At 41.2% G+C, this 72,089-nt stretch overlaps 1 protein-coding gene and 6 non-coding genes across 7 annotated transcripts; 4 read left to right on the top strand and 3 right to left on the bottom strand.

The window, feature by feature from the left end:
* Positions 1-1,189: 1,189 nt before the first annotated feature.
* On the bottom strand, positions 1,190-1,302 carry trnal-caa (transfer RNA leucine (anticodon CAA)). Its single transcript has 2 exons — positions 1,265-1,302; positions 1,190-1,235 (listed from the first exon to the last, which is right to left on the bottom strand). It is a non-coding gene; the product is annotated as a tRNA-Leu (tRNA).
* A 12,993-nt stretch (positions 1,303-14,295) lies between these two features.
* Positions 14,296-14,368, top strand: trnak-uuu (transfer RNA lysine (anticodon UUU)). The gene has a single exon. It is a non-coding gene; the product is annotated as a tRNA-Lys (tRNA).
* Positions 14,369-17,955: 3,587 nt separating this feature from the next.
* On the top strand, positions 17,956-18,027 carry trnat-cgu (transfer RNA threonine (anticodon CGU)). Its single transcript has one exon. It is a non-coding gene; the product is annotated as a tRNA-Thr (tRNA).
* Positions 18,028-37,417: 19,390 nt separating this feature from the next.
* On the top strand, positions 37,418-37,505 carry trnay-gua (transfer RNA tyrosine (anticodon GUA)). The gene is given in 2 exon segments: positions 37,418-37,454; positions 37,470-37,505. It is a non-coding gene; the product is annotated as a tRNA-Tyr (tRNA).
* Positions 37,506-43,355: 5,850 nt separating this feature from the next.
* trnat-cgu (transfer RNA threonine (anticodon CGU)) lies at positions 43,356-43,427 on the top strand. Its single transcript has one exon. It is a non-coding gene; the product is annotated as a tRNA-Thr (tRNA).
* A 5,794-nt stretch (positions 43,428-49,221) lies between these two features.
* Positions 49,222-51,430, bottom strand: LOC148811503 (zona pellucida sperm-binding protein 3-like). Its single transcript, XM_088908753.1, has 8 exons — positions 50,873-51,430; positions 50,656-50,771; positions 50,472-50,578; positions 50,220-50,394; positions 50,025-50,142; positions 49,726-49,826; positions 49,584-49,657; positions 49,222-49,412 (listed from the first exon to the last, which is right to left on the bottom strand). Exons 1-8 carry the CDS (start codon positions 51,428-51,430, stop codon positions 49,222-49,224), a joined length of 1,440 nt encoding a protein of 479 aa, XP_088764879.1.
* Positions 51,431-65,078: 13,648 nt separating this feature from the next.
* trnak-uuu (transfer RNA lysine (anticodon UUU)) lies at positions 65,079-65,151 on the bottom strand. Its single transcript has one exon. It is a non-coding gene; the product is annotated as a tRNA-Lys (tRNA).
* Positions 65,152-72,089: the final 6,938 nt, after the last annotated feature.

Below are 72,089 nucleotides of genomic sequence, written 5' to 3'. Positions count from 1 at the left end.
TTTTAAGTTATTTGGTGAGCAAGAACCACTGAGAACGAATCTGAATGTGTGAGCCCATTTCAAAAAATAAAAAAAATAAGTTATATAAATCAAACCTTTTCTTCTGTAGTAATTTCATTTGATATTAAAATTAGTCCTGATTTACAATTTTTGGACATGGTTCATCTTAAATAATTTTGTAATAAGTTTCAGTTTAGGAAAATCATGCCCCAAAGCTACCAAAACTGGTAATGTTCACATAATGTGTAATGCAATAGCAGCAGTTGGGGTGGGAAACAAAAGGCATCTTTTGGTATGAATCCTAAAACTTCATAGATGGCGTTCTAGGATTTCTTGCTTCAGATAAAGCTGTCAATACAACATAGATTTCTACTCAGTCAATATCAGCAGTGTTATCACTACCAAACGCTAAATATAGATCCTGGCAATACTTCATGAGTTGTTCATTAGAAAATTGTTTATGTTTTTTTTTAACATATTTTCAATACCAGACAAAAAGTCGAAAGTTTCAATTTCATGCAACTGATGAAATCTCTCTTCGATGGAAGTTATAAGTACAGTACATCCAAAATACTGCGGAATCAATCAAATTTACATGTTTCTTGTGGATCCAGAAGATCATTTTGAGACTCAAAACATGCCTGTCTTTTCTTTTTTCGAGGACGAAGGAGTAGGAGCAGGAGTAGCAGTAATGGCAAGAACATGTTTAGAGTTCAGCACTTCTCATTTCTAATGCGGAGCCATCGACTCGGAAAGCACCAGCCCCGATAAAATAAATTGCAGAATTGCTGCCTACACGCTTTGAATTGCTGGCATTCTCTGAAAGCGTTCCTTTTTGAGGGTTCATGAAATTCCTCACATTTGAGCCAACACTAAAATATTTCATTTGGGGTCGCCTAATTCATAGTGCAAACCGAATCTACAGGGGAATGGTGTGGCACATGAAGCCGTTTGTTATTCTGTTGTGAGGTGTGAGGGGCGGAATGCAAATCGAGTTGGTGAATAGAAAATGAAACAGGAGTCACTTCTTGAGCTACAAATTCCAAAAAGTATGAAAACCTGTGCATTTTAACAGTGCAGAATACTCACAAATTGCACTGAGTTGCTTGCTTTCTTCTGCTGCTTTTATATTTCAGTCATTCACTGTCAGCTAGCACTGGAACAATTCAAGAGAGGTAAAAACAGAAGCAGTCAGGAGTGGGGTTTGAACCCACGCCTCCATTTGGAGACCAGAACACCCAAGCCAGCTGAAAAAACACACATCCTTGAGTCTGGCGCCTTAGACCACTCGGCCACCCTGACAAGCAAAAGCAAGGTGTGTGCTGAATGCACCAGTAGTTGACTAAACTGAGATTCTTCCCTGAAATTATTTGCTTGCGAAGAGCCAAGTTGCCTTGAATGGATCTTGGAATTCAAATATACGGATGGATTGTTATTTGGTTGTGAGTTTTGAGGGGCGTATTATAAATTGAGTTGGTGAAAATGCGCTTTTTGTTAGTCTGTCGGGAGGCTGCACAAGGTGTTTAGAGGGAGAACGTCTAAAAGACAGGCTCTCTATGTTTAACATCAAGGCAGATTTATTTTTTCTCAATGGAAATGCTCATCAGCGCTTTCAGCTTTACGTAGGGAATAACATCTGCTGAGATCACTTTTGAGCCAGTGCACATGGTAATGTGCCACCAAGTACATTTAATATTGGCTGTGGTAGCGAGCTGCTTTTGTTTGTGAGGCTTTTACTTCTTCAAGCTGAATTATCGGCAGGAGTAGTTTATTAAATCTTTGCTCATAGCGCTCCATCAGAAATACCTTGTCCATGTTCAAAAGAGATCAGAGGATTTACTTCATACTTTCACATAGCATACCTTACACGAAAGATTTAAATGGGGAATTGATTGTGCTTCTTGATGTTGTTCCTGTGGTTGCCTTGGTTACAATGGTGAACATTCTTCCACGTTCTGCTAGAGTATCCACTGGGTGGGCTTTATCAATTGGCTCGGATAGGTCATCAGTGCTCCGTCTCCAGAAAAATAATCAGCACTGTCTTTTTTCTGTGTGCATGACCGTCTTTTAAAACATATAAAATCACGAGTTCATTGATTTCTCCAAATAACAACAATACATTTTAACCCAGCGGTTAGCATTCCTCCAATCCAATAGTTTTACTCCAAGTAAAAAGCAGCGCAATATATAGAGAGATGATATTCAAAGATTTCAATGTTCTTATTGGATTGCCTGTATGCAGATATCGCTCAGAATTGCTAATATGATTTTAATTCAGTTTTTCTCTACTACTTTCAGAGTTTTTTATTGACCTTGCTGAAGCAGAGAAGTGACATAATCACAAATGCGACCAGTTGTGCAGCTGTTTCTGGTTAATAATGATTAATGCGAAAAAAAAACAGCTCCTTGCATTCAGAGCAAGAGCAACCAACATGCTCACTTGTTGAGTTGGGTATTTTCCAAGCTACTGTTCCTTAGTTGTAAAGTTATGTGGTGAGCAAGGACCTCTGAATCCATCAAGAAGACAGGAAAACTAATATCGCACTGCCGTCTTGTGTACAAAATATTTGTTCAGCTCTAACGTCTGTGTGCGTTGACAAGGCATCTCAAAAGGATGTATTAAATAAGAAAATGATCCTTTATGATACCATTCCTGTGGTTGGAGCGTTGTTTCGCCCTTTTACATTCTACAATTTTTACAGACAAGGTTTTATCACTGGAGTTGTACAGAACAAGTGTGCATCAGTCCATGAAAATCATCAGTACTGCTGTTTTTTAACGCTTGCGTTAAAAGACAAAGCAAAGGATATAACCTGTAAATGTCTTCATGTCTTACAGGTTATGAAATACAATTTCTTCCTTTCTTAATAATTTCTTAGTATTGATAGATGCTTTTTTGGAATTTTAACAAAATCACAATTACAGACATTTGGGGTTAAACTGTTATTCACATACTCTAACAAAGAGAAACGTTAGTGTCTTCCAGTTTGTGAGCCCATTTCTCAAAATATAAAAAAAATAAGTTATAAATATTGAATTGTTCTATTTTGTAGGCTTGCATAGTCTTATTCATATTTCAGTTAAACATTTTCTTCTGTAGTAATTTCATTTGATATTATATTAATCCTGATTTACAATTTTTGGACATGGTTCATCTTAAATAATTTTGTAATTAGTTTCAGTTTTGGAAAATCGCACCCAGAAGCTACCAAAACTGGTAATGTTCATGTAATGTGTAATGCAATAGCAGTATTTTGGGTGAGAAAACAAAAGGCATTTCTTGGTATGGATCCCAACACTTCATAAGCGGCGTTCAAGGACTTCTCGCTTCGGATAAAGCTGTCAATACATCATAGATTTTTACTCAATCAATATCAGCAGTGTTATCGCTACCGAACGCTAAATATAGATCCTGGCAATACTTCGTGAGATCTTTGTAAGAAAATCCAAAATACTACAGAAGCAATCAAAGGTATACGTTTCTTTTGGATCGAGAGGAGGATAATTATGAGACTCGAAACATGCCTGTCTTTTCTTTTTTTGAGGACAAATGGATTATTGAGGTGTAAAGATGGGTTCAAAACCAATCATCTGCTATTGCTGCTGTTTCTTTGATAGTTTCTTCAAATCCTTCAACTGATCATCGATATCGAGGAATAATATTACACAAATTGTGGTTTTCTGTTAATTGCCAATTTTATTGTAATTACATCTTTGTTTACAGATGTCTTGCATGTATCACAAGGTATAATAGTCGCTGTGCGTCCTCAGCTAAAATGTTTTAAAAAGTACGACATAAGTACAATATGCTTAACAACATTTATGGTTATATCTATATTAAAATGAAGGTAAATATACCAAGATATTAAAATACAATTTTAAAGTCCTAACCTAACAATGCTTGTGAAGTTTTCCAATAAATCCGAACTGTAATTTTGAATTATTATTGCTGAGAATGCAAAGAGAGTACAAATATCAAATTCAATGAGTGAAAATACAAAAGTAGTTCACTAAACTGAGTTTCTTCCCTGAAATGATTTGCTTGCGAAACACTAAGCAGCTTTGAACGGATCGCGGGAATCAGATATAAGATGGGTTAAGAGTGTGCTTTCCAACTTTTGAGTAACATTTTTCTTTGATAGGGCGGAGTTGTCTTCACAATCTGGGTTAAATCAAAAGGAGTGACGTCAGTACAAAACAGCTTTCCTTCTTGGGGAACAACGGTTGTGTTCCATATTTCTAACTATTTTGGTTTCGAGATCTCAATTTAGTGTGAAACATAAAAGCCAGCCGGCTAAATGGTCTTTCAACTAATCGCCCGTGCAGGGATCAAACCCCAGCTGCTGGTACGAGTAGCGTAAGGCTCTGCAACATGCAGACGAGGAACTAATCTCTGCTTCTTCATTATATACACAGTGAGCTATATTTGCAAGCCTACTGCCCCCTACGGGCTCTGTATTTCATTGCGGTACAAGACCGGTCGTGGAGACTTCTCGGTCTCGGTGAAAGTGATACACTCCGTAAAATTTCAAGACATTCATTTGTTTTTAAAGGAAAATCACCAACAGCGGCCGAGATCTATTGGAGGTTTTTTTTTTCATTCTATACTGCGATTTCTGAAGGGTACCCTGTGAAAATACGAGTTTTGACGAGAAGGGATAGACATATATGGTCAGCAGGCTTGGGGAATTGGACCTTATGGTGAAGGCTGCGGGCTCAGCAGCAGCAGACCCTGATCAGTATCGGTTGACTCCGATATTTACCTTAGTGTCGATATACTAAGATGTTTTGGTAACGAGGAAGGAGGGACAAAGCAATTTGGCAGAATGTGTGCTATTTTGTTGACTATAAATCCCCACATGCTGTGTTCAGAGGGTCATTATTAAAAAAAACGTAACAGTAAAATCTCTTGTACTTCACGATTATGAGTGCCTGTTACATTGTGTCTCACACCTCAGTGTCAGAATTGTGAGACGATTTTGTAATCAGCAGAAATTGCATTCACCTTTTCCCAATGCATTCTCACATGCCATTTTCTCCCATGCCATGTTCAGAGGGTCATATTTTTAAAATGGTACAGTAAAATGTCCTGAAGTTCAGGATTGTGACAGTCTGTTATATTGTGTCTCACACCTTGATGTCAGAAATATGAGACAATTTTAAAATCAGGAGGGAGGGCCCTAGCAATATAACAAACATTGCATTTACCATTTGACAATGTATTCTCTCATGCCATGTTCAGAGGGTCGTATTTAAAAAACGGTACAGTACAATGTCCTGAAGTTCAGGATTTTGATAGTCTTTTCCATTGTCTCTCACTCATCTGTGTCAGAATTTTTAGACATTTTTATAACCAGGAGGTAGGTTCACAGCAATAAGCAGAAAGTGTGATCACCCTCTGCTCATCCTCAGTTAACCATATATTCTCATATGCCATGTTCTAAATATCCCATTTAAAACTGCTATATTAAAATTTCTTGCAAAATCCAAGAGTTTGAGACTTTTTATGACCAGAAGGCAAGGTCGTGGAAAATATGCAGAAAGTGCCAGTGAACTTATGTTTTGCCTTTGTCTTATTTACTCGTTGTATAACATGCCAGATTGTATTATTGTGAGTTGTGTTTCTGAAATGTGTTTCATACAAAAATGCAATTTGGACAGTCTCTACTTACATATTCCCCTTTACTGAGGATATGTACAGTAATACATCCGGATAAGTATTTTTAAAAATGACTGTAGAGAGCCATCTACAGGCGAAAGGCGGCATGACATCACAACAGCAGCATTTAAGATGGAACGAAAAACGCGAAGAAGCTGGCGAATAAGAAGCCAACTTCAGCCTCGTTAATGCAATAGCATTAGGTGAGGTGAGGTGGGAAAAAAAGCAAATTTTATGCTTCAAATTCAATACATTTTATTTATTATGAATGTGCCGGAAATTTTTCAGTACTTTAGAGGGTTCTGCCATTTTAGATGTTATGCTGTTCCTGTCTGATTTATCAAATGTGTCATTTAAATCTCCCGTCATTTCTATATCAGTCTGAAGGCCTTGAAGTAAAGATTGCAATTCATCCAAAAATGCAATTCATCCAAAAAAAGTTTCCCACTGGTGATACATACAAGGAAATGAATGTACATTATCCCCCAAAATCAACAAATTTAAAATCAAATACCTCCCTCATCTGCAGGTGGAGAGAATAATGTCAGAATAAATACAGGTTTAAAAGTCAAGAGCATTGATAGTCCTATTTGAAAATGACACTAAAATGCTCACAATATATTAAAAAGCTCTGTAAAATAATAAAAAATAAAACAAGGTAAAAATAAATAATACACAGTTATAAAGCTCAGGAATTATCAATGGGAAGTTACAATGGGTTGATATGATTTAAAAAATAAAATGTTTGAAAAAAATCCACTTACAATATGCTAAAAATGGCAAGAATACTTAAAACAGGTGTGTAAAATTAAAAAATAAATAAAACAAGTTAAAAATAAATACTAAATGGTTTTAAAATTCAGGAATGTGATTGGTCAGATGCTTACGATGAGTGCTGCTGGTGTTTCGTGTGATTTACCGAAATGAAAAAAATATTCAATTTAAAAAACGGCAAGAGCTCGTATGAAAAAAAAGTTCTTCAGTATCTTTGTTGTAACAGCTGCACCAGAACTAGTGTATTCATATACATCAGAAAAGTAGCTGAACTTGACTGATTTATATTCAGTTATATGCATTGGGGACGAAAAGGAGACTTACAGTGCCTTGCGAAAGTATTCGGCCCCCTTGAACTTTTCAACCTTTTGCCACATTTCAGGCTTCAAACATAAAGATATAAATTTTTTATTTTATGTGAAGAATCACCAACAAGTGGGACACAATTGTGAAGTGGAACGAAATCTATTGGATTTTTGAAACTTTTTTAACTAATAAAAAAATGAAAAGTGGGGCGTGCAAAATTATTCGGCCCCCTTGCGTTAATACTTTGTAGAGCCACCTTTTGCTGCGATTACAGCTGCAAGTTGCTTGGGGTATGTCTCTATCAGTTTTGCACATCGAGAGACTGAAATTCTTGCCCATTCTTCCTTGCAAAACAGCTCGAGCTCAGTGAGGTTGGATGGAGAGCGTTTGTGAACAGCAGTTTTCAGCTCTTTCCACAGATTCTCGATTGGATTCAGGTCTGGACTTTGACTTGGCCATTCAAACACCTGGATACGTTTATTTGTGAACCATTCCTTTGTAGATTTTGCTGTATGTTTGGGATCATTGTCTTGTTGGAAGATAAATCTCCGTCCCAGTCTCAGGTCTTTTGCAGACTCCAACAGGTTTTCATCCAGAATGGTCCTGTATTTGGCTGCATCCATCTTCCCCTCAATTGTAACCATCTTCCCTGTCCCTGCTGAAGAAAAGCAGGCCCAAACCATGATGCTGCCACCACCATGTTTGACAGTGGGGATGGTGTGTTGAGGGTGATGAGCTGTGTTGCTTTTACGCCAAACATATCGTTTTGCATTGTGGCCAAAAAGTTCGATTTTGATTTCATCTGACCAGAGCACCTTCTTCCACATGTTTGGGGTGTCTCCCAGGTGGCTTGTGGCAAACTTTAGACGAGACTTTTTATGTATATCTTTGAGAAATGGCTTTCTTCTTGCCACTCTTCCATAAAGGCCAGATTTGTGCAGTGTAAGACTGATTGTTGTCCTATGGACAGACTCTCCCACCTCAGCTGTAGTTCTCTGCAGTTCATCCAGAGTGATCATGGGCCTCTTGGCTGCATCTCTGATCAGTCTTCTCCTTGTCTGAGCTGAAAGTTTAGAGGGACGGCCAGGTCTTGGTAGATTTGCAGTGGTCTGATACTCCTTCCATTTCAAGATGGTCGCTTGCACAGTGCTCCTTGGGATGTTTGAAGCTTGGGAAATCTTTTTGTATCCAAATCCGGCTTTAAACTTCTCCACAACAGTATTACGGACCTGCCTGGTGTGTTCCTTGGTCTTCATGATGCTCTCTGCGCTTTCAACAGAACCTTGAGACTATCACAGAGCAGGTGCATTTATACAGAGACTTGATTACACACAGGTGGATTCTATTTATCACCATCAGTCATTTAGGACAACATTGGATCATTCAGAGATCCTCGCTGAACTTCTGGAGTGAGTTTGCTGCACTGAAAGTAAAGGGGCCGAATAATTTTGCACGCCCCGCTTTTCATTTTTTTATTAGTTAAAAAAGTTTCAAAAATCCAATAGATTTCGTTCCACTTCACAATTGTGTCCCACTTGTTGGTGATTCTTCACATAAAATAAAAAATTTATATCTTTATGTTTGAAGCCTGAAATGTGGCAAAAGGTTGAAAAGTTCAAGGGGGCCGAATACTTTCGCAAGGCACTGTACATGGATTTTATTAGGTTTTAGGAATCAGAAAATTTATTTGTACGTTTATGCCTACGAGCAGAAATAACTTCCTGCTTTCAGCGCTTTTATTGTTTCTGCTTGTAACCTCGAACAGAGAAACCCGGTACTGACTCACAGAAACGCCCCGGAGTTTCTGTGTTTCTGGGATTTAAGAGGGATGTACTGTATGAAGACAGTAAAGGGAGTTTTTTTTCCCGCTGTAGAGTATGAAGGCGGTGTGACGAGTCTGGAGGGTGGAGACGCGCATTCCGCACGGGGAGCGCAGAACAACGAGTTTCCCCTGCAGCTCACCGAGTCCTGTCCTATATAACCGCTGAGCCTGGGACACACTGAATCTCTAACCAGCGTTGGCGATGTAAAGGGTTAAACCCAGAAGTCGAGAGTGGAGTTTTTGTATAAGTGTAAGATTAAGGGAATAGGGTTTTGGGGAGTTTGGTGCACAGAAGAGGTTTCGGTTTAGGTTTAGTTTGCTTTTGACACATTTGTAACGGCCATGGCGGCCTGTAGATTCGGCATGCGCCGTTACTTTTGCGCACGTTTGGTGAATAAGGGTGGTGAGGGTTCGGCTCACTCGGGTGATATTTCACGGTTGGACTTTTTAAGGAAGGTGTTACAGAAAGGATTAAGGCATTAGATGTCAAATGCTTAATCACTTTTCTGAAGGGAATTGGTTTTGACATTAGTTTCAATCGGCGAAGTTACTGGAAGAATTTTGGATGAAAATAGAGGAGAAAAAAAGATGTGGGCCTAATTAGAATGTTTGAATGGCAGAAGCTGATGGATCTTTCTAATGTGGTGTGAGCCTGGTCAGTACCTGGAGGGGAGACCTCCTGGGAAAAACCAAGGTTGCTGCTGGAAGAGGTGTTAGTGGTGCCAGCAGGGGGCGCTCACCCTGTGGTCTGTGTGGGTCCTAATGCCCCAGTATAGTGACGGGGACACTATACTGTAAACAGGCGCCGTCCTTCGGATGAGACGTAAAACCGAGGTCCTGACTCTCTGGGGTCATTAAAAATCCCAGGGCGTTTCTCGAAAAGAGTAGGGGTGTAACCCCGGCATCCTGACCAAATTTCCCATTGGCCCTTACCAATGATGGCCTCCTAATAATCCCCCTCTATGAATTGGCTACATTACTCTGCTCTCCTCCCCACTGAGAGCTGATGTGTGGTGAGCGTTCTGGCGCACTATTGCTGCTGTCGCATCATCCAGGTGGATGCTGCACATTGGTGGTGGTGGAGGGGAGTCCCTATTACCTGTAAAGTGCTTTGAGTGGAGTGTCCAGAAAAGCGCTATATAAGTGTAAGCAATTATTATTGATTAATAGGACTGTGATTGTTCGCATGTTTAATGAGATGGTGATGAAGGAAGATGTTGTGACATGGTTGTCTAAGTATTGTTTAGTGAAAGGTGAGCTTCAGAAAGTCTTGGATGATGATGGCATCTGGAACTGTTCATGGAGAGTACCTGTTTCATTGCATGAAGACAAAAAATGGTTATGGTGGATTTAAACACATTCCTTCTTTGATTGGATTATGTGAAAATAGAGGCCTTGTGTTCTACCAAGGGCAGCCAAAACCGTGCAGGAGATGTGGGGAGCTGGGTCACTTTGTGGATGCCTGTACAAAGGTGGTGTGTGGTAAGTGCAAGGAAACTGGACATGCATATACTGAATGTACAAGCGTGAGGAAATGTAATCTCTGTGAGTGTGAAGGTCATGTGTTTAAAGACTGTCCAAATTCCTTTGCAAATAGAACAAAACTGGTAAGACCGATGCAAAAACAGGAAGAGTTTGAAGAGGTATTTAGGGCTGGAGCAGTGGTTCTGGATCAGGAACTGGATGTGGTTGACGTTGAAGAAAGTGGTGAAAAAGAGAGCGAGGGTTCAGAATGGAGTGAAGGAGATGAGGCTGAGGTAGAAGAGAATGATAATGTTGCAAAAAGTGAGGTGGAATCTGATTTGATTGGTAGCATCTCTTCCAATAGCCTGCCACCTGTGGAGACTGAAAGTGCTCAAATGAAATGTACAGAACAGTGGGTGCAGTCTAAAAGAGACATTGGATTTAGAAAATGATTTAACTCCGAGCAGAGTGAGGGAAGATCATTTTCCAAGTCCTCAGGTAGGTTCTCCCATGGGTTTAGATGTCTCCAATATATGTGATCTTACTGACCAAGCTTCAGAACCAGAGACTCAAGGATGGCAGGTGGAGAAATATCCTATGGATTGTGGGGGTGGTGGAGGAGGAGACAATTAAAGCAAAAGTGGGGGGGGGAGGCCTGTATAGTAGGTGTCTATACACTTGAATGATTGTAGCCAGATCTTTTAGTCTCCCCTGGTCCTACTTTAAGTATGGCTCTTAATATTGTGTCCATAAATGTGAGAAGCATTCGCTCCAAGTTAAGGGCAAGGACTATATTATCATTTGTGAGGAAGGTAACTGCTGATATTGTGTTGTTACAGGAGTGTGGGTTACCCTTTAAAAACTGCTATAAGGATATGGAAGAACTGTGGACATTGGGCCGATCAACCTGGTGTGGGTCCAAAGAAAATAAATCTGATGGTATAGCTGTTCTAATTAAAAATAAGATGGTAGAGGTACGACAGCACCTTGTAATGAAACCAGGGAGAGCACTGGTGGTATATCTGGGTTTCATGAATGTCTAATTTAAACGCTTAAATATATATTGTCTGAGTTGCTCACATGACAGATATGTCCTAATTCAGGAACTGAGTATATTTATTGGGATGGGATTTTAATTCTCTTTTAGAAAGAGAAGGCAGAATAACGGGCGAGAGACAGGTCCAATTTGATAAATCATCAATATTATTGCAAACATTATGTAAAGATTTTAAACTGAAAGATGGCTTCAAACTTCATAGTCAGGGGAGGGCAGGTTTCACATGCCACAAGTCTAATGGGACCCAAGGCTCACGCATTTTGTTTTGGTACTTGATTTTACTTGCATGACCGCAGGCCTAACCCCTGTTTTTTTTTTTCTCTGACCATTGTCTACTGTCATTTACAATTTCTATTCCAACAGCTGTTACTGTGGAGAAGGGTGTGTGGAAGCTCGATATTTTGCTTCTGGAAGGTGAGGTAGTGACGCACAGGTTCAGGGAAAGATATAAGGAATGGCGGTCTTTGTATGACCTGTTTGGCACAAGAGCACAGTGGCTGACCCTGCGCTCTGACCCCCAGCTTCTCTCCCTGTCTGTGTGTCTCATGGAGTTAGAAAGACTACAAGCTGTGCAAACTTCCAAATCTGTAACATCATTTCAAGGGTGTATGATAGATCATTCACAAGATCAAATGGCTGTTTATTATTGTAAGAACTGTAGTTCACTATTGTTCTTTTGACTCTTGAGCTTGCATTATACAGCCGTTGAGTGCATTTTAAACCTAAGAGATATCCAACTGATTCAACCTGTCTGATGAATGTTAAATGGGTTGTGACTTTTGGCAAAGTTTTTTGCAACATTATTTGTTTCATGAATACCATTCATCTCTATAACAACTTTCCTGTACCCTGAACATATGTTTTAAATTGCTTGATCCCATTTGGTGCAACCTTTGCGTTGTACTTGTAATGTGTTGTTTGCATTAGGAGTGTGTTTAATAAGCAGAAAAGAAGCCCGTTTCTTCTATTGCTTCTGATCTTATACAGTGGTCAGAATCTCTCATCCAAAAGCTGATGAGTAGGAGGGGGGGAAATTAGTGCAGATGCACAATCCATAAAAAAACATTAAAGAGCATAAAGGTTTTCATCACATGGACTTGTTTGACTGTTTAGGATTAATGTTTTGGTGGCAGATCAATTAAAGGACAACAACCAGAAACACTGGTTCTCACACTGAATGCATTCTCCTTCAATAATCTTTTTTACCAACAGGTGAGTGGAGTTGCCATGGGCACCAGAATGGGACCCAGCTATGCCAATATCTTTGTTGGCTGGGTAGAAGAACGTTTCTTAGCTTGCTACACTGGCTATGTCCCTGACCTCTTCAAGCGATATATTGATGACTGCGTCAGTGCCGCCACATGCTCCAACGATCAGCTTAAGTGCTTCCTGCACCATTTCACCAACTTCCACCTGTCCCTCAAATATATGGTTAACATATCTTCCACTACTCTTCCGTTTCTGGACATCAACTTCTCCATCAACTACCCCAGACTCTCCACTTCTGTTTATTACAAACCCACGGTTTCATACAGCTATCTCTTGTATAGCTAATTTCACCCCAAACATACTAAAAATTCTCTCCCTTTTTCACAGTTCCTTCGGCTACAACAAATATGCAGCGACGACATCGACTTCCAGAACCAAACCCTCAAAATGTACTCCTTTTTCAACAACAGAGGATACCCCAGCAGTGTTATTGACAGGGCCCTTGCCCGAGCCAAAAACACCCCTTGGACCATCAACCCAATCAGGAACTCCCACCGTAACAACCGCATTCCTTTGGTGCTTCCCTAACACACTTCCTATCCCCAGGACTGTTAACGACAACTTTTCCATCCTACAGGATGATCCCTCCATTGGGGCCCTCTTTTCTGACTGCCCCATCATCTTATATCGTCAATCACCTAATCTGCGCAACCTTCTTGTTCACAGCTCCCTTGACCGCCCTCAGCAACCCTCCACACCAGGTACTTTCCCCTGCAACAGAGCTCGCTGTATCACCTGCAAGTACACATCCAACACCACACTCATTCAAGGCCCCTCAGGACAATTCTGGATCACCCAGATGGCATCTTGTACCTCCAGCAACCTTATTTACTGTATCTCTTGCAGTAAATGCCCAGTTTCTCTCTATATTGGAGAAACAGGAAGGGGACTTGGAGACCGCTTCAGAGAACATGTCAGGGCTGTGAAGATTAAAGATCTCTCCAAAAACCATTGTTTCTCATTTAACCTCTGATGGCCATGACCACTCTAATCTCTCCGTCTTTGTTCTCAAAGATGGTTTTCTGAACTCATACATTAGAAAGACTACCGATACCAAACCAAACTTATCCTGCAGCTAGGATCACAACTTCCCCCTTCTCTAAACGACAGACTACTATTCTACTAAATTTTCTCCATTCATTGGAAGTTTCATTTCACACCTCTCAACACCTATTCTGACTTCACACCTCTTGATTGGCCTCTCTTTCTGTCCCCTGCTCCCGCCTCTCACCCTTCCTCCCTCCCAGCTTTTGTTCTCCCACTACATTACCTTTGCCTACTGCCTTCTCTCTCACACCTGAAGAATGCTCCACGGCCGAAACATTGTTTTCTTTTTTTCAGCATGGAATAAACCTATTACTTGTTCCTTAACAACCGGAAACAATATCTTCGGTCTTTCCAGAGCTGTAAGTAGTCATTCCAAGTTTATTAACTTGTCTCTGTGCTTGTATGTACTCTTCAATAGCCACTGATGTTATTTACAACAGCTATTTTAAAAAAGTAAATTTGCATTCTTTGGACTTCTTTCTAAAGAATTGGCACATTTGGTGGCTCTGTGGCTAAGGATCTGCACCTGTGGCTGGAAGGTTGCTGGTTTACATCCCACGGTCGGCAGAGGAATCCTACTCCATGGGGCTCCAGAACAAGGCCCTTAACCCCAACTGTTGTTGATTGAAAGATTTTATTAAATGTGAAAAAAATCTGAATGTGAAAAAAGGTCAAAATGCTATTGAAAAAAATCAGTAATGTGAGGAAAGATGGATTGTGGGAGCCCCTTAACTACCCATGTCATGCTGTATTTCTCACTCATTCTACTGGGAGTGGTGCCGTCGCTTCTGGATAAAGTCTGTCAGTGGTCATCCCAGACGGGTCAGGTATGACTGCTCTTCGGCACAAGAGACACGTGACTTGCGAGGATCCCGACAGTGTAGACTTTCTTTCAGAGCCCGGATAGCTCAGTCGGTAGAGCATCAGACTTTTAATCTGAGGGCCCAGGGTTCAAGTCCCTGTTCGGGCGGTTGTGCCTTTCTTAAGTCTATTGTGAATCTCATTCTAAATAGTCTTTTATCTTTCACTCTTCTAGCTGTACTGTGGTTATTTTAAATGTCCATTACTTGTATTTACTGTAGTGTATTTAGTGTTTCATTTCACAAACCGAAAATGTTCAATAGATCTTGTCACTCTACTCCACGTAATCATCTAAATTAAATCACAGTAGAATACAGAACACGCAGTGAGGAGCTCACACAGTGAGTACTCTTGAATACGACGAGAGGAAAGGCACACTGCACATCTGCAGAACATCACGTCCGAGTTTACAGCGACAGCAGAGGTTAGAAGCGAAGTAGTTTTTTATTACTCGCTCGCTGAACGATCTCTCAAGAAACCTCGGTTGAGATTTAACGGGTGTCTAACAATCACGTTCAAAAAGGTGACGATAAGTTTTTTTTTTTAACTAGGTAGCCTTAATGGCAACACAGTGTGAGTAATCTTAAAGCAGCTGCAGATGGAGTAGCCGTAATGGCAACACAGTGCTTTGAGTTCGGCTTTTCTTATTTCTTCTGCAGAACCAGTGGTATCGGAATATATTGATCCGTATAAGAAGCGCTTTCGGTTTCTGATCATTTTTATTGAGCGCTGCTCTAAACTTTACATTTGCTCGGGCTAGTTTTCCCCATGAAAAAAAGACATATCCCTAATTACATGATTTCACTTTTCTTATCAACGAGTAGAAATAAAATATATACTTCATTATAAGTACCACAGGCAAGATGGCTGGTGGTCTAAGGCGTTGCGTTCAGGTCGCAGTTACCCCTGGAGACGTTTGTTAAAATCTCACTTCTAATAAAGAGGTCTTTCTCGTTAGAATAGAAACGATAGAAGCCTTAAGCAGGAAAAAAATCACAACATCTCGCATTTCACGTGTTTAATGTTAACTGTCTCAGTGGTTGCCTCGGTGATTGATGGCTCTTTTCCCTCGCAGGGTGACGGCAAACTTCTTCAGAGAGGGAGTCTCCCACGCACGGCTTTTCTTTATCAAGAGCTGAGACAACAGAAACAGACTTCAAACTGACATGAATTACTTCTTGAGCGTTTATGACTGTCTTTAAAAGCTGAGAGCAGGTGAAAAAGTGTTTGGAAATGAGGCAATGACTGCTAACAGTAAACAGAGCTGACGCTCAGCTGCAGACAAGCGCTCCTCGTTAGTATTGTAACGCTTACGGCCGACAGGTACTGTGTAAGAGCCGGCGTACCAGAGCAGGTGACGTCACCGCCCTTCCCTGTGATAGCAGGACTACAGCTACTGGGCTGTGGAGAGATCTCTCTTTAGCTCACGGGGCTGGGTCGCTGCAGAGAGACGCGGAAGTCCCGGGTTCGAGCCCCGGACGGTGTGGGGCCGACCTGATGCGGCAAGGGCGCCCGCCTGAGCCCCCGTTGCGTTACATTGGTGTCAGAAGCGGGGTGGGATAGCCCTTCGCCGGGGACGGCGATTTAAGCGGGGGAGAGTGTAACGCTTACGGCCGACAGGTACTGTGTAAGAGCCGGCGTACCAGAGCAGGTGACGTCACCGCCCTTCCCTGTGATAGCAGGACTACAGCTACTGGGCTGTGGAGAGATCTCTCTTTAGCTCACGGGGCTGGGTCGCTGCAGAGAGACGCGGAAGTCCCGGGTTCGAGCCCCGGACGGTGTGGGGCCGACCTGATGCGGCAAGGGCGCCCGCCTGAGCCCCCGTTGCGTTACAGTATACTGCTGAGTACCCCCGCTTGTTGCGCGGTAGACCGGGGTACGTTTCTGTGACAGGGCGCTGGTTTAATTTTTTAACAACCTGACTTCACTTAAAAAGTGTGTACTGTGTACTACGTTTCGGACTAGTTAGTGCGGTAGAATATGGAGATCATCTCCAGCTTTGAGCTCAACTGCAACAAGAAGTCATACTAAATGTAGTATAGTGAGTAGAAATCGCGAGACAACAGAACGAGAGAGTAGAAGGCGGGAATATATGGTGTAAGGGCGTGATCTGTGTAGTTAACAAAATAGTTAAAATAATATAAAAACGTCTCTTTATTAAGATACACAACATTTATGGCGACGAGAGATGAGTGCTTGACGGACTCAAAGCGAGCAGAATACTGCAGATTTTTGTTCTCTTGCTGGTAGAAACGAACTTTTGAATTTTCGGACTTTTCGTTTAGCTTGCGCCATGGAAGATATGGCAGCCGCGCCGAGAAGCTTTGCTTATGCCCAGCTTTTTCTACCGCTTCTACTGAAACTCGGAGCTCCGGATTTGTATGCGGAATACAAGATATGGATGGAGTCGTACAGATTTTTTTAAATAGCCAGTGGATCTACAGAAGCTCCGGATGCCGTGAGACGTGCTACATTACTGCACTGTATCTGGGTGCCCGTGCAGCGGATTTTCGCCAACCTCCCTGTTGAAAAAGGTACATATGAACAGACTGTAGCTGCCTTAGACGCTTACTTTACACCGCAGAGAAATGTGGTTTTGGAACGGCATAAATTTAGGCAGAGAACTTCAGTTGATGCTTTTGTGACTGCACTAAGAGGACTGGCTAAATCTTGTGACTTTGGAGTATTGGAAACTGACATGTTAAGAGATCAACTTGTGGAAAAATGTGCACATAAGAGACTATAAATTGCTGCAGGAGGAAGGGCTGACTTTAGAAAGAGCTCTTACAGTCGCTAGAATTCATGAAGCAGCTCAAGCAGAATCAAGAATGCTTTCTGACCACAGTGACAAAGTGACACTGAACGGGGCGCTCGCTCAAACTTTACAAACAAAAGCCGAGCAGCAGGACGCAGTCATGCTAGAGATATACTGTAGAAGAACAGGGGACGGCTGACATTACATGTTACAGGTGCGGACTAACAATGCACAAAGCAGATGAATGCGGAGCGTGAACAGCAAAATGTGTACACTGTAAGAAAACAGGACATTATGCACACGTCTGCAGAACATCACGTCCGAGTTTAAGGACAGCAACATCAGAGATTGGAAGCTAGGGAGTTTCAGGTCTGTGTTTTTATTATAGGTTCAAGAAAGTCTGAATACCTTTGCAAGAAGTATTTCAGAATCCCACTCAAATCCAGTACGAATGCCGCATAAATCTGCATTGTACAATTAGTATACTGTTTGTCCGTTGAATCAAACACGCCTTATGAAGCATTTCTAAAACAGGAGAGATCGTTAGGGAATGCGTCTTCCTGTAAAAATAAAATAACTTCAAGGGCACTATAAGCAGAGGTGTGAAAGCCTGCTCTACAGAAGAACTATAGCCAGAGATGCCAAAGAGGTCGAGATTTCACCACGTGAGAGAAAGCATCTCAGAAAACGAAGTTGCGGTCGTTTCCACGCGTTATAAAACCACTAGGTCAAACAACAAGAGCTGAAGAGAGTAACGCGGCCGAGCGCTCTAAGGAGTTGGCTTAAACCTCCAGTCTCTTCAGGAGCATCTGTTGGATTCGCACTGCTACAGCATATCTCCTTGTTAAGTATCCCTTTTATTGTTGTTGCTGCCTCCAGGCGATGTAAACCAGATTCAGAAAAAAATAATTTGAACAACATTATTCCCATATTTGCTCGAAGGCGCGGTGGCCAAGTGGTAAGGCGTCTGTCTCGTTAACTGAAGACCGTCGGTTCAATCCCCACCCGTGCCTGTTTCATTTGTCGCCGCTTTCCTTCAGTTTCAATGTCTTCAAAGAACTCGTAATGTAGGAGTCTCAATAGTAAAAGAACATAACTGTCGCCAGTGATTACTATTCTTGCATATCCTGCCTTGTTTTTTAGTCGACAAAGCTTGTCTCTCTTCACACCCATCTTCCGAATGATCGCCTCAGCACTGGGAAGGAACGTGCGCTTGGTAAACCCCCCCCCCCCCCCATGGTCTGATCACAAACAGATCGGGTGAGCTGTCAGTCCAGGTTGGAAGTGACGTTCGAAAGCACTAAAAATCTGACTTTGGAACGAGAAGACCGTGTTTTTTTAACGAGTAAACGATAAAATAATATACTGCCTGCAAGACTATGTCAAGTTCAAGTTCAAATTCAAGTTTATTGTCATTATACTCATATACAGGTATATATTATAACGAAATGCTATTTAGCTAGCTCTCGGACATAAGTAGTACAAAGAAAAAAACACAGAGACAGAGACAACAGCCGATGTGCAAAAAACAACAACAGGCAGTGTGCAAAACAACAAAAAGGTAACAGGTTATGTGCAAAAACATGCATCAAAAGAATGAAATAAAGGGATAGAAATTATGGGGAGTGAACTTTTGACATGTATGGTAGAGGTAGATTTTCAATGTGTTTGGGTTTTTGGTAAGAAAGAAGGCACTGTGAGGTTCAGATCATAGGTGAGAGGTGAGGTGAGAGTGAGAGAGGCTGGGAGTTTAATAGTTTGATAGTGCGGGGGTAAAAACTGTTTCTGAGTCTGGTACTCCGGACCCGAATGCTCCGGTACCGTTTTCCATGTCATGCTAAACGCCACAAATTGTGTTCGTCCAGTCGTATCAATCGTCCTAAAGTTACAGAAAATCGGATGCAACTGGTACAGTCAGCACCCATTTCTTCAGGATAGTGGAGCGGTTTAAAACAGCAAATTCACAGTTTTGTGTCTTTCAATCTTTGTGTTCCGCTCTCCAAATAGAAGCACGGGTTCAAATCCCACTCCCGACAGTCAGGCGTTTTACCTTGTCTTTTTTACCTGCCTTTACACTATTTCAGTCTTGTTGTGCTCGCTGACAATCACAGTACAAGGAAAACGGAGAAACCGCTTTGGAAAAACATAACGGACAGAAAAAAGCTTCGTAAGCACGTGAATGTGATTAGCAGCAGTAAGGTATGCATTCAAATGTTTAAGGCAGATTTATAAAAGCAGCAGAAGAAAGGTGCAGCACAATGCAATTTGTGAGAGTTCGCTGGTTTTTATGCTGCTTGGATTTCTTTCAAGCCTATGAAGTGACCCCCGTTTTATTTTCATTTTCAAACTTCAGAACCGAATAACAAAAAGATTTCATGTGTGACAGCATTCCGTTGCAAATACCGTTTCCACGATGTATTCAGCGACGGGAATGAAATATTTTAGTGCTGGCTCAAATGCGAGGAATTTCAGAAAAACCTGGAAAAGCAACGCTTGCAGTAAATGACAAATTTAAAGCGTGTAGTCAGCATGAACAGAACAACGCAATGCTCTGTAAAAACGATCTGAAGCCGCAATTGCTCTTTTATCTCGGGCAGTTCATTCCGATACGATGTTTCCGCAGTATAAATGAAATGCCGAACTCCAAACATGTTGTTGCCATTATTGTTACTCCTGCTGCTGTAGTTTTAAGCTTTAATCAGTGGGTATGTAATGTTGTAAAGGGGCTGGACTACTTTGTTCAGTCCAAATTCCATTATGTGAATTTATGCTTTTTTAATATAAGCATTAACAATACAATGCGTGCTCAAAAACCGTTACTTATTAGCTTAAGAAGCGGCAGTGTTTTGACAAAGTGTGGTATTCGAACAGATAATCCTGAAGTGTTTAATACTTGCTTGTGAGCAGATCTCCCTCGATTTAGACAAACTCTTGTTCGGCCGATGATTTCAGATCAAAATCTGAATCAAGTGGAAAGAAAGCTGAATTACGCTGGGTACTGGGTATCACTGTTACGCCATCAGGTCATGCTAGGAGGATTGGCGGGATCAAATTGACACAGAGGGACCCAATGTGGGGGCTGAACCCACAGTTCTGAGATTAAGAGATTCTTGCTCTTTGGACTGCGCCTATATAACTCTGGTGCTACAGCAGTAATGTTTCTGGGTGTGGATGAACATGACATAATAGACTGACAGCAGGAACACGTGACAGTATCGCTATATTTGTCTGCAGTATATTGTGTTGAGAGCAGCAATAACTTTCCTGCAGAGATGGGAGTGCCCTTAATACAGCTCTTTCAATCAGACAGAGTAATAGGAACCGACCTCAAGTTTCGGCTGTGGATCCATCTGCACATGGGGGAAGAGACAGTAAAATAGCGACGAAGAAACAGAAAGAATTGTGCTCGCTGCAAAATAGGAAAGAAAGAGGTGTTAGGACACGTAAAACAGCTTGGCGATAATTTGCAGCGACAGTTTTATGTTATTTAGTACACAGATTTCTCTTCATGTTCCTTAAGATGTGTAATTTGTATGTTTGAACAAACAGTAATTTGTATGAGAACAGTTTATTCTAAAGTCCTGTCAATTAACAGCGGAGAGCTACCTGGTGCACGTCTTCAAGAAGACTCTCTTTAAGACGATTACAAGTTTCTCGAACAAATCTGCGTCATATTTTTAAAATAGTTTAGCTAATGAGCAACGAGAGTATAAATGAATTCTCCCACCCTCCATTCGAAGATAAAACTCCATGTGCGAGTCGAAGTTTCCTTGAAGCTACAGATGTTCGTCATTATTGGACATTCCCCGGTGATATTGACTAAGAAGCTCAATTCTTACGTGCTGTAGTTCAACGTGCGCAAAACACTCATATCCCCTGCAAATATCGGCATGGTCAGTGATATTCTCAACAATTTGTGCCATTGCAATTCGTGCCATACTTTTTCGCAATGTATTCTGACAAGCCAAGATCAGAGGGTCATATTTGAAAAATGGTGCATTAAAATGTCTTGTACTTCAGGATTTTGAAAGTCTATTACATTGTCTCTCACACCTCGGTGTCAGAATTGTGAGACGTTTTTATAATCAGGGGGGAGGGCCGTAGCAATAAGCAGAAAGCACAATCACCTTTTTCCCAGTGCAAGTCCATGTTATGGTGAGTTTTTAAAATTGGTTTGCGATTTTCTAAAATATATTCCATACAAAAATATAATTTGGACAGTCGCTATTTATTTGGATATTCCCTTTCACTGAGGATGTCTACAGTTTTCCAGCCGAATTAGTACTGATCGAATAGAGCCATCTACAGGCGAAAGGCGACATAACATCACAGCAGCAGCATTTAAGGCGGAACGAAAAACGCGAATAAGAAGCCAACTTCAGCCTTGTAGCAGACCCTGGGAGGCACGCTCAAAATAATCATCTTTCCCAGTACTTCAGAGTCATATTTAGAGCGCTTTACTGCAATTTTATGTGATTGATAGGAGATGTGAAGCCATCGAGCCTGTACTGCCATTTCTCATGCTTTCTCTCAGTGTCGGAGCTGCAATTGCGTGTAAAGGAGGCGACTTGAAAATGAAACGTGTAATCACCTTACAGAGGGTCTTCACGACGGGGTGTGTCAGCTAGTTCTCCATTATCGTCAATTTACTGGACTTCTGAAGAAACCTATCTACAACGAAAATACAAACTGCACAGTTTAAGGTACATGAAGAGAAATCAGTGTGCTGATTGACTCAAAAAATGTCGCTACAAATAATCTGCCAGGCTTATTTACTTGTTCGACCACCTCCCTCCGTCCCCATTTGCTGTTAGCACAATTCTTTCAGTTTCTTTTCTTGTATTTTCCTTGCTATTTTAGTGTTCCCCATGTGGAGATGGATCCACAACCGAAACTGTTTTCACCCTGTGTTTCTGCAGCGTCAGTCTGTATAAGGATCACAACTTGCACAGCTCCAGTGGCGCAATCAATCAGCGCGTGGTACTTATACAACAGTGCACAGCGGAGTTATGCTGGGGTTGTGAGTTCAAGCCTCACCTGGAGCAGTGTTTTCAGCTACTGAAAGCAACTGTCGAGTTTAGATACTCTTAGGTATTTGATGGAGATAAACTAACATCAAATGAACAAGTAAAGGTTTATTTTGAGTCACAATCAAAGAAGGCTCCACAGCTGAAACATTATGTTTCCTTCTCTTTTCAGCATGGAATAAACCTTGACGCAGCTCCCTACTAAAATTACCATCAGCTGTGTACCTCCAACTGACCTGTACACAAATATATGAGAGAGGTCTACTGAGATGAGAGGAGCACTGAAGACTTGAAAAAGCTCTCACATTAGATTCTGTGTTTTTGTTGTTCCCCAGATTTGTTTTTAATGTTCTTTTTCTTTTGAAGGTGTTGCGTTTGGTTTTTTTTTTCATAGTTGTTAGACTACTACAGGGATTTACCTAGGTTCCTGGAAGATTCTCGTTTTGTGTTTGTTGTTTTTTTGGGTTACAACATTTTTTTTTCTATTGATAGGACCCCACGCATTACTATGGGAGTAGTTAACTTTAGTTCTTACATTGTACAGTACCTGAAATTACCACATAAACTACTACTCTGTTTCCCTTTTTTTAAAAGGCACAAGTGAAGTTTGTTTTTCCTTGCTGCTGATTGGTAGCTACAATGGGTCAATTGCAATAAACTTATATACAATAAACTCCGCTGAAATTTGTCAGCAGCTCTGTACTAAACCTGTTCTCGATTGCAACAAACCTAAAATAACAGCTGCTGCCCATTAGATGTTACTGCATTAGGAGTCTAGCTTAAACCACCTCTTCATAGGTTTTAAGCAACTCGGTAGCGGACTAAGCAGAACAATTGATCACATTAGAACTGTCTTGAATGTAATGGAAATAATGTACTCATTAATTAACAAGCTTATGCACCACTTGCTTGAAAATTATTATTATATTTAACCAAAATTGCTTTCCAGACACCACAAATATTCACAATGAATGTTATCATAACACATTTTTAGTAATACAAGTGTTATTTATGAATAATTAGGTTCCATGTATATCTTTATTAATAGCTGTATTACAAGTAATGCATATACAGTCTTTATTACAGTTAGTTTTCAGTTATCCTGGGTAGGGAAGAGAATGGAAATTAAGGAAATAAAAATTTAAAGGGCTTAAGTCTTCAATGTGTTCTGTCATAGCTGTGTGTTGTCACATCTGTCATATCTGGGTGTTAATTTAGTATATTTGATGTATTATTTATTGTGATTTGACACTACACTTGTATTTGACACTACACTTCTCAGGAGAAAGCAGTACAATTTTTTTTTTATTTGAGGGTACAGAAATTGTATTGTATGGCCAGATGTAAGGTTACGTTAAGAAACCCTTATTGTTACCTTTTGCAACGTTATTTATTTAAGATGGTTCTTCAGAATAGTGTCCCTTACGTATCTGTGACTGTGGTCCAACAGTAACGGTGGTGAAATAGCCGGAATGTGTGGGAAGAAGATGGAGATGGAACAGGAGGTTTATTCAGTCGATAGAAAGGTTGTGTAGGACTGAACACACTGCGGTTATGGTACTGGGTTTAAGAGCATTACGATCCTACAGTCTCCTGATCCATAATCAGATGCGTTATCCAATGCACCACTGGCCCTTGTACCGCATTCCTCAAGTGCACCACTGTGAGCTTGCGCCGCTACAATAATACATTGCCCCAGTCCAAATTTTCTCAATTAGGTGCAGGTTTTCTATGTGTATTTAGTTAATAAGTCTTTCATTTTGTCTGTTTTAAAAATTACATCTCTTTAAAACGCTGAAATTCACTGTAGCGGCGAGGCTTAATAATAAGGCAGAATTAAGTGTTTCTGAGCTTCCCAAATGAGGCCCCATTTCTCTGTTCATCTCTGTGGTGCAGCCACAGAGAGACCATTAGTGCAGGGTGATTTAAGGTCCTAGGACAGCTCCCAAAGGGGGATGCACTTAGCTAAGCCTGGCTATCATGATCAATGGTCATCCATTGGCGCCTATCTGTCTAGGGAGTGCCAGATGGACATCTGGACTGCATTTCTAGGTGTCAGGAGTAAATGACTCATATCTCACCTTGATCAACCAATCAGGGACTGGTAGGGCTGAATAACCCACGTGGGACTCTGATGCCCATGGAACTTTCAGCCAATCAACGAGCTGAAGTTCCTCCAGGTAAAAACGAGATTCAGAGGGATTCTGGAGAGGATTCTGTGGACTATTCTAAAGGGAATTCAAAGGAGAATTCCAGGGCAGGACGGCCCAGGAGCAGAAGGCTCCCAAGGGCAGGACATTCTCGCAGCGCGCCTCCTGACCATCCTGAGACTCAGCCCGGACAACCACGGAACGGCCAGTGTGTCCGAGTGCCAGAACTTTCCTTTGTTCTAAGAGTCTAGAGCGGAGGTTGCCAGAGAATAACCAGAGGATCCACCCGAGGTTAGCGCCAGCAGCAGGCCTCGTGAACAGGTCGGAACTGTGGACAGCTGAATCACTATTCAGAACTAGCTCTTCATCAGGACCGAACCGGTCCTCTTCCTGACTTGCTGGGACCCACAGTCATCTTTTCTCCTGTGCGAAAACTTTGCTAGTTAAAGCCAACACTAACTAGCCGGTCAGTGAGCATCAGCAGCGCACCGTCGCAAGCCGCACAGCACAGCCTGGCACCGAGCCAGAGAGCGCGGATTGGACAGCAACAGCCTGCAACTGTTTCTTTGAGCCTGCAGGAGATATGAATCCCCAAAGAAATTGGATGAGTATTCAACTTCAATGCATTACAGCTCGAGAATTCAATTGTTATCCAAACCAGTTGATATCAATTTAATTCCTAAGAGTTATGTACTTGTTTTGAGTATCTAATGTAGAAGTTATAACCAAGTTCATTTACGAAACGGTCTAAATGAATGATATACTGCACGTATGTCCTCTTGATGTGTAACTCTTCGTAACTGAATGAATATATATCTTTTGTATTCTGATAACCCTCTCGATAAGATCTGTTAGGTTTATATGCATATTCTATGTATTAATAAATGTATCCTCGTGTATTAGTACCTGTGTGTGTGCATTGTTTGAGTTATGTCGCATGGTTGGGTTCTAAAGCCATCAAAAGAAACAACTTTGTGATTTACTGCTACAATTAATAATTGTCACAGTAAATGCCCAAACCCTACAGAACTGGTGCCTTCAGAGAGCCACAACGTTACATATTTGGCGTCCCTGAGCCGGTTTTCTCTTACATCACACATGAGGGTATTCAAACGAAAGAAATCACAGAAAAGATATCGCACTTAAAAAGAAATCCAGAGTGGAGACGCTGGTGATAGAAAACAGAGCTTCATACGATGCATGAGATGCTTTACCTCTGAACTAAACTCGGCTCTTTAATTGTGTTAGGAAGAGTGAATAGTCAACAGTGTACATTTTAAAAATCAAAGCAAGACAATGAGACACGAAGAGAATTCGGAACACAAACCTCTCCTTCATCGTTTAAAGAGCTTTTGATGAACGTCTAAATGAAAGACAAATTCACTATTTTCACTTTGTGATTAAAAAAACACTTTTATCACACGTTAAGCATTCCTGATGGTGTCGAATGGTTCTCTTTTCTACCCTCATCATTTGAGAATCCCCAGCTAAAATATCTTTTTAAACTACAACAAAATTGCAATATTTTGAATACTATTTAAGTTTACATAGTCACATTCCAGGTGATATTGACTTAGGCGCTCAACTATTAACTTCTTGGAGTTTGACTTGTGCCAAAAGTTTGAAATCTCTGCAACTATCAGGATGCTTAAGGACATCCAAAGAAACCCCATCACATTTAGGGGAGACGGTGTTGAGGTCAGATTAATTTGAAATGCGTCTGTGGGGACTTTTGATTTACCAACGTTATGTTTTACTGAAGGATACGATGACTGATTGTGCCATAGAAACTAACGCACGTCACCTTTTTTCTACATTCACAGGTTTTTGGCTAAAGACAAAAAAATCGTTTCATTTCTTGGCCAGCTGGCAGTAATTCCTCTGCACCGACAAGAAAGATGACTATTTTATCTTTTGCAATTTGTATGGATTTTTTTTTAAAAAGTTGTTCCAAAAATTAAATGAACACTTCCATTACATTTAATGTAGAAGCATGTTGCCGTCCATAATGATAAACTGTGCAGCAAGACAGGAAGAATGGCACCACTAGGATTCAACCCAGGATCATCTGTTTACAAGGCAGGCGCTTTAACCACCTAAGCCACAGCACTCACTCATCCTAGTGTTAATCCCACATCAGCAGGGTCAGCTTGTCTGCACACCCGTCTCCATTTGGTGGTTTGAACCAAATCTTTGAGCTGACGTTGCCATTAAATGCGACCGAGAATACTCCAACCGGCGTGCCGCTACACCTGCCGTTGGAGAACTAAGCCACAGCACTGGCATCATATATATCCCTTTTACAGCCACTTGGACACATCTCAATTGCTCTGAGACACCTGCATTCAGTGTGCGCTGAGCCTGCTCGCTGAGCAAGTGACGAGAAATGGCTTATGTCCAAGGAGCTCAATATGCTTTTTATGTTCAACGGGGTGTCCAATAAGCCGGCACTGACACGCAGCACAGGCTCTGTGGTTTGACATCTCCCAAGGTAAATGTTGAAATTGTAGGTGGAAGAGGAAAATTACCCTCGTGTACGTGGAAGCAGGTGTGCCTGCATTAATACAGCTCCATCGAGCGGAAAAAGTAACACAAGAACTGCCTTAAATTAAACAGCAAGTTTCTGCGGCTGAAAACAGAAACTATTCCCTGTGATAAGTGAACTCACAACCTCAGCATAACTCCACTATAAAAGCACCACAACCTGACAAATTGCGCTACTGGAGCAGCACAGCACAGTAGCACATTTTCCTCAGTGCACTCAAACAGTGCTTCTTCCCTAGCCTACCAGCTTCAAGACTTTTTTTAAATTGATCAAAGATTCATTGGAAAAGGTTTGTCGATGGGTCAGGTGGGAATCACACCTGGATTCACTGCTTGCAAGGCAGCTATGTTCATCATTATACCCAGGACTGGCGCCAGGGGAATGATCTGTAGGGAGGGGGGGGTCTGAAATCCTGAGGGGGGCAGTGATATTTCGGTTTAAACGGAGCCATTACAACCATCCAAGTGAATTCTCACAAGCATGCCACTGATTAGTATTTCATGTTAGAAGATAACGACAAGCAATCTGGTATTTAGTGATGAAGAACAGTTCCACGTTCATCAGAACTCACGTGATTATTTTTTCCTGGAGCATCAACCATATGTGTTCATTTTTGCAACAACATCAACGGTAACGAGGTTCTGAATCATTAAGAAATCATTGTAAAACCAACAGAAAGTACAAACTTCTATAACTACAGTCCTAGTTATATAACGATTGTAAGTATGAGGATAAACTACTGCAAGGCATTGGTCCACCTGAGCAAATAAGGTCATAATAATGTTGACACCCAAAAACATAGACACTATGTAACGTGCTGTTCCTGGATGGATAGCCCTCCTGCACATCAAACAGTCTGATGTAGTAACTGTGAATTCGGGGTTAGTGTAGTTATCTGACCATTGACAAAGTACAACTATTTTTTACGGCTCAAGTTAAGTAAGTGAAAGTGTTCAAAAACTTTTTATCCAAACCTTTTATCAAAACTGAGGTGGGTGGGACTGTTCAGTTGAGGGGGCGATTTTGGCATGCCAGTAACATTTTCACAAAACATCCAAGAGTTACGAAAACACTTACTTTGTGTATAAAGTACATTGTGTACACACTGTAAGTTCAGAACGCGAGAAATACTGCTCAATATGGGATCCTGTCCAGGAATATCAGGGCTGTAAGGGGGTCAGATCTATAGATGTAGTAAACACATTAGTGGAGACAGTGTGTCTGCTCTCTGTGTGAGAGCCGGACAGGAAGAATAATCTGTGGTCTGGGAAGAAGAGACCCTCGTTGGAAGAGCGGCGCTTCTCACAGGAGAGAATGAAAAAAAAAAATCTTTTTCAGGGACGCTGATTTTTCTCCTTGCGGGAATTAAAAGCCCTTATGGGGAGTGACCTCGTGGTGCAACAGTAGTGCATCTGATACCACATCAAAAGGTTGTGTGCTCAAATCATGTCGAGATCGGCTGATGTATGTTCAGGTTCAGCTGGTGCCGAACCTGGAAATTAGACCATGCAGTTTGATTTTATCTGTACACCACATAGATAATCTAAATGAAATAACAGAGCAGTACAGGACACGCATTCAGGAAATTACACAGCAAGTCATTTTGAACACGACAAGAGAAAAGGCACACTGCACATCCGTGAAACATCACATCCGACTTTAGAGACAGTTACATCACAGAATGGAAGTTTCAGGCCCCTTTTTCATTACAGGTTCAAACAAACCTGAAAGTTACAGAGTTTTAGGTCACTTTTGTATTAAAAAGTGTCTGAAGCCTGTAAATATAATTTGCCCTTTTTTAAATTGTGGATGAAATCCACTCCCATGTACCAAGACCTTACAGTATATTCATGTTAATTAAAATGACTAACGCTATTGGACATTAGCTGGTGCTTTTTGTAACGATTTGCTATTTCATGCTGGAAAGAAGGAAACCCGACCAACGTTTGCTTTCAGGTGTGGTTCATTCACATAATGGACATCTATTTCTGAGTAGTCTGATTTAAAATCACACGAACCCGGTAGAAGTCGAACCCACAATCTCATGATGCAAAATCAGACGCGTTATCCATTAAACCACTGGCCAATCATGTAACTGAATGGCACCATGGTGAGTTCAGCACTGCAACTAGTAATACACCATCCCATCTAAAATTTCTAAGTGAGAAACGTGTTTTCTACATTTTTATCAGTTTTAAAATATCATCTCTTTAATACAGACAAAGGGTTTGTGTGTCACTTTGAAATTCTGATTGATTTAGAATTCAAAGAAAAAGATGTTTTCTTCAACAACGCAGTGAAATTATGACATCTTCACTCTACTTCTCTCTTGTAGTAAAGCAGACCTTGCAGTGTGAGCATTTGCTACAGTAAATTAGGTCATGTATCATGTTAAATCACTTCTTCAAAACCAAACATTTCCTGGTGCACATTTTCTCCTTGAAAAAAATACATTTTTCCCTTACATGCTTTCTCGTTTTTTTTCCATCAGAGTACAGAAAGAAGAAAAAAGGGAAAAGCAGTGTCGCAAAAGAACTCCGTCACCCTTGGGAGATGTCAAGCTCATCGGATATGAAAAGTGCCCAATGAAAGCAATTTCTCTTCATTTATCTTAGCTTCAGGGCTGCTATTATGTGTGAGGAGGCAACTAGCTCAGCGCTTACTGAATACAGGTATGTTTTGAGTGTCATGCTGATCGTCTTATAAATGCAAAGGAAACTTTTAAAGCTGATAAAGTAATTTGCATGTGGCTACAACATCCCTGGAAGAGAGATTTTATCAGTTGCACATAATCAGTATTTTTTACTTTTTGTGAAGCACTGGAAATATATTTTTTACGTTTTCTTAAGAAGATCTCATGAAGTATTGCCAGGACCTACCTTTAGCACTCAATAGCGATATTAATGGAGTAGAAATGTAAGATAAATTGATGATCTGAGCTAAAATAGTCCTTACGCGCCTCCCGTAACAGTGTTCGTATTCATAGCAAGTAATATCCTTTTTCAACCCCAAACGTTGCTATTGCATTAAGCTTTGTGCGACCGTTAGAGGTTTCGGTAGCTTCTGGAAAGCGCACTTTTCCAAACTGAAACCTATAAGAACATTATTCAAGGTATACCATGTCCTGGAATATTTCATCGGGACTAGGATTAATTTCAATGGAAAGAACTTCAAGATTTAACTGAAATATTAAAAGAGTAGGAATGCATTTAAAATAGAAAAAATCAGTTCAGATGATATTTAATTTTTGAGAAATGGGCACATACTGTACATCAGCTCAGTGAGCAGTGCGAGGTGCTCTCCTGGAGATGATGTTATATTAGTTAAAATCATGTGATAGTTGAAAAAGCTTAATACTTAGTGAAACAGCCAGCACAAATGGTTGCGTTTGTGATTATGTCACTTCTCTACTATAGCAGCGTCGATAAAAGACCCTCTGAAAGCAGTAAAGCACTGCACAACTGAATTCGTTGCTATTTGGAGAAATCCACAAACTCGTGTTTTTCATGTGCTTTAAAAGACAGCCATACTCACCGACAAAATAACGACACTGCAGCTGATTTTTTCCGAAGCACAGTTGACCTTTCTGAGCCAAATGATGAAGCTCACCCAGTGAATACTATAGCAGAAGGTGGAAGAAAGTGAGACTTTGTAACTACTGCAACCACAGGAACAACTGCAAGAAGCAGAATCAATTTCCCATCGAATGGTGGTATTGTCTGAGGTACGAGATCTGAACGTGTGCAGAGAATCCCACAATCTCTTCAAAACTTGGACAAAGTATTTCTGATGGAGCGCTGTGCGCAAAGATTGAATAAGCTTTGCTCCTGCCGATGATTCTGCGTGAAAAAGCACAGCATTCAAGTTTCACAGACAAATGCACCATGCCTACAAAACCAATTTTAAAAACAATTGCGGCACACTACGACTCACACTGACTCAAAAGTGATCACGGCAGATGTTGTTCCCTGCATAATGCTGAAGGGACCAAAGAGCATTGCTGTTGGGAACACAAAATGAGGCTTTTTCATGCCTTGATGTTAAGCTGACAAAGACTATCTTGAAACATCTAGTTCAGTCTCTCGACAGACTGTCAAGCAAAGCTTTTACCCATTGAAGTCGCAATAGAAGGAAGGTCTTAACCCACCAACACTTAGCAGCGGCAAGATTCAAACCTAACCCAGCGAAGAAAATGGAGCACAAACCCAGCACATAGACCACCCAGCCACACTCCCAACACCTTACTCTTTTGGAGAACGTCGGGTGGGTTCAGCTCTTGTTGTGCGACGCGTGGAAATGACTGCATCTTCGTTTTCCGAGATGTTTCCTATCACATCTTTGTCAGCTCTGAATATAGTGCTTCTTTGGAGCAGGCTCCAGACCTTTTATTTTATTTATAAAGGAGGGCGCATTCAGGAACATGTAATTCCTGTTTTAGAAATGCTTTGGGCGGTGTGTTTTATATAATGCACAAACAGTATTCTGATTGTATACTGTAGACCTGTGTAGCAATCATACAGGATGTGACTGGGATTCTGAAATGTTTCTTGAAAAGGTATTCAGGGCTGCTTGAATCTATAATAAAAAAGTGACCCGAAACTTCCAACCTTCCAATAACTGATGTCGCTCTCTCTCCCTAAACCTGTACGTGATGTTTTGCAGATGTGCAATGTGCCTTTACTCCTGTATTAAAAACGACCTCTGTTGTTGGGCGGAGTTGAAGGAGAACTAACTGCATAGAAAAAGTACGTAACAATAAAATATTTCTGCGTGTGAAACACATCAATCGTTCAGCATTTCTAAAATGTTTAATTGAATTGACAAAGAAATCCTCTCCCTAAACTTCGAAAAGGATTATCTGTTGAGCCAGCAGACGAAACACTGCAGGTGCCTGTTTCTCACAGGTGTTTGAAGTTGTGGATAACATTTAGCAGGTTTGTCACCGTTGCTTAGCTGGTTAAGATGCCTCACTAAAAACCAGGAGACCCTGGGTGCGAATCCCAGCAGTATCTCTTCGTAGACAACAGGTCACTCATTGTCAATATTTATGGAGCTTAATTTAAAGACAACAGGAGAAGCATGAGTTACAGCTTTCTGTAGCTGTTTTATATCGCAATGGTGAGTGCATTGGACTTCTAGGCCTTGATTGAATGAAGTCATTCAAAGGTTGTGGGTTCGAGTCCCACCAGAGTCATGTATCATTTTGATTCAACCTTTCAAAATCCTCTAGGGATTGGTGTTGATCAAGTCAAATAAAGGACTTCTTAAGAGTCCACAGTTGAAAATGAACCAGCAGCCACAAGAAAGAAATTAGCAGCGGACTGTGATCACATTACTCCTGTCCTGGAGTCCTTGCACTGGCTTCCTGTCAACTTCAAAATCCTCATGTTCACCTATAAGGCTCCCCATGGCTTGGCACCTCAGTACCTGTCTGGGTTATCGCCCTACTCCCCACCTCACAACCTTCGCTCTTCTAATTCTGGTCTCCTATCTGTTCCCCCGTCCATCTACACTCTATGGGTGACAGGGCCTTCTCCTGTTTTACCCCAAAGCTCTGGATCTTTATCACCGAGGATATCAGAGAGTCACCTTCTCTAAACTCCTTCAAATCCAGACTCAAAACCCTCTTCTTTAGAAGAGCCTTTAATGAACTATTCTTTACCCCTCTGTTCCTACTGTATTTAATACCACCATCTATTGTCTCCTCTAACTGTGTATTCTCATCCTGCTTATCTTTTGTATTTTTTTAACTTTATTGTTGTGATTCTGTAAAGCGCTTTGAAAAGCCAGCTTTAAAGGTGCTATATAAAGTAAAGATTATTATTATTAATAATGAACAGTGCATTTAACATTGAGCACATGCGGTCCTTCTTTGCAAAGGATTGCAAAGGTTGGGAATTAGCTTTTCACTCGTGTTGTTGAAGACCATATCCTGGCTTTGTTGCAGGAAATGTCTGGATGCCATCACCAGATCAAGGAGAGGATCATGGTTTTGGGAAGTCTTCTTGATGCCTGACACTGTGTGTTTCCTGGTTGTAACAGGTGTCATTCTGGACCTAAACAACAGAGAACACCGTTGAAATTGCTGAACTGCCTAGCGGACACTTTGTCGCCTTCTTCTGACCTGCACTTAATGCGATTCTCTGAAAACGTGGCACATTATATCTGTGCTACCTTTATGGAGGGTGAGCACACTCATAATAATAATAGATTCGATCACAAGCATCTAAAAATGAGCATGAGAAAATGACATCACGCTATAAGGCTGAATGGCACAAATTCTCCTGTTCCTTCTGCAGCAAATGTGTGTTTTTTGCTTCTTAACACTGAGATAGTTGGAGATATTTGGCAGCAGTGGGATTCCAACTCACACCCCCAAAGAGACTAGAGCTTTAATCCAGCTCTAAATTAAAAACTGGGTGACTTGTAAGGGCTGGTAGGAAAGGAAAGGAATAAATGCTTCTTTTTTGGACTAATTCTTTATCTACTAAAAGAAGGAAAGATATATTTGATTATTATTTTTTCACCAGTTGTTTTGATCAAATTATTGTAAATAAGTGCCATATTAAGGTATAATATGTACATGAACGTCATGTCTGTGTCGATTATGGCAGCTGAGTATCGCTGGAGGACAGTTCATCATGATTGGGTAAGCCTGCATAATGAGGGAGAAGAGATCGGCCTCTCTGATGCAGTGTCCAGTGACACTAACCTTCTGTCCTACTGTTCTCTGCTAATGTAGAGGGTGAATGTTTATTTAGGTGAATGTAAGGTTTCATTCTTGTAAAATATTTCCAAGCCCTTTTTTTGTTGCTGAAAATTAATCTTGTGCATTTGAATGAATTCCGATATTGTCACCTAATTCTATACATTGTTTCATCAGACTAGAACATTTAGAGGAGCTCAATTGCATTTATGAATTGCATAGTGATAGTATTTCTTTCTGTTTAAATACTTCAGTCAAAAATGTAGAGAAGGTGCTCCTGTTTTCACCATTATAAGAACTGTGATGCACCAGTAATATTTACTCTTATAAAAGTATTGTAATTGTATTGTTCTGTTCTGTAACAATCTTGAGTGACACAAACCTTCTGTTTTACTGCACTACACTTCTCCAGAGGCCAGTTCAGCACACAAGGATCCTCAGTCAAACAAACACTGCAATCGCTTGATAAACGCCATTTCTCATCCTTTCTCTTAGTGTCGGAGCTACTATTTTATGCAACGGAGGCGACGTGACAATGAAATCTTAAAGAGAGTCTTCATGAAGGTGTGCGTTGGCAAGCTCTCCACTGGCAATTGACTGGGCTTGTGAAGAAATCAATCTCATTCAACAACCATACAAATTGCACAGCTTAAGGCACATGAAGTGAAATCTGTGAGCTGATTGACACAAAACAATGTCACTTCACATGATCTGCAAAGTTGTTTTGCTTGTCTGACCACCTCTTCCTACTTTACAGTGAGCACATATATTTCAGTTTCTTTCCCCCATGTGGAGATGTGTCCACTGCCAAAACTGCTGTCTGATTATTTAAATAATCTGTAAAACTGTTACATGACTTCATCTAATTGTAAATGTATAAGACGGTTTATGAGACATTTGTGAGAGTAGCTGAATCCCAGGGCTGGTATGGAATCACACACAGACAGGTCTTCTGTGTGATCTGAGTCCCACTGCTCAGAGCTACAGACTGGTCAAATGGTCACTATTGTAGACACGACCATCGGACCATCGGCTACAAATAATCAATATACTGATCATAGAGTCACTATTGGTGTTTATTACATAAATACTATATATAAATAATAAGATAATTCCACACTCATATGTGTTATAAAACATTTATAAACATTTTGGGAGGCTGACATACAGTAAAGAAAATAATACTGAAGGGCTGGAAGTCCTGGAAAGCGTTAATAGAACCTTTTTGCTTTCGACCTGGATCAGAGCCCACAACTGCCAGATCAGTGACCCCTGAGCCCAGTTCACAGAGAGGAGAACCAGGAGCTCTTTTATGTCTCTAAGAGGGCTGGGAGGAAGGATAAAAAAGGGAAATGTGACATGAGTCAAGGCTGTTCTGTCTGATATTGTTCATGTAGCAGCACTGATTGTCTGAATATCTTCTGGTTCTGGATTGTGAGGATAGAGAGCAGTACGGAGTTGAGATCCTGTCTGAGTGTGAGTCTGAGCTGTGAATCTGACTGAGAAGAGAATAATGATTTTTTATTCTGCCTGAGAATTTTCCTGAGAATTTTTCCTGAGAATTTTTCTTCTTTTCCAAGTGGTGTTACATCTCCTTCAGATACTCTGCACAGACTGCCAGAGTGAGAGAAGAGGAGAGAGAGATGGACAGATAAGAGCACATACAGCAAGAGACATATACGTCTTGATTTACTTTGAAGCAAGTGTTCATTTCTTTTCTGGAACAAGTTGTTTCTGAACTTCAAGAAATTCATACAACTTCTGAAAGATAAAATACAAATCTTGCTTCTCAGGACAGAAGAAATGCTGCAAAAAAAATGCCAGTGATTTGTGAAAAGCAACGGGAATGTGTCCTTGTGCAGCTGTTAAACAAAGGGCAGGTGGGTCAAACGCACTCAGGGATGCGCTTCAGATTGTGATGATGTAAACATAATCTCCGCTTAAAATTGAAGGGATTTCTTCGCAAACCCTCTTGAATGTTGCAGGAAATATTCGTGTTTTACTCGTGTGCAACTACAACAAGTAAACAATTAAGTACCTAAGTCAATGTCCAAGAAAACCATCTTCACGTGTGGAATTTTTCTTTAACTGGCTGTTGGGAGAATTCATTTATACACCCGTTGTATCCTTAGCAAAAATATTTTAAAATTAGAACACAGATTTGTTGGAGAACTTGACAATCCTTGACAATCATTATTAATCATTATTAATTAACATTATACAAATGTGCGTTGATATTTTTAATATGTACCTTAATTGTAATATATATATATACATAATTGCTTTGATATGGATGTTCATTTGAAGGAATTGAGGAAACTATGAAGGATCGCAGAACAACCAAAGATACACTTGGGCATCTGCTATTGGTAAAGATGAAAGAGTACCTTAAGTGTAAAGCTTGCATACACACGAGAGAAAAAATCAGTTTTAATGCACTTCATTAAACTGCTGGTGTGCTTATCAATCGTACATAGCAGAGGATGGTTTCGATCCATCGACCTATGGGTTATGGGCCCAGCACGCTTCCGCTGCGCCACTTTGCTGACAGCTGTCATATGGCGATTCAACACAACTGCTCTATCTTTCCTTTCTAAAAGTGCGCCCGAGATGAAAAGTCTAAACGGTAAATGCAGACGTCACTTTGAGCACTTGGTCTTTTATAGTACAAAACATCACCCGCTGCTCTACATGGGCGTGTCTTCAATATCGTTGAGAACCAAACCTTCTGCTTTCCGAGGCAACTGATTCTTTCGTCGTTAATTCCCAAATCTTCAATGAGAATCAGTGAAACGAAAATCAAACACATGTACACACTCGCGTCCTAACCTGAAAGAAAAATCTACACCCACTTTATAATACTGAAAATGATTCAGGAAGTACAGCAAAGTTCTAAAACCAGCGAATGCATCTGCATACATAAAATGTCAATTTTTCAAAAGTAACATCTTCAGCTTTGAAAGATTGTCATCCATATATTTTCGTTTTTCTCTTTTTTTACATAACACGCTTTCGAGAAACAAACTGTCTTTTAATTAAGGCTTCATTAGAAAATGTGTATCTTGGTTTGCTAAGTTAAAATCGGCACATCCCAGTGGGCAAAAGATATAGAATATACGACTATTAAACGCATACCTTAGACGTGTAAATGTGCTCCGTAACTGGTCTAGAATGAAATTCTAATATACGTATATCGTTATACGTCAATTAGACATCTATGATTATATGTTTATTATACATAAATGGTTGAAGTTCTATTATACGGATAAATTTAGAAGACTATAATACATATATAGTTAAAGGTCTATTATACATCAAAGAAAGATTTTTATAGGTGTAGAAACTAGTAAATAAAGCCAATGATTTATTTTAGAAATGTATTCTTAAAATATACAAATATTCACACATGAAAAATATAGTTCAAATTATAGATTATATACAATATTGTAATCAACAAATGTCTAATCATCATAAAAAACACAACTAGTAAACTTCAGTTACAAATCCTAGTAACATGGCAATATATATATAGTAATGACAAACACAAACTAATTACATGAACGCGCTAATATTTAATTCAAAACCACATTTCGATTCAAATATAAATTTTAAAATTTACAACTTCTTTATTTCCACGAAAATATTATTAATGTAGCACAAACGCTACTTTCTAATAGACAGAAATAAACTGTTTTGTGTCTCATGGTGATCCTCCTCTCCATACTAATGAAATGTTTAATATGATCCCTCGAGAATAAAAAAGGAGTCAATTTCCGACTGGAATGATTGATGCCCCATCAAACATTTTGTAATATCCCTGGAAGTTTATACAGTAGAATCCTGGTTCGTGGCTTAAATTCAAGGTAAACAAGACTAAGGAAACGAATTGGAAACTTGATGTTGAAGTGGGATTTAAATCACCCGGAACATTTCACTACATTGGGCAGTATGTGCCAGAGAGTAATTTTTGATATTCCTTCGATAGCTCAGTTGGTAGCGCGGAGGACTGTAAAGAAATCAGCGGGGTATCCTTAGGTCGTTGGTTCGATTCCGGCTCGAAGGAAGGTGTTTTTTGTGTACTTTAATCAAAGAGTTAAGCTCTTTAAAAAAGGAATCTGTTTCAATCAGACATTGATCAAAAGCTCAATAAACGACGATGTAGAGGTTCCTGTTCCGAATTCAGCCCACGTCTGATTGTCTTGTTTTGGCCAAGATCTGATCTTTGAATTAAGGGACTACACTGTCTGCTTTGTAATCCAAAAATGCATACCAATGTCAAGTTTTTTTGTAGATATAAAGGTGTTCTCTGTTTTCAAAGGATAGGTATTTAATTGGCATAATGATTTGGTATTGATTTTGTATCGTTGTACTATAAAGTTTATGCTTTCTGTGTTTTTATCGTATTGTGAACTTATTTTTTAAACAAATGCTTACAAAGGCAAACACGGCACACATCTGTTTATACCAGTGGTGAATTGTACATTTTTATTAAGTACAAGCTACTGTGCCCTTCTGGGAGTATAACAGGTTCGATATAAAGTGGCAAAAATATAAAAGGGGAAAATACCCCAGACTGCGTGTAAAGCCCTCGTTGTGACTGTTTTAGATTAAAATGGCGTACTGTGCACGAAATGTTGCAGAAACACAGTCTGATATTTTGATAATTATTATTTTAATAATTTGATCAAATTGAGGCCCAGGATCCAAATCTTCAGTTCTGATTTTTTTAAGTGATACCTTTCCTTCCTGTCGTGGAAGTCACACGATATGAGCAATTGTTTTTTTTTACGTTACGATCCAAAGAGCCTCAGACGCACTGTAACCAAACCAGGATGGATTGTGCTGGGAGCCGGACTGAGCTCATTCTCACTCCCTGTGCTAAAAACAGAATTTACTCTTCCCCGAGCATCGTCTACAGCTGCTGGATGGTGTTCTGCGTCTTACTGCTCCGGCAATTACTTTGACGAAAGACAGCTCACTTGGGCGCTTTTAACTTTCTCGCAGCTACGGGCGAGACTGATGCTCGCGATATGAAGGCACCCGCTGGTACACCTTCTCTAACTTTCACAATCGCGACAGACTTCGCTTTTAAAAAAAAAAGTAGATATAACCCTATAAAACCATTAGCTTTCTCAGTTTTTACATTAACCTATTTTCAATCAAAGTTTGATATTTTTTATTGCATTTTACATCATAATAATAATAATAATAATAATAATAATAATAATCATTATTGCTTACACTTATATAGCGCTGTTCTGGATACTCCACTCAATGCGCTTTACAGGTAATGGGGACTCCCCTCCACCACCACCATTCTTCTGAATGATCACAGAGAGTCAGGACCTCGGTTTTACGTCGTAGCCGAAGGACGGCACCTGTTTACAGTTTAGTGTTCCGTCATTGTACTGGGGTATTAGGACCCACATGGACCGCAGGGTGTGCGCCCAGCGACAAAAACCAGCCGTGTGTCAGGCTCGGCTGCGAGCAGGACAATGACGTCACGGGGACAAAGTAGAGGAAATCAAAACGGTTCTATAAAAGACCTGTGTCAGCTGTTGGTTTGCAGTCTGGACTCTAAATCATCTGATCCGATTTTAAATCTCTCTAATACCTGAGCTGCGGCTTCTTCCAAGTATTTATTCGTATACTTATTATGTGTAAGTGTATAAATGAAACCTTTCATATATTGTTCAGTTTAAATCAAAATGCTTTACTAATACAAGAGAGAAGTATAGTACGAAGGATGTGACAAATTTATGATTTCTTGGAACAAAACGGTTTTTATTTGCATTCGAAATGAGGTGGAATTTTAGCGCAACACACAAACCCTTTGTCTTTTTTAGAGAGTGATTTTTAAACAGACATAAATGTAGAAAACGTGTTTTTTTAGCACTACAATAGCAGGGTCAGTGGCGTAATGAATAATGCGTCAGGCCTCGCGTTAGAAAATTATAGGTTGGACTGCCGTCTGCCTTGTTGCGTTTATACCACTTACATTCTTTTATATAAATGAACTGCACCTGAAAGCTATAGAAAACACTTTGGGTAAGTTGTCTGCAGCCTCATGCGAATTTCGACAACTTACCCAAAACACTGCACTATCTGGAGATCAGCTCCAGCTCTGAACTCAATTGCAATGAAAAAACTTGCGTAACAAAACTGGAGAACAGCTGAACTTGTGCTCAGTTCGGTGATGAGGGTTCAGAACTGTCGTTGTTGTAATTAGCACGAACTGCACAGGCTCTGAATCAGACCATGTCAATTAGTCTGATCAGTGTAGGACACGTTAATGTAGAATTATTAATAGGTTTATTAGTTAGTTGTAGAATGTAGAATTATTAATAGGTTTATTAGTTAGTTAGTTCAGGTTTACCCACCTGAACTAATGTAGAATTATTACTTGGTCTGTCTCTTGTTTGTATGTAAATGAATGTCTCTGACAACTTAATGTTAGTTTTATGATGTAGGTCAGGCATTGACATATGCACGAGTATACGACATGTCTCACTCCTGATTCAACTCATGTTCTATAGGAGATTGGCGATTCCTCCTGTTTCTCGTATAACCATATCAGAACAGAAGCCCGTGTTACCCAGCTGTGATTCAAGATCAACTGGCATCTTTATCCCTTTTTTATTCGTGATCATTATTTTCTTTAGTTATGATCAATATTGAACTTTTTCTAAATTAAATGACAATAATCAAACATGCAGGCAGATTTTTTAAAAGTATTCAGAATTGACACGGTGCCCCTTTGGAACAGTCGTCAGAAAATGTGAGAAAATGAAAGTTATGTAAGCTCTCACACAAAGCATTGAAGATTGGAATCTGAGTGTAAAAAAGCGACCCGTCTCCCAATGATAGGCAGGGATACACACCATGACTTAAATAGACTCAGCAAACTTTAACACCTATGATATTATGAGTGCTTTGCACGTGTCGAACTTCAAGAAGGAACTACTACAACAGTTGTGGACATAATTCAATACCACCGGCAAAGTCCAATGCCGGCAATGTCTGAGAAAATAATGTTCACTCATGGAATTTGGTCTTTGAATGGCTGGCGGGAAAATTCATTTATACTCCTGTTGCATCCTCAGCTGAAACATGTTAAAATAACAATGCAGATTTGTTGAAGAACCTGACAAGAATTATTGGGTTAGCACTGTATGTATTCTGGTATATTTACTTTAATTTTAATCTAAATGTAAACATACATGCTGTATAATCTATTGTAATTTTAAAATATGTTAGCTGAGGATGCGAGGGGGGCTATTATACCTTGTGAAACACGCAAGGAAATGTAAAAAAGGCTGGTATTTGAATAAATTTGGCGATCACAAGAAAACCACAATTTATGTGGTATTATCATCAATATCCTTCAAAATCGACGTTCAAATGAAGGATTTGAAGAAACTATGAAAAAAGCAACAGTAGTAGCAAAGGATTTTGATTTTTGCTCTTCAAGTCAGTAAATCGCCGTAGAGTTGCGCCCCTACAAACAGCACAAAGGATGAATCCCACCTCCTTTGTTATTGCCACGTTTGTGCCGGTGAAAGTAGCGTTTGTGCTATTGAAAGCATCTTGGAAAATGAAGGTGCAGTCACTTCCACATGTCATGATATCATTAGATCCGACGACAAGAGCTGAAGCCCCCCAGTCCAAGCCAGCAATGTGAGGAAGATGGGCATGGCGGAAGGTAGCGTGGCCGAGCTGTCTAAGGTAAAGGATTTAGGCTCCAGTCTCTCTGGGAGCGTGGGTTTGAATCCCACCACTGCCAAATGTTAGTGTTTTAAGACATGCAATACGATCAGTAAAAGCTCTTTTTGTTAGTCTGTTGAGAGGCTGCGTGAGGTGTTTAGAAATAGACTTTCTAAAAGACAGGCCGTCAGCTTGACATCAAGGCAAAAAAAATATTTTGTTTTCTCAACAGAAATTCTCTTTGGCACTTTTAGCTTTATGTAGGGAACAACATCTGCCGAGATCACTTTTAATATTGGCTGTGTTTGCGAGCTGCTTTTCCCTTTAAACTTTTACTTCTTCATGCTGAATCATTGGCAGGGGTAAAGCTTATTAAATCTTTTCGCATAGCGCTCCATCAGAAATACTTTCTCCTTGGTCAAAACGGGCACAGAAAGTTTTATAAGGGCAGCCTGTTTTGCACCGTCTAAATAACCGACAGTATGCAAATAAACTTTTTAATAACAGTATTTACAATATAACCCATGTTCAAAAATGCTTTTAGCTTCTTTTAGTCTAAGAAACAGGGGTGTTTTAGCGGATTGTGGTCTTCAATTAGTAAATGCTGAAGTGTTTCCCCGGTCGTGAGCAGATCTGGCTCCATTTAAACAGAATCCTGCTCAGCTCCTGCTTTCACTGCAACTTTTGAATTGAGCCCAAAGCGATAAGCAAGCTGAATTATCAAAGCTCATTAGGTACTAGAGATCACGGTATGTTATCAGGTAAATGCAGTCCCATGTATCCTCCGTAATTTCGAGTAAATACCAAAACACACCATCCGCGACCCACAGCGGGAATAAGCAGGACTTGGTTGTTCAGAGTGTGAGGCAACTATCGCCAGGAGGGGGGTTTAATCCTCGCTCTCGCTACTGTTTGAAATGCCAAAGACGCGTAATAGAGATTTTTGCAGATGTTTTTTTTATGCTCCACTATACATTACAATAATGAAAACAAATCAATTAGAAATATGCAATACAACGTCGGTTCCCGAAAATACAATCTGTTTTACACAGACATCATTGCTTTTGAGGTAATCCAGATTTTGAAGACAACTGCGCTCTAGCTCTGGAAAATATTACTCAAAGGTTGGAAAGTACAACACGTTTGTACGTTTGACGTTTACAACAGGTAACATGGCACTTCTCCAGCAAAGCAACTCAGGTTAGTGAACTACTGGTGTATTCAATGCACCTCCATTCATCCATCACTTGTCAGGGTGGTTGAGTGTTCTAAAGCATCATTCAAAGCGCTTTACAGGTAATGGGGACTCCCCTCCACCACCACCAAAGCACCATGATAAAATACTTGTGTTTTTCTAGCTCTCACGGGTAATCTTGTCTCCAGATCGAGGTTTTGGTTCAAATCCCACTCCTACCAGCTACTCTTTTTCCCTGTTACATTTTTCCCACCTTGATGTGCTCGCTGACAATGACAGGAGAAAGAAAACGGAGAAACTGGTTAGCAGACACATGATGGGCAGGAAGATTCATGAACTATTAGATGTGATTAGCAGAAAGTCAACTATAAATAGACTTCGTGCATTAAGAACTGTTTGCGTTGCCTGTAATCTAGGTAAGATTTATGGTAAGGTATGCATTCAAATGTGAAAGACTATAATAATGTAAAACCAGGAGAAGACTTATTAAAACATCCTGTTTTCCTTGCGGTTTCTAATGTATTTTATTAAATGGGGGCTTTGTGAAATCAACTTTTAGCCTCTTGGAATGCAGTCACTCTCCCCGGTCTAAATACCATTATGTAAAATTAGGAAGCAGCAGTATTTTGATAAAGTGCGGTGTTCCTTTATCACAGTAACACAACAGTAAACAGTAAACGCTAGGTGTTTATAATTACTCGGGAGCAGATCACCCTCAATTTAGAAAAAAACCTTTGCTCGTCCCTTGCTTTCACAGCGATATCTGAATCGAGCCCCATAGCGTTAAGAAAGCTAAATTACACAAAGCTCATATGACATTGGGAGTCACTGTACCCTATCACGTCCTGCTTGCACTGTCCTACTAAAAGATTAGAGGGATCAGAAAGGACACAAACAACCCATGAATCAACGATTTTGAACGATTTTACCGACTGCGCCTCTTGTTCCTCTATTACAACAGTAAAATTACTAGGGTTGATTCAACATATAGTAAGCTGACCCCCTCCCAGCGACGGCACGGTGGCCAAGTGGTAAGGCGTCGGTCTCGTAAACCGAAAATCGCGGGTCCGAACCCCGTCCGTGCCTCTTTTATTCACCGCCACGTTCCTTTATCTAAGTCGACAAGTAACATGGAAACGTCTCTTCTTGTTACTCTTTCTGTGGAAGCGCACAGTTTCCTGTTAAAGCCAGAACGTATTGCGGAAATCTAATATATGAAATTTGTTAAGAACTTGATTGGCTTTTCACAGAGAAAAACGAGAAAACCTCTTTTTCAGAAGTGGGATTCGAACAAAAAACCCGAAGGGAAACTGTGACGTGAACGCAACGCCTTAGACCCCCAGCCAACTTGCCTGTGGTGTTTATATTGAATTATATGTTTTATGTCTTTCTACTCGTTGATGAGGAAAAAAACTGAAATCATGTAATTAGGGAAATCTATTTTTTTCATGTGGAAAACTAGCACAAGCAAATGTAAAGTTTAGAGCAGCGCTCAATAAAAACGATCAGAAACCTAAAGCGCTACTTATGCGGATCAGTACATTCCCATACCAGTTGTTCTGCAGAAGAAATAAGAATAGCCGAACTGAAAGACGTTGTATTGCATATTTCTAATTGGTTTATTTTCCTGATTGCAATGTATTGTGAAGCATAAAAGCCAGCTGCATCAATCTCTATTACGCGTCATTTTTTGAAGGCGTTTCAAATAGCAGTCAGTGCAGTATTAACGTTTTTGGAGCTTGTATTACATTGTAAACAATCTTATTTAAATAAGTCTAAATTCGCACACTGTTATTTAGACAGCGCAAACCAGTCTGACCTCCTTCAACTTTCTGTGCCCGCTGAGTAGATCTTAAAGCAGCTGCAGCCAGAGTAGCCGTAATGGCAACACCGCGGGAGTTCAGCTTTTCTTATTTCTTCTGCAGAAGCACCGGCATCAGAATATACTGATCCACATAAGTAGCGCTTTCGGCTTCTGATGGTTTTTATTGAGCGCTGCTCTTAACTTTTGAACATTTGCTCAGACTAGTTTTCCCCATGAAAAAAAGACAGTTCCCAAATTACATGATTTCACTTTTTTTCCCCCTATCAACAAGTAGAAATAAATAAAACATAATACAATATAAAAACTACAGACAGGATGGCTGGTGGTCTAAGGCGTTGTGTTAAGATCGCAGTTTCCCCTGGAGACGTTTGTTCAAATCTTACTTCCGACAAAGAGCCTGTCTCGTTAGAGTAGAAACGACAGAATCTCTAAGTAGAAAACATTTCCACAACATCTCGCATTTCACGTGTTTAATGTTAATTGTCTTAGTGGTTGTTTCGGTGAATGTTGGCTCTCTTCTCTTGCAGGGTGACGGCAAACTTCTTCAGAGAGGGAGTCTCCCACGCACGGCTTTTCTTTATCAGGACCGAAGGTAACAGAGACAGACTTCAAACTCAAATGAATTACTTCTTGAGCATTTATGACCGTTAAAAAGCTGAGAGCAGAAGAAAAAGTCATTGGAAATTAAGAAATGTCTGCTGACAGTAATCATAACTCATGCTCAACTACGGACAAGCGTTCCTTGTTAGTACAGTGTTGAGTACCCCCGCTTGTCGCGCGGAAGACCGGGGTACGTTTCGGTGACAGGGTGCTGGTTTAATTTTTTAACAACCTGACTTCAGTTAAAAACTGTGTACTGTTTACTAAGTTTCAGACTAGTTATTGCGGTAGAATATGGAGATCATCTCTAGCTCTGAGCTCAACTGCAACAAGAAGTCGTGATGAACAAAATCAGAGCCCAGCTCAGGTGCTCAGGACTCAGGAGCATTGTTGTGGTTCTAATTAGCACAACAATGGGATACTTATTGGAAATAGTCCCAAAACAAGCACGTCTGGCAGCTAGTAGACCCCTGTAATAATTTTGCAGTGACAGAACACTTTGAAGATTTGCAATCTATTTAAATATGAATTTTCTAAATTTCAGTTCTCTTTACTCCCTGGCATAACTGAACTCTCACCTTCACATACTAAAGGCATTACATGCATTAGCTGCGATAATGCTTCTAAGAAACACAGAATGACATTTAGTTTTGTTCCTCATTTCCCCCAAGAAAAAAAAAAGGAGTAAATTTCCGCCTGGAATGATTGATGCCCCATCAAACATGTTTTAATATCCCCGGAAGTTTATACAGTAGAATCCTGGTTTGTGGCTTAAATTCAAGGTAAAAAATACTAAGGAAATGAGTTGGAAACAATGTCGATCTGGGATTTTACTCATCCGGAACATTTCACTACATTGGGCAGTATGTGCCAGAGAGAAGCTCCTGATATCCTTTCGGTAGCTCAGTTGGTAGAGTGGGCAACTGTAATGGAAACACTTGGGAATCCTTAGGTTGTTGGTTCGACTCTAGCTTGAAGGAAGGTGCTTTTTGTGTATTTTAATCAAAGAGTTAAAATAGTGAATCTGTTTAATTCAGTCGTTGATCAAAAGCTCAATAAACGACAAATCAAAGGCTCCTGTTCCGAATTCAGCTCCCGTCTGATTGTCTTGTTTTGGCCAAGATCTGATCTATGAATTAAGGGACTACTCTGTCTGCTTTGTAATTCAAAATTACATTTTGTAATGCAAATGTCAAGTTTTTTGTAGATATAAAGGTGTTCTCTGTTTTCAAAGGATAGCTACTTAATTGGCTTTATGATTTGGTATTGATTTTGTATCGTTGTATTATTAACTTTGTGCTTTCTGTGTTTTTATCGTATTGTGGACTTATTTTTTAAACAAATGCTTACAAAGGCAGACACGGCACACATCTGTTTATACCAGTGGTGAATTGTACATTTTTATTAAGTACAATATACTGTGCACTTCTGGGAGTACAACAGGTTTGATATAAAGTGGCAAAAATATAAAAGGGGAAAATACCCCAGACTGCGTGTAAAGCCCTCGTTGTGGCTGTTGTTTTATTATTAGATAAAAATGGCGTACTGTGCACGAAATGTTGCAGAAACACAATCTGATATTTTAATAACTATTATTTTAATAATTTGAAAAGTATGAGGCCCCAGATCCAAGTCTTCGGTTCTGATTTTTTAAACATGATATCTTCCCTTCCTCTCGATGTGAGGAATTGTTTTTTTTCACATTGCGATCCAAAGAGCCTCAGACGCACAGTCTAACAGTAACCAAACCAGAATGTATTCTGCGTGGACCCGGACTGAGCTCATTCTCACTCCCTGTGCTGAAAACAGAATTATCTCTTCCCCGAACATCGTCTACAGATCACTTGTGTGCTTTTAACCTTCTCGCAGCTAGAGGCGAGACTGAAGCTGGAGATGTGAAGGCACCCACTGGTGCATCTTTTCCAAATTTCACAATCGCGACTTCTCTTTTTTTTAAAAAGTAGATATTAGCCCTGAAAAAAGCATTAGTTTACATTAATCGATTTTGAATCAAATATTATATTTTTATTGCAATTTACATAATAATAATAATTATTATTATTATCGCTTACACTTATATAGTGCTTTTCTGGACACTCCACTCAAAGTGCTTTACAGGTAATGGGGACTCCCCTCCACCACCACCAATGTGTAGCCCCACTTGGATGATGCAACGGCAGCCTTAGTGCGCCGGAACGCTTACCACACATCAGCTATCAGTGGGGAGGAGAGCAGAGTGATGAAGCCAATTCATAGATGGGGATTATTAGGAGGCCATGACTGGAAAGGACCAATGGGAAATTGGGCCAGGATGCCGGGGTTACACCCCTACTCTTTCAAGAGATGACCTGGGATTTTTAAAGGCCAGAGAGAGTCAGGACCTCAGTTTTACTTCTCAGCCAACGGACGGCACCTGTTTACAGTTTAGTGTCCCTGTCATAATACTGGGGCATGAGGACCCACATGGACCGCAGGGTGGGCGCCAAGAGACAGAAACCAGATGGTACCGTGTGTCAGGCTTGGCAGCGAGCAGGACAATGACGTCACGGGGACAAAGTAGAGAAAATCAAAACGGTTCTATAAAAGACCTGTTTCAACTGTCAGTTCACAGTCTGGACACTAAATCCACTGAACCAATTTCAAATCTCTCTAACACCTGAGCTGCGGCTTCTTTCGAGTAGTTATTCAGGAGAACATTGTGCTAATCATATAGATGAAACGTTTAATATATTCAGGAGGGTAGCTACGTCAGCATGCATATCTGCAAAGGAACAAGTAATACTGTAGGTTTATTTCATGCTAAAAAGAGAAGAGAGAAAACAAACCTGAAGAAGGTTTCACAGCTGAAACCCTTTCTTGCATAAATTGTAGAACGTGCTGTCACATTTTAGTTGCATAACCACCTCATGACAAATAACCTTTTCAAACCCCTCCAATCTGGCTTCCATCAACTTCACAGCACAGGAACTGCCCTTGTCAAAGTCCCTAATGATCTGCTAATAGCTGCTGATTCTGGTTCTCTTTCTATACTCATCCTTTTTGATCTCAGTGCTGCATTTGACACTGTTGACCATGACAACTTTCTTGTCTTGAGACTGTTTGGAGTTTCTGACACTGTCTCAAATGGTTCAAGTCTTACCTCACTGATCGCTGTCACTTTGTCTCTCTTAATGGGTACAGGTCTGAAATTGGTCTCGTTAAGTCTGGTGTTCCTCAGGGCTCAATACTGGGCCCCTTGCTCTTCAGCATTTACATGTTTCCACTCGGTCAGATTTTAAGATCACACGGCTTCAGCTATCATTTCTATGCTGATGATACTCAAATATACATCCATACCAAACCTGACACTGATGTGGCTGTCTCTGTTCTATTAAATTGCATATCTGACAAAAACTTGGATGACTCAATTTCCTTTATCTTAACTGAGACAAGACTGAAGTCATGCACCCCCCATCAACTTCATAAAAAACAATCCCATAACCCTATCTGTAGATGGTTCTGTACTTGATCTTCAGCCTAAATTGAAAAACCTTGGGGTGATATTCGATTCTGGATTAAGATTCAACCCATGTGTGCAGCATATTGTCAAACATCTTTTTTTCCACCTCAGAAATATCACTGGACTACGCCCTATGTGATCACTAACTGGGGCTGAAAAGCTAATCAACTTTTCAAATGTTCTTGAGAGAACATTTGTGTTCTCTCAAGTTGACTACTGTAATGCTCTACTTGCTGGGGTATCTATACCTACTTTGAACAAACTGCAGTATGTCCACAATTCAGCAGCTAGAATCCTGACCAGGTCTAGTGCAAGTGATCACATTACTTCTATCCTGAAGTCCTTGCACTGGCTTCCAGTCAAATTTCAGGTAGACTTGAAAATCCTCATGCTCACCTATAAGGCTCTGCATGGCTTGGCATCTCAGTAGCAGTTTGATCTATTATCACCCTACTCCCCACCTTCGCTCTTCTAATTCTGCTCTCCTAACTGTCCCCCAAGCCTGTCTTCACTGTATGGGTGACAGGGCCTTCTCCTGTTATGCCCCCGAGCTCTGGAACTCTATGTCCAAGGATACCAGAGTCACCTTCCCTAAACTCCTTCAAATCCAGACTCAACACCTTGTTCTGTAGAAGAGCTTTACTGAACTGGTTCCATTCTTTACCACTCTGCTTCTGCTTTTCTTCATACCACATACGGGAAGTATTCTTGAAAGGGGAACCCTCACAAATATTTCAGTTAATGGGTCTCACTTCCCTTGAATTTCTCCACTCCATTTCAAACCTATAAACCATAAAGAAACAAGGGGAGGCAGAAGGGTCTTTCACAGCTTTATTGAAATGTTGCCATTACAAGGCAAGTGGAGGCAGGAAAGTCACAAGGGCCAGGCTGGAGCCTTCATTCAGGCACCTGGGGAGGAAGAAGAACAATCCAGCTAAACTGCAGGACACCCACCCCTACAGGAGCTCCTCCTGCCAGACCCTACCTGTCCACTGGCCAACATCTCCAAAGTCCTCTGCTCCCTCCACATCTTCACTGGAGCTCTGAGGGTCTCCCTCCTCATCCTCAGTCCAGTCAGCTCCCACATCCAGAGGACCCTCTACTGGTGCCACAGCCACCCGACTGCTGGTCACCAGGCTCCTGGTACCTGTGGAAAAGCAGCACCCAGGAGTGAGGGATCTGCTATACCCAGAAACCCACAGTGATGCTACTCATCTAAACAGTCCCTTTGTCCAGCATGGGATCATTCCTCAGTTGTCCAAGCATGGTTGTCTCTTGGGCAGAGATGCATCCACCAGGGATAGAGAACCAGACCCACCTTCATTCCGGCTGCCAGCACACCTGGACTCACAGCAGGCACAGACCTCATGGTCACCATACAGCTCCTCCCACCTGAAGGAGAGGAGGACAGGTGAGGCCTCCACCTGGCATGTCCCAGAGCACCCTCCTTGCAGAAGTACCTCTTAGCCTCCCTGTTGTAGGTGCAGGACTTGGTCCCTGGTGTTGCTTTAGCAGGAGCCACAGCCATGACACAGTGCATGTACAGTTCAGTCACTTCATGCTGCAAGAGGGAAGGTCACAGCATTAAGGGATCAAGGCCAATAGAGGGACAGAGAAGGACCTTCTGCCATCTGTGAAGTCAAGCTGGCAGCTCTAGGCACTACAGCTGCCACAGTCTGGTTCACATCTAGATCATGGATGTGAAAGCAGACCATGGATCAGTAGAGCAAGAAGGCTGAGCAGCCTTTGAGAGCAGTACCTTCCTGGACAGCTTCTTCTGGAAGAGGAAGGCATCAATTGTGAAGCGGAGCACATCCTTCTGCTTGGAGGGGACAAACCTGGACAGGCAGCCATCTGCCTTGCTGTCCGCCATGCACCTGGGGACAAGGACAAAGATGAACCCCTGCAGGCTCTCGGAGCTCCTGCCCACCTCCCCTCCCAGAAGGGGCCGTACCCCAAGTTGTCGATCACGGGGAAACGGGGCTGGGAGTGCTGGTCTGGTTTCTCCGTTACGTAACACGAGTGGATGTACAGCCTCTGCTCCACTGTGGCAAAGTAGGCAGTGGCCTGGAAGTACATGGGCTGACCCAGGAAGTACTCATCCTTAGGAGAGAGCCGGACCCAGCGGGCTGGAGAGAGAGGCAGCGTTACACCTGCACACAGCACCCCCTGCAGGCAGGAGGAGCCACTCACTCAAGGAGCTTACAGTTGGTGGTGAGCAGGACAAAGCTGTGCTTGTTCTTCAGGTCCTTGAAGAAGGTCCTTCTCCTGGCCCAAGTGGGGACATAGCCAACCTTGTAGGAGTAGTGGAACCTGCAGGACAGAGGGGGATGAGGGGCTTCTGGACACTTTCCCCAGTGGCTTCTCAGCAGCAGCAGAGCCCTGCCTACCTGTTGTAGGAGCACTTGACCGGCACAGAGAAGGGAATGAAGCGATGCACAGGTGCACTGGAGGAGGGCGGGGCATAGCGGAGAGTGTTGGAGTACATCAGGCGGCCCTGGACAACCTGCAGGGTTACAGAGGAAGGGATATTCCCAGGAAAGGCAACCCCGACACTAGCCCTACAGCTCACATCGATACACTGCCTGTAGATGAAGCCCCGCTTACTGATCGCTCGGTGCCACACTCATGAAGCCCATAGATGAAGTAGAAGTAATGGCGTGTGGTTCGGCTGACGCTGCAGTTGCCCAAGGTCACCTCCGATGGCCGACAGCTGAAGCCGAACAGGAGCCGACTGACCCTCACGTACATCCTGCTGGAGTCGCACCACACAGCCACTCCTCGGGTGCCCCCGATGGCCGGGCGAGCCGGCTGCCGCCCTCCCTGGGGAGGAAACAGGACGCTCTTGATGTAGGCGGGTAAGGGCCGGCTGCCGGCTTCAGGCTTCATCTTCTCCTTGTCGAAGTAGGGCGAGTACGCGTCTCTGGACACGGGAAGGCGGCGGAAGTCGGGAGCCAAGGACTGCGAGTCATTCTCGCTTGCAGACAGGTCTTCGGAGGGCGCATCTGCCAGGCTCAAGTCCTCCAACTGGGCTGCGTCTTCGAGAGCCGGGAAGTCGGCCTGGAGCGCTAATTCCCGAGAGTCCAAGCCAGCCGGCCCGGCGGAGATCAGTGCGGGGAGCCCGGCTCCTGCGCACAGGCACAACACAAAGAGAAACGAGCGCATCGCCAAATTGACGTCCCGCTAAACTGCTACAGAAGTAAGACAAGTAAACCCTAAACTGTGTTGAAGCAAGAGCATAAAGTATGAACGCGGTGACTAGGTTTTTATACTGGCAGGACCTGCTACCACACACCTGGTCACACTACCGCTCAATCAACACAATCAGTTACACACAGAGACCCGGATTGTTCTCAGCGTCTAATTTGAACCAGTTCCAGTCTGAGGCGGGACTCCGTGAAGCCGCCTGCACACTTTCCCGTGTGTATCTGACCTCAGCGGAGGAGTTCCACGCAATTTCGACAGAATTAAATCACCCACACGTGTAAAATTTGCTCAGATTAATGTATTGTTCAATTAGTTTCTAATTTCCGAGGACAGTGTGTTAAACTCGCTGTCAGACAGAGTACGGAACATGCGACACGTCCGTCCACACTTTCCTTTATCGAGGGGGCTGTTCTATCAACACGTACCGCAATGAAAATAATTTTACTATTTTTCATGTGTAATTGCATGTCATATTAAAATGTGTAATACAAGCATTCCTTTGCTTTCCAGTAAAGAAATACTGATCAGCTTTTGACATGATCTGATAATAATTTGTCTGATTTTCCAAAGATTGCTTTTGCTTCGCAGCACTGAGAACCAATGGAAGCCCGTTTCCGCCAGGGAGTAAAAAAAAAACGCGATATGGTATCTCAGAATTGTGACTTAGAATCTCAGAATTGCGACCTAAAAACTCAGAATTGCGACTTAGTAACTCAGAAATGCGACTTAAAAACTCAGAATTCCGGCTTTATCTCTCGTAATTGCGACTTTATCTCTCACATTTGCGTCTTCGAAATAGCCCATATTTCATTGTCTGTCCTTCTGTTATTGTAACGGATTCGGGTTCCAGGGCTTGTGCCCCCGCCGCTCCCACCCTACTTCGTGTCTCACTGTATTGGTTCGAACCCAGGCCTTGCTAGCTGAGCTAAAGAAGACCTTCTTTTTTTAAGTAGAAAAGGACATACAATGGAAATATGTAAAAAGTATAAGTTTCAGATTTTATAATTGTGAATTCCTCTGGATGTGAAGTGTCTATTTCTCTATCTTATATCATATTCTGTCTCCGCTTTTGTATTTCTGGTGTTTCAATATTTTTTTTAAAAAAAGCCCACCGTCCACTATTCCATCCGGGTACTATGGAAGCCTCACTGGCGGAAATGGGATTCCATAAAAAATAATGTAATTAATTTGATTTTTATCAGGGCACTGTACAAGACAAGTCTTCAGGCCTATAGATCCTATGATCTTGTACGATTCATCAATATAGTGTAACGGAACGGCCGACATACAATTTGTAGTTCAGGTGGGTAGCTGCGTCAGCATGCGTAGGCTGCAAAGGAACAAGTAATAGGTTTATTCCATGCTGAAAAAAGGAAGAAAGAAAACACAACGTTTCAGCCGAAACGTGTTTTCTTTCTTCTTTTTTTTTCAGCATGGAATAAACCTATTACTTGTTCATTTGCGACATACAATTTGTACGATCTGGTTGCAGTGTGGTGAGGGCACCGCCCTCCCCTGCGCATAACAGGGATGCTGGCCGCCGGGGCTAAAGAAAGTGTTCTTTAGCTCAGCTGGCAAGACCTGGGTTCGAGCCAATGCTGTGAGGCACGAACTAGAGTGGGAGTATCAAGGGTACAAGCCCTAGAACCCGAATCCGGCATAATAACAAAATGACAGACAATTAAATATGGGTTATTTCGAAGTTGCAAATGTGAGAGAGAAAGTCGGAGTTGTGAGTTACTAAGTCGCAATTCTGAGTTACTTAGTCGGAATTCTGAGATACCATAGCGCGTTTTTTTTAACTCCCTGCCGGAAACGGGCTTTCATACATTTCAATTAGTCTGATCAGTGTAGGACAAGTTAATGTAGAATCATTACTATGTCTGTCTGTCTCTTGTTTGTATATAAATGAATGTCTTTGACAACTTAATGTTAGTTTTTAATTTAGTTTTACGATGTAGGTCATGCGTTAACATATGCACGAGCATACGAAATGTCTCACTCCTGATTCAGCTCATGCTCCATAGGAGAGAAGAGATTCCTCCTGCTTCTCGTACAATTATATCAGAACAGAAGCCCGTGTCACCCAGCTCTGATTCAAGAGCGACTCGCATCTTCAGCCTTTTTTTTATTCGTGATCCTAATTTTCTTTAGTTATGATCAATATTGAACTTTTTCTAAATGAAACGACAATAATCAAACATGCAGGCAGATTTTTAAAAAGTTTTAGGAGCTGACAGGGTGCCCCTTTGGAATAGTTGTCAGAAAATGTGAGAAAAGGAAAGGTACGTAAGCTCTCACACACAGCATTAGAGATTGGCATCTGATTGAAAAAAAACTACCTGTCTCCCCAGCATTTAACGGTGCTGTTGTTTTGATTTTACGTATTGTTAGCATTTTAATGAATTGTTAAAAGATTAATACACAAATCGCTAAATAAGAAAACGTAAAAACCCTAGCTTTAAGCAATTGGCCATTCATATTCCTGAATTTTAAATCCCTGTGTTTATCTGTATCCGAATGCCTGGTGCAGCTATTTTGAAAGCAGAGTCTATGATTTACTGTATTGCAGAAGCGTATTGTTGCCACCAAAGAAAAAAAATCCTGAGTTTACAGGAGTGAAAGAGGAAACAAATGCAAACACCGTTTAGAAAAAACACACACGTCTCAGGCCTTAACCATGACAAGGAATGGATTTGAACCTAGACGCGCAGAGCACAATGGATTAGCAATCCAAAAAGTGACTCCTGTTTAATTTTCTTTTCGCTTGCTCGATTTGTAGTACGCTCCTCAATCCTTACAAACGATAAACAAAACGGCTTCATGTGCCACAGCATTCTGCTGCAGGTGAGGTTTGCAACGTGTATTAGGCGAACCCGAATTAAATATTTCAAATATGTGAAGAATTTCATGAAACCTGAAAAAAGATCACAGCCAATGTCAGCAATTCGGAGCCTGTAGGCAGCTTCAACAGAACAAAACGATCTGAAGCCGCAATACTTTCATAGAGTGTATTGTGACACTCTAACCACGTTGTTGCTATTACTGCTACTTCTGCTGCCGTTGCTTTAAACTCTACTCAACGGGCAAGTAAAGTTGTACAAGGAATAGACTACTTTGAGCCGTCCAAATTCCATTATATGAATTTAAGCTTTTTTTATTAATAACAGCATTAGTAACACAATGCGTGCTCAGAAACGTTACTTATTAGCTTATGAAGCAATAGTGTTTCCACAATTTGCGGTCTTCAAAAAGTAAACGCTGAAGTTTTTATACTTCCTTGTGAGCAGATCACCTTTGATTTAGAAAAGGAAAACTTACTCCCCTGTTGGTTTCATTGCAATATGTGAATCGAGATCCAAGCGCTAAGAAAGCTGAAAAACGCAGAAGTCATAAACCCGATTTTAATTTAGATACACATTTTCTAATGCAGCCTTCATTACAAGACAGTCTATTTCTCGAAAGCGTGTTATGTAAAAAAAGAGAAAAACGAAAATAAATGGATGACAATATTTAAAAGATGAAGATTTTACTTTTGAGAAATTGTCATTTTATGTATCTAGACGCTTTTCAACCACTGCTTTTAGAACTTTGCTGTGCTTCCTGAATCATTTTCAGTGTTATAAACTGGGGGTGGAGGTAGCGATCACTTTGTAGAGCAGTTGATAGGCTGGAGCTGTTCAGACTACTCTTGTTTTTTTCGCAAATGCTTCCATCATTTTTCTTTCACGGTAGGACGCGAGTGTGTACATGTGTTTGGTTTTCGTTTCACTGATTCTCATTGAAGATTTGGGAATTAACGACGAAAGAATCAGTAGCCACGAAGGCAGAAGCTTTGGTTCTCAACGATCTTGAAGACACGCCCTTGTAGAGCAGCCTGTGATGATTTGTACTACAAAAGACCAAGTGCTCAGTGACGTCTGCGTTTACCGTTGAAACTTTTCATCCCAGGTGCATAAGCAGTTGTGTTAAACATAGCTGAGTGGCGCAGTAGAAGCGTGCTAGGCCCATAACCCAGAGATTGATGGATCAGAGCCATCCTCTGCTATACACAATTGATAAGCACGCCATCAGTTTAATGAAGTGCATTGAAACTGATTTCTTCTCTCGTGTATGCAAACTTCACACTTACGGCGCACTTTGATCTTTACAAATACGCAGATGCCCAAATGTTTCTTTGGTTGTTCTGAGATCCTTTATAGATTCCTCAAATCCTTCAAATGAACATCCATATCAGCACAATTATGTTTATATATTTTAAAATTAGGGTACATACAACAAAAATATCAATGTACATTTGTTCAGTGCTCATTTAATAATGATTGTCAAGGATTGTCAAGTTCTCCAACAACTCTGTTATAATTTTAAAATATTTTTGCTAAGGATACACAAAGGGTGTATAAGGCATTCTCCCTACAGCCAGCTGAAGATAAAATTCCACATGTGAAAACACTCATTTCCTGCAAAGTTCAAGAGGGTTTTTAGCGGAGATTATGTTCACATTGAAACAATCCGAAGCGCGTCCCTGAGTGGGCTTGAACCACCAGCCCTTTGTTTAATAGCTGTACAGAGACACACTCCCGTTGCATTTCACCATTCACATGTTTGTAGTTAAAGAAAATAAAATGCTGGCATTTTCCTGCCAGCCGGCAGTATTTCTTCGGCACTGACCAAGAATAACCAAGAACTTTATTTCATCTTTCGCAGGCTGTAATTTCCAAAAAAGGAAGTGAATACTTGTATTAAACTAAATCAAGCCGACGGAGATGCACTGCCGTTGTTTTGCTCCACTTTTCATTAAAAGGAGAAAAAATACCTGCTTTTTCTTGCAGTATTTCTTCTGTCCTGATAAGCAAGATTTGTATTTTATCTTTTAGAAGTTGTATGAATTTCTTGAAGTTCAGAAACAACTTGTTCCAGAAAAGAAATGAACAGTTGCTTCAAAGTAAATCAAGACGTACAGTATGTCTCTCTCGCTGTGTGTGCTCTTATCTGTCCATCTCTCTCCTCTTCTCTCACTCTGGCAGTCTGTGCAGAGTATCTGAAGGGGATGTAACACCACTTGGCAAAGAAGAAAAATTCTCAGAGGCAGAATAAAAAATCAACGCCGTACTGCTCTCTATCCTCACAATCCAGAACCAGAAGATATTCAGACAATCAGTGCTGCTACATGAACAATATCAGACAGAACAGCCTGGACACAAGTCACATTTCCCCCTTTTATCCTTTCTCCCAGCCCTCTTAGAGACATAAAAGAGCTCCTGGTTCTCCTCTCTGTGAACTGGGCTCAGGGGTCACTGATCTGGCAGTTGTGGGCTCTGTTCCAGGTCGGAAGCAAGAAGGTTCTATTAACGCTTTCCAGGACTTCCAGCCCTTCAGTATTACTTTCTTTACTGTATATCAGGCTCCAAACATGTTTTTTAAGTGTTTTATAACACAAGTGAGTGTGGAATTATCTTTGTATTTATGTTATAAACATCAGTATTGACACTCTGATCAGTATATTGATTATTAGTAGCCAAAGGCCGATGGTCGTGACTACAATAGTGACCAGTTGACCAGTCTGTAGCTCTGAGCAGTGGGACACAGATCAAACAGAAGAAGACCTGTCTGTGTGTGATTCTACACCAGCCCTGGGATTCAGCTGCTCTCACAAGTGTCTCACAGACAGTCTTATAAATGTACAATTAGATGAAGTCTTGTAACAGTTATACAGTTAATTTAAATCATCAGACTACCTATAGAGCTGAGAGCTGGGTGGAAATAAAACCAGGATACACGTTTTAACCTCCAGGAACATGAGTCTGATCCTCCTGGCTTCTATACTCTGATGATTCGTGTAAAACCCTTGAAAGCGCTTATTTCAGGGACTCGTGCTCGTTCTCTACTGCTCCACACGGGTACACTTTGTAACACATTAATCTGTGAAGTAAACGCTTTTCTTTTTGCAACATTTCGAGTACCTCTGGCATTCATGAAAAAGACACTCAAAAGCAGCAGAGACGCGCTCTGCTCTGTCAGAATAAGCGCTGTGACATTACAGACACCAGCCAGAGTGCCGGGATCAGAGAGAGAGAGACCACGGGAGGTGCACAGAGTGCACGGAGAAGAGTTATTGATCACTTATCTATCGACAACCAATTATTTAAACTGAAGAACCGTAGAAAAATCGATTAACTTCACCGATTGGTGAGTACTGATTCATTTCTTGACCCTGTTTAAGTATCTAGAAAACGGTTAATAAAGACTGTATCAACCAATTACCATAGTGCGTTTAGGGTTAATAATGTTCAATCCGAAATTAAACAATGATTATTCATATTATTATTTAGGTAACTGTATCCTAGAGCTAGAAAATGATATTTCAAGTTCATAAATGTATGTAAGTAACAGTTTAAATGCATATTTCCAGTGTTTATAAATCATAAGAATGGTAATCACGGCAACAGGCGCCCCGCGTATAAGTGTCTCGCATTTGTCACAGAGAGCGGTGTGACGTCATGGGTAGCAACTAATACTAATATCAGTGTCTTCATGTTAATATTAGTGAGATTACAACTGGTAGTTTTAATGCTAGTGTTCATGTGAGTATCAATGAAAGTGGCACTACTGATTGTTTTAGTTTTAATGTTCATATTCATGTTAATATAAATTATAATTATAGTGTTACCATTGAAGTATAAGTAGTATTTATATTTGTGTTAGTTATCGTGTATCTGTAGATAAGTGTGTTTGTGGTATCTGTGCGTGTGTGGGTGCGTGTCTGGAAGTGTGTGGTGTCTGTGTGTGTGTGTGGGCTGTGTGTCTGTGAGTGTGTGGGTATGTGTCTGTGAGCTTGTTGTGTCTGTTAGTGTGTGAGCGTGTGGGGTCTCTGAGTGTTTGGTGTCTATGAGTGTGTGTCTATGAGTATGCGTAGTGTCTATTTGTTTCTGTGAATGCATGCCTGAGAATGTGTGTGTATGGTTTGTGTCCGTGAGTGTGTGGTGTCTGTCAGTGTGTAGTTTTATATTTGTAAGTGTATGTGTGGGCATGTCTGTCAGTGTGTGTAGTGTCTATGTGAGTATTAATGATGATAGCATTACTGATAGTTTTAGTTTTAATGCTAGTATTTATGTAATATTAGTGATACTTATAGTGTTAGTGTCAGAGTATTAACACTCATCATCATCATGTTAATTTTCATGAGAGTATTACTGTTATTATAAGTATTATTAGTCTAGTAGTAGTTTTTGTCAGTGTTAGTAACAATGATAGTGTAAGTTTTGGTAATAGTGTTACTGTTGTAATATTAGCAGTATCTGCATTAGTGTTAGTTATAGTGTATCTGTACCTAAGAGTGTATACGGTGTCTATGTGCGTATATAGTGTCTATTTGTGTATCTGTGAGTCTGTGAGTGTATATATGTGAGTGTGTGAGTGTCTTATTGTGTGTATAAAGGTGTGATGTGTCTGTGAGTGTAAATGTGTGTGAGAGTGTAGGCGTACAGTATATCTATTAGTGTGTGTGAATGTGTGTGTAGGTGGGCTTGGGTTCCACTGATGTGTCTGACAGAAGTGACCCATCAACAGGTGTTGAGTTCCAGAGCCGCTTGCAAATAAAAAGACTTTCTAGAGTCCAGAGCAACGTCCAGAGAGCTGTGAGTTCTCTGTTTTTATCAGTATTAGTAATAATGACAGAAGTAATTCCCACGCAAATGATTATTAACCAAAACAGCCATCAGAAAATATCGCCTTTGCAATGATGTCACTCCTCTTCTTCATGAATTTTCTTTAATGACAGGACATTTCTCTGTCTGAGTGCCTGCTGTGAATAGTGTGACAAGCCATTTCTTTCCAATATTTTCTAGTTCAGTTATTTATTTATATACAGAATATTATTCTCGTTAAGAATATTTTACCTGCAAAGTCATAGTGAAACTACTACGGCGAATTAACTTTTTATGGGTGGAAAACGTTCAAAAGACTTAATGCTCCAGGGAAGGCTTGAACACACAACCTCATTATAACTCCACTGTGCACAGCTACACACACTGACCAGCTGTGCCACTGGACCTCTCTAAGGCAGGCTCCTACACCAACTGTAAAACTGGCACAAACGTAGGGCGAAACACGGGGTTTTGGCTGTGGATACATCTCCACATGGGGGAAAGGGACAGTCAAATAGTAAGGAAAATAAAAGAGAAGGAACTGAAATATACAGTATGTGCTCACTGTAATGTAGGAAGAGGTGGTCAACAAGCAAAACAGCTTTGCGGATAATGTGAAGCGACATTGTTTTGTGTCAATTAGCCCATGGATTTCGCTTCATGTGCCTTAACCTGTGCAATTTGTATGATTGTTGAATGAGATTGGTTTCTTCACAAGCCCGGTCAATTGCCAGTGGAGAGCTTGACGACGCACACCTTCATGAAAACTCTCTTTAAGATGATCACACCTTTCATTGTCAAGTCGCCTCCTTTGCATACAATAGTAGCACCAACACTAAGAGAAAGGATGAGAAATGGCTTTTATTAAGTGATTGCAGTGTTTGTTTGACTGAGGATCCTTGTGTGCTGAACTGGCCTCTGGAGAAGTGTAGTGCAGTAAAAGAGAAGATTTGTATCACTCAAGACTAACGGAACAGAACAATACAATTACAATACTTTTATGAGAGTAAATAATACTGGTGCATCACAGTTCTTATAATGGTGAAAATAGGAGCACCTTCTCTACATTTTTGACTGACGTATTTAAACGGCAAGAAATACTATCACTATGCAATTAATTAATGCAGTTGAGCTCCTCTAAATGTTCTAGTCTGATGAAACAATGTATAGAATTAGGTGACAATATCGGAATTCATTCAAATGCACAAGATTAATTTTCAGCAGCAAAAATACGCTCGAAAATATTTTACAAGAAAGAAACCTTACATTCACCCTCTACATTAGCAGAGAACAGTAGGACAGTTAGTGTCACTGGACACTGCATCACAGAGGCTGATCTTTTTGGACTTCAGTGAGTCTTCCAACTTGTCGTAGCTGTTGAAGAAGCACCAGTTGAATCTCAACCGAGATTTCCTGAGAGATCGTTCAGCGAGCGAGTCCTCCCTCTGGACTCCGCACTGAGCTGAAAGCTGCGTGAATTCCTCACTGTATGTCCTGTACTGTTACATCCGTTCTTGTGTATGTGTTATCTTGTGTTATCTACGTGTAGAAATGTGACAAGAACACATCGAACTTTTTCCATGTGTGAAGGAAAATGCTAAAGAGCCTGAAAACTTTGAACATTTAAGTTCGCGTGCTTTATATACTGTATATTTTTTACTTTACTTTATATGCTTGGGGTGGCTAAGGATCTGTGCCTGTGGCTGGAAGGTTGCTTGTTCAAATCCCTCTGCCGGCAGAGGAATCCTACTCCGTTGGGCTCCTGAGCAAGACCCTTAACCCCAACTGCTCCAGGGCACCATACAATGGCAGACCCTGTGCTCTGACCCCAGGCTCTCTCCTTATCTGTGTGTCTCATGGAGAGCAAGCTGGGGTATGCAAAAAGATAATTCCTAATGCAATAAATTGTAAAGGGTTAATAAAGTGATGTTATTATTATTCCTTACAGCAGAGCAAGCAAATTGTTACAAAAAACACCAGCTAATGTCCACCAGCGAAATTAACATTAATATACTGTAAGGTGCTGTTACTTGGGAGTGTTAATCTACAGATAAATTAAACAAATGGCATTTATAGCTCTAAAGAGGTTAACATAGATGTCTGTAACAGATCTTTTCAGTTCATTGCTGTTCCTCTGACTTGGTGAGCCTTTGGAATTTTAAAAGCGTTTTGCTTGCCTCTCGTGTGGTCTGTGTACCAGTCCATTAAGAGCCCCACTATCACTGTGTCGTGTGTGGTCCTACACAACTACACAGCTATCTACTGGAGTCGTCTTCTGTCCGTTGGTAGTTGAGAACAGATTTAATACGGAGCTGCGCAGAAATTTCTGTGGCAAATATTGCTGCAGAACTAGCCCATGCACAACAACGAAGAGAAAAAGAAATACCACAGTGTTGCCCATAAGAGGGAAAAATAGAAATCAATTGTTCAAACAATTACAACATTCTTACAGTGGTCTCATGTTATTTTTCTTGCCATAAGAACAGTGGGATTGTTCAATTGTATTGTTCCCCAAATGGTTGAATAATAATAATAATGATAATAATAGTGGTGGTAGCTGATCGTTCTTGTCCGTGGCAGAGTGACCTGTGTGAATAAAGTATGTTGATTTATTCTCCACAAGGCATCACTTTAGCGTGGGTTTTAACCCATTCAGTGCTTATTTCAACTAACGCCACGTTCCTTTTTCCAGGTCTTCAAATAGTTTACAATGTAGAGGTATCTTTAGTAATAAGAAAAAAGCTGCACCTCAGAGATCCATCTCACAAAAGCAAAGACTTCTTAAAGTGCACTTATGAGCTGTAGAACCTGAAGGAGTTCTCTCTCCTAGATATTAAACGTGCAGATAATGAAATCAGTGATTTACGATTTCCGCAACCTTCCAATAAATACATCTAAGACATGTAACAAACACATTGTGCAGCTGCAGTGGTGCATTTGGTCAGCGTGCAGTACATAGTGGAGTCATGCGGAGGTTGTGAGTTTAAGCCTCACCAGCGGCAGTTTTGCCTGTGATTTCAGCTGCAGAAACTTGCTGTTGGATTTAGGTTGGTTCTTCTGTTACTTTTTCCGCTCGATGGAGCTTTATTAATGCAGGCACACCTGCTTCCTCTGCATTTTATTTTATCGCTGCTCACAAACCAACATACTGCAGACACCTCTGATACTGTTAATGCTTGTGGGCCACGTGTTCCTGCTGTCAGCCTATTATACCATGTTCATGCGCGTCTAGAAACATTACTGCTCTAGTACAGGAGCGAAAGACTAAACGAAATCACACCCACTTTGAAAAAATCACGTTTGACAAACCATAGGATGACGAGAATGGGATTCTTTGGTTGTTTGAGTACATAAATCAAAGACACTGCATTCAGCATATCCACATCAGGCTCTCGGACAGAGATAAACCCAGAGAAACTCTTCTCATGTTTTAATCTGTAACTGCAGGAATCAACAAATTGTTAATTATCTCAACTTCACTTACAATTTTTAAACAATTTACAAAGCCCACAGTTGATGACATTTGGCTCCGGCACACATCAGTTGCTTGGAATATCATTGTAATATTTAATTTGCTTTCCTGTCACACCACTTTTATTAATAATGAAGTTTATCAATAAACGTTTATTTAAAACATGTCATTTATTATTGATACAGTTTCATTCTGTCTTTATTAGGAGCTGTATCACAGCTAATGCATGTAAAGCCTTCAGAATGCGATGGTGAGAGTTCAGTTATCCCAGGGAGTGGAGAGAACTGAAATTTAGTAAATACATATTTTAATAGAGTGAAAATCTTCAGTGTTCTGTCACTTCAAAAGCAAATTACAGGAGCAGGGATAGAATCCACATAGACATTTGTTCAGTAGGTTGTAAATTCAACACCTTAACCACTCAGCCATCCTGATCACCAGTTTCAGCTGCTCAATTGCTCAGCCATCCTGATTTCACCTTTCCAGCTCTGTGTTACACAGTTCATTGAATATATTAATTTAATAAATTTGTTATATTTTTGAATGGAATGAGACGGTACACTGGTGGTTCCCAGGGGAAAACAGGGTTATTGAGCCATTGGGTATTCTGAGAATAAATTGGGTGGGTGAATGTAACCGTGCGGTAAAGTAAAACAGTCATCTTAGATGAAGCGCTACAGATGCAGCCCCTGAAAGTGTATAAGACTTACATTTATAGTACTGCTGACACAAATGGAGCCTCTACATCAGACCGAAATAGCGATGTGTTCGCTTAATTGTGTGTAGTATCTCCTCATGAAACTGTCTCATTCATCAATGGAAATAGAAGCCATTACAATACGATACATGTTCACCTTCAACCCCGCAGCTGTTGGACGTGCTTGTTTTTGGAATATTTGCAATGAGTACCGAATTAAGAGTTAGGTGTCTTTACTGGTATCTTTTAAACTGTGAGGGACATTCGGTTATATACAAACGGAACAGAGACACAGTAATAATCCTATATTAATGTGTCCTGCATTTTAATTTACTGATCAGATAAATTGAAATGTTCTGATTCAGAGCCCCTGCAGTTTGTGCTAATTATAACCACAATGCCCCTGTGTCCTGAGCACCACACTGAGCACACGTTAAGCTGGGCTCTGACTTTGCTCAGCACGACTGCTTGTTGCAGTTGAGCTCAGAGCTGGAGATGATCTCCATATTCTACTGCACTAACTAGTCCGAAACTTAGTACACAGTACACACTTTCTAAATGAAGTCAGGTTGTTAAAAAATTTCAATCAGCGCCCTGTCACAGAAACGTAACCCGGTCACTCGCGCGACAAGCGAGGTTACTCAGCACTGTACTAACGAGGAGCGCTTGTCCGCAGCTGAGGGTGAGCTCAGTTTACTGTCAGCAGACATTTCCTCTTTTCCAAAGACGTTTTCGACTTCTCTCAGCTTTTTAAAGACGGTCATAAACGCTCATGAAGTAATTAATGTCAGTTTGAAGTCTGTCTCTGTTGCCTCGGCTCTTGATGAAGAAAAACCGTGCGTGGGAGACTCCCTCTCTAAAGAAGTTTGCCGTCACCCTGCAAGAGAGAAGAGCCATCAATCACCGAGGCAACCACTGAGACAATTAACATTAAACACGTGAAATGCGAGATGTTGTGATTTTTTCCCACTTAAAGCTTCTATCGTTTCTACTCTAACGAGAAAAAGAGTACTTATTAGAAGTACGATTTGAACAAACGTCTCCAGAGGAAACTGCGACCTGAACGCCTTAGACCATCAGCCATCTTGCCTTTAGTTCTTATAATGAATTATGTATTTTATTTCTTTCTCCTCGTTGCTCATGGAATAATGTAATTAGAGAAATTTCTTTTTTCATGAGGAAAACCAGCACAAGCAAATGTAAAGTTTAGAGCAGCGCTCAATAAAAACGATCAGAAACGAAAGCGCTTATTTTGCGGATCAGTATATTCCGATACCGCTGGTTCTGCAGAAGAAATAAGAAAAGCCGGACTCCTAACACTGTGTTGCCATTAAGGCTACTTTTTGAACGTGATTATTAGAGACCTGTTGAATCTCCACCGGGGTTTCTTGAGAGATCGTTCAGCGAGCCAGTAATAAAAAACTACTTCGCTCAATCTCTGCTGTCACTATAAACTCGGACGTGATGTTCCGCAGATGTGCAGTGTGTGCTTTTCCTCTTGTTGTATTCAAGAGTACTCGCTGTGTGAGCTCCTCACTGCGTTTCCTTTACTTTTCCTGTGATTATCTACGTGGAGTGCGGTGACAAAATAGTCTTGAACATTTTCGGTTTGTGAAAGGAAACACTAAAGAAAATACAAGTGATGAACTTTTAAAATAACCACAGTACAGCTAGTAGAGGGAATGATAAAAGATGGTTTAGAATGACATTCACAATAGAATACAGCTAGAAGAGTGGAAGACAAAATACGAATTATAATGAAATCCACAATACACTTAAGGAAAACACAAACGCCCGAACAGGGACTTGAACCCTGGACCCTCAGATTAAAAGTCTGATGCTCTACCGACTGAGCTATCCGGGCTCTGGAAAACAAACGACCCTGTCGGGATCCTCGTAAGTCACATGTCTCTTCTTGTGCCGAAGCGCAGTCATACCTGACCCGTCTGGAATGACCACTGACAGACTTTATCCAGAAGCGACGGCACCTCACCCAGTAGAATGAGTGAGAAATACAGCATGATATGGGGAGGTAAGGGGCTCCCACAATTAATCTTTCCTCACATTACTGATTTTTTCAATAGCATTTTGACCTTTTTTCACATTCAGATTTTTTCGCATTTAATAAGATCTTTTAATCAACAACATTAAGAAAGAAAACAAATGTTTTCTTTCTTAATGTTGTTAAGAAACATTTCAAGATGGCGCCGTGTTAGTGGCAGCCTGCTACAGCAGCTCTGTGTCTATTTGTTGTCTTTTTGTTTCTTTCAGTTAGTTAATGCTAGTGTGTTAGTGTTTTTTCCTCATACCTTTGCCGGCAACTAGATTTGCGATCACAACATGATGGATACTAGGAAGCTGAGAAACGTTTTCTTGCTTTTTCTGATACTTGGACCTCTGTGGCTATCGAGTTGCAATGCCGATAGCCACAGAAGCATTGTCTACACGCGGGACCAGCTGATCGCGCTAGCGCGTCCGGCTCTACCCACTGGAGAGAAGCCATCGGTGCCGGAGGAGCTGAGGAGGAGAAGCCGTGGCTGTAGGGCTGGTGCGACGCGAAAGGCGAAGAGAAGGAGATTTAAACCCTACCTTCCTTCGATCATCATGGGAAATGTGAGGTCCTTAGTGAACAAGATGGACGAACTGGGAGCATTGGTGAGAAGCCAGAGGGAGTATCGTGAATGCAGTATCATGTGTTTCACCGAGACATGGCTGCAGGAACTTATTCCGGACTCGAATGTTACCATCGGCGGCTTTCAGACGGTGCGGGCGGACAGAAACACCGAGAGCGGTAAGAGGAAAGGAGGGGGGCTCGCGGTGCTTGTAAACAACAGATGGTGTAATCCTGGACATACTCATGTTAAGGAGCGAGTCTGCAACCCGGACATCGAACTGGTAGCCGTAGGACTGCGTCCGTACTATCTGCCGCGGGAGTTTACATGCGCCATCTTTGTTGTTGTTTACATCCCACCTACGGCAAATGCAGAGGTAGCGTGTGACGTCATAAACGCAGTCACAGCCAGGCTACAAACAAAGCACCCAAGCGCTTTTATAGCTATTTCAGGGGACTTTAACCACGTATCCATTTCCACCACTCTGCCTACTTTCCACCAGTTTGTTAAGTGCCCGACCAGAGAAAACAAAACACTGGACTTATTATATGCCAATGCTAAGGATGCATATAGTTCCACAGCCCTTCCCCCCCTTGGCAGATCAGATCACAACCTTGTCTTGCTCACACCAATATACACGCCTATTGTCCAGCGCCAACCTGCGACCATGAGGACTGTGAGGAGATGGTCTCTGGAGGCTATGGAGGATCTTCGTGGTGCTTTGGAGGCCACCGACTGGGATGTGCTGTGCGAACCACATGGGGACGACATAGACAGCATGGTGGACTGTGTCACTGACTATATTAACTTCTGCGTAGACAACACCATCCCCACCAAAGACGTACACTGCTTTTCCAATAACAAACCCTGGATTACCAGCGACCTGAAGGCTCTTCTGAATGACAAGAAGAGAGCCTTTAGGAGGGGAGATAAGGAAGAGGTCAAGCGTGTACAGAGGGAGCTAAAGCAGAAGTTAAGAGAGAGCAAGGACGCCTACAGGAGGAGGGTAGAGGATAAGCTGCAAAGGAATAGGGTGAGAGATGTATGGAGCAGTATGAGAGAGATCACTGGCTTCAAACAGGCTGGGGGTGCAACAGAGGGGAACCTGGAGTTGGCCAACGAGTTGAACCAGTTCTTTAACAGGTTTGATTCTGGGTCCTCTGTGGCGCAACACCCATCCCCCCACAGCCACACGCTCCCTAACCCTTCACAGCTGCGACTGCCCAATACCTCCTCCATCCCCCCACAAACATGGCCGCCTACAGCCACAACCCCCGACGGCTACTCACCCACCCATCCCCCACAGCTGCCACTCTCCAACACCTCCGCCATTAACACCTGCAGCACTAAAAGCACTATGAGCACCAACCCCCAGGCCAGGCTGACCATCACAACTGACCAGGTGAAGAAGGAGCTGAAGAGGCTGCACGAGGGTAAGGCCGCAGGACCAGATAACATCTGTCCCAGAGTTCTGAGGGCCTGTGCTGATCAGCTGAGCGGAGTGCTCCAGCAACTGTTCAACCTGAGCCTGCGCTTGGAAAGAGTCCCGGTACTCTGGAAGACATCATGCCTGGTCCCGGTACCAAAGAAAGGGCGCCCCTCTGTCCTCAACGACTACAGACCAGTTGCACTGACTTCTCACATCATGAAGACACTGGAAAGGCTGGTCTTATCCCACCTGAGACCCCTGGTCAGCTCATCACTGGACACCCTACAGTTTGCCTACCAGCCCAGTGTTGGTGTGGAGGATGCGATCATCTACATGCTGCAAAGGGCCTACTCACACCTGGACAGGGCTGGCAACACTGTAAGGATCATGTTTTTCGACTTCTCCAGTGCCTTCAATACCATCCAGCCCTTACTTCTAAGGAGGAAGCTGGAAGAGATGCAAGTCGATGCCTCCACGACCTCGTGGATCACTGACTACCTGACAGGCAGACCACAGTCTGTGAGACTTCAGAACTGTGTGTCTGAACAGGTAGTGAGTAACACAGGGGCACCTCAAGGGACAGTTCTTTCTCCATTCCTCTTCACCCTCTATACTTCGGACTTTAAGTACAACTCAGAGTCATGCCACCTGCAGAAGTTCTCAGATGACTCTGCAATTGTGGGATGTATCAAGGGTGAGCAGGAGGAGGAGTACAGAGGACTGGTCAGCAGCTTTGTGGAGTGGTGTGGGGTAAACCACTTGGAACTGAATGTTACAAAGACAAAGGAACTGGTGGTAGATTTCAGGAGGAAAAAGGTCAAACCTACTCCTGTCTACATCCATGGGAGTGGCGTGGAGATGGTGGACTCGTACAAGTACCTGGGAGTGCACATCGACGATAGACTGGAATGGTCTAAGAACACCGAGGCCATCTATAAGAAGGGACAGAGCCGACTCTACTTCTTGAGGAGGCTCAGGTCCTTCAATGTGTGTAGTAAGATGCTACACATGTTCTATCAGTCGGTGGTAGCGAGTGCCATTTTCTACGCAGTGGTGTGCTGGGGCTCGGGGATTAGAGCAGTAGATTCCAAAAGGCTGAACAAGCTCATCAGGAGAGCAAGCTCTGTCATTGGGTCTGACCTGGACTCCTTGGAGGTAGTGGCTGAGAGGAGAATGATGTCCAAACTAGAGGCCATCATGGACAACTTCTCCCATCCCCTCTATGACAGGTTTGCAGGAATGAAGAGCACGTTCAGCAATAGACTGATTCATCCACGGTGCAACAGGGAGCGCTACAGGAGGTCATTCTTGCCGTCTGCCATAAGACTGTACAACGCATCCACCTTGCGTCTTGGCAGAGGCAACATCGACAGTGACCTGTATCTGGATTAAACGCATCTACACATCTACTGCTACATCTGTTCTCTTCTTCTTCTTTTTCTTTTTCTTTTTCCCGTTTACAACCACTTTCTGTGCAATATATGCCAGGGACCTGTGCAATACATTTATATTTATATCTACAGTTACATCTATATTTATATCCATATGTGTGATATGAGTGTGATATGATTTTCTGTGTACTGTTCTGTTCTAGTTTGTTCTTGTGCGTCTGGACTGTGAGTAACTCTTGTATTGGATTGTATGTATTGTACTATTATTATATAATTCGTTACATTGTGGCTGTGTTGTGTGTGTTAAGCTGCTGTTGCACTGCAATTTCCCTCACGGGATCAATAAAGTATCTATCTATCTATCTATCAAATGGAACATTTTTTGGAACAACAATTTAAAAAAAAACCTTTCAATGCCTTGGTTCTATAACTGTGCACACCCTTTATAAAGGGAGTTGTAACTATGTTGAAATTTAAAGAGCATTTCTGTAGATAAAACAAAACATTTTCTCTGCCTTGATGTTAAGCTCAGGGAGCCTGCCTTTTAGAAATTCTATCTCTAAACACCCTGCGCAGCCTCTCGAGAGACTAACAAATATTGTTTTGAGAAATTGGCTCACACACCGGAAGGCACTAACGTTTCTCTTCGTTAGAGTATGTGAATAACTGTTTAACCCAAGATGTTTGTAATTGTGATTTTGTTAAAATTCAATAAATCGTCTATCAGCAGCAAGAAATTACTATGAAAGTAAGATTTTTTTTATATCATAAACTGTAAGACATGATGAGAGTTTACAGGTCGTATCCTTCGCTTTGTCTTTTAAATTAAGCGTTCAGGATTCAAACCTGTGTTCGGACTGTTGTGTTTCTTGAATTTCTTATAATCATCAAATGTCGTTGTTTAGTCCATCAGTTTTTTTCTCAGTTGTACAATGGAATTCGCGCAGCTTTCAGCTCAGTGCGGAGTCCAGAGGGAGGACTCGCTCGCTGAATGATCTCTCAAGAAATCCTGGGTGAGATTTAAAAGGTGTCTTCTTCAACAGCCACGACACGACTGAAGACCTCTGGATTTCCTGAATATAACATAAAATTAGTTCAAATCATGTGGTAGTTAACAGAGCTAAATGCTTTAGAGGTGCATTTAAAACAGCAGAGCAACACCATAGCACTTCGAGTGTGCCTGAATTTAATTGTGTAAATCTGGCTCTCTATGAACACGAGCAAAGAGTTCACATTCAACAGAAGATTGCGATGTGAGCACAGTAATATAAAGCACCTAAAGATACCGGGACTTCATACATGCAAAGCATGCCTTCTATCACTGAGCTAAATCCCCAACAGACCTATCAATGGAACTGACTTAGAGCTGTGCTGATGCTCTCTGAACACAATCCACCACTCACGAAGAATGCCTACAGTTTCCCGCTTTCGCGTTTCCTTTACTACAGAGTAAATTCATAGGAATGAAGAAATAAGGAAGGAAAAATAATCGCATCGAAACTTCCAGAGACTGGGTAAAAATGAATCAGTTATTTTTTATATCCAGTCACACTGTCATCAACTGTGGGCGACGATGATTGATTTATCGACGGGTGAGTGCTTTTTTTACCTCCTCACTCGACTACCTTGATTAAACTACGCATAGAACAACAGCAGTACTGATGATTTTCATGGACCGACTTGTTTTGTACAATTCGAGTGATAAAGCCCTGTCTGCAAATATTGTAGAAGAACGTAAAAGGGCGAAACAACGCTCCAACCACAGGAATGGTAACAGGAAGGATCATGTTATTTAATATGTCTTTTGGAGATGCCTTGTCAACGCACACAGGCGTTAGAGCTGGAAAAATAATTGATAGTGGTGTTTGTAAACAATCATGGAACATTATTTCTAAACCAGGAAGAAAGGAGCAGACTTAAAATTTAAGAGACAGAAACGACACCTTATCACAGCTAACATTAATTAAAATGACATCACAATAAAAGAGCGGAGCCTTGAGTGAATCAAATTAGTTTTCATTGGACGTCTGTCTCTTCATAACTTTGTAGGTGAGAGGGAGGATTGCGGAAATGTGCCGGTGTTTCTCAGAAGTGCGTTGGTGCTATAGGTGCCTTCTAAATAATTGAGCCGGGTTTGAATCCCGGTAAGTGCATCCTCAAATCTTTTCAAGAAAATCTGTGATCCGGTAACATATCTTTTGAAACTAGCATTCAAGGTAGGATACGTGTTCTTAAACACCAAAACACTCAATAAGGAAAAAGCAGATCTCTGTACACAAGACGGCAGTGCGATCTTAGAATTCCTGTGTTGTTGACGGATTCAGACTCCTTCTCAGAGGTCTTTGCTAGCCAAATAACTTTGCAGCTGAGGAAGAGCACCACGGAAAATACCAAACACAACCAGCGAGCGTGCTCTTAATGCAAGGAGCTGTTTTTTTTTTTCCTCGCAATAATCATTATTGACCAAAAACAGCAGCACAGGTAGGTCGCATTTGTGATTATGTCACTTCTCTGCTTCAGGAGGTCAATAAAAGACTCTGAAAGTAGTAAAGCAAAACTGAACTCAAAATCATATTAGGAATTCTGAGCGATATATCCATACAGATAACCCAATAAGAATGTTGAAATATTTGAATATCATCTCTCTATATATTTCGCTGCTTTTTACCCGGAGTAAAACTATTGGATTGAAGGAATGCTAACCGCTGGGTTAAAATGTATAGTTGTTATTTGGAGAAATCTGTAAACTTGTGATCTTATATGTTTTAAAAGACAGCACAGGAAAAAATGACAGTGCTGATTATTTTCCAGAGACGGAGCACTGATGACCTATCCGAGCTGATTGATAAAGCCCACCCAGTGGATACTCTAGTAGAACGTCAAAGAACATTCACCTTTGTATCCAAAAAAAACCACAGGAACAACATCAGGAAGCAAAATCAATTCCCCTTTTAAATCTTTCCTGTAAGGTATGCTATGTGAATTCATGAAGTTAATCCTCTGATCTCTTTTGACCACGAACAAAGTATTTCTGATGGAGCGCTATGTTCTAAGATTTAATAAGCTTTACCCCTGCCAATGATTCGGCGTGAAGAATTAAAAGTTTCACAGACAAAAGCAGCTCACCACCACAGCCAATATTAAATGTACGTGCCGGTACACTATCATGTGCACTGCCTCAAAAGTGATCTCGGCAGATGTTGTTCCCTACATAAAGCTGAACATGCCAAAGAGAATTTATGTTGAGAAAACAAAATATTTTTTCTGCCTTGATGTTAAGCCTGTATTTTAGAAAGTCTATCTCTAAACACCTCCCGCAGCCTAACAAAAAGCGCTTTTACTGATCGTATTGCATGTCTTAAAACACTAA

The sequence above is a fragment of the Atractosteus spatula genome (genome assembly GCF_055471065.1).
Source record: "Atractosteus spatula isolate fAtrSpa1 chromosome 10 unlocalized genomic scaffold, fAtrSpa1.hap1 SUPER_10_unloc_9, whole genome shotgun sequence".
Classification (NCBI taxonomy): domain Eukaryota; kingdom Metazoa; phylum Chordata; class Actinopteri; order Semionotiformes; family Lepisosteidae; genus Atractosteus; species Atractosteus spatula.
Note: the sequence above shows the minus strand (reverse complement) of the source record. Positions and strands in the feature narration are given on the sequence as shown.

What these genes read in the sequence shown, in the direction of transcription:
- LOC148811503 (XM_088908753.1), bottom strand. Translation starts at nt 51,430, where the DNA reads ATGCGCTCGTTTCTCTTTGTGTTGTGCCTGTGCGCAGGAGCCGGGCTC. An exon ending in CCCGTGATCGACAACTTGGG is followed by an intron (nt 50,143 to 50,219) that starts GTACGGCCCCTT and finishes CCTTGTCCCCAG; the next exon opens with GTGCATGGCGGACAGCAAGG. An exon ending in AGAAGAAGCTGTCCAGGAAG is followed by an intron (nt 49,827 to 50,024) that starts GTACTGCTCTCA and finishes TCCCTCTTGCAG; the next exon opens with CATGAAGTGACTGAACTGTA.